Source organism: Salvia splendens, chromosome 17 (genome assembly GCF_004379255.2).
Source record: "Salvia splendens isolate huo1 chromosome 17, SspV2, whole genome shotgun sequence".
In the NCBI taxonomy this organism is placed as follows: domain Eukaryota; kingdom Viridiplantae; phylum Streptophyta; class Magnoliopsida; order Lamiales; family Lamiaceae; genus Salvia; species Salvia splendens.
The window spans coordinates 6,472,387-6,534,872 of record NC_056048.1 but is presented as its reverse complement, the minus strand read 5'-3'; the positions used below and the strand labels follow the sequence as shown (position 1 = coordinate 6,534,872).

The 62,486-nt window shown below is 38.7% G+C and overlaps 7 protein-coding genes across 10 annotated transcripts; 5 read left to right on the top strand and 2 right to left on the bottom strand.

Annotated features, from left to right (window-relative positions):
* The first annotated feature begins 9,870 nt into the window (after nucleotides 1-9,870).
* Nucleotides 9,871-13,060, top strand: LOC121773290 (serine hydroxymethyltransferase, mitochondrial). Of its 2 annotated transcripts, none has more exons than XM_042170114.1 (15): nucleotides 9,871-10,058; nucleotides 10,131-10,181; nucleotides 10,259-10,345; nucleotides 10,446-10,567; nucleotides 10,675-10,751; nucleotides 10,911-11,035; nucleotides 11,139-11,231; nucleotides 11,410-11,502; nucleotides 11,584-11,781; nucleotides 11,849-12,019; nucleotides 12,099-12,176; nucleotides 12,252-12,363; nucleotides 12,449-12,559; nucleotides 12,659-12,808; nucleotides 12,895-13,060. In XM_042170114.1, exons 1-14 carry the CDS (start codon nucleotides 9,978-9,980, stop codon nucleotides 12,802-12,804), a joined length of 1,545 nt encoding a protein of 514 aa, XP_042026048.1. In that variant the 5' UTR covers nucleotides 9,871-9,977; the 3' UTR covers nucleotides 12,805-12,808; nucleotides 12,895-13,060. The 2 variants fall into 2 exon arrangements, with proteins under 2 accessions (XP_042026048.1, XP_042026047.1); XM_042170113.1 differs by having other exon boundaries at nucleotides 9,872-10,058; nucleotides 12,891-13,060.
* Nucleotides 13,061-18,437: 5,377 nt separating this feature from the next.
* Nucleotides 18,438-19,405, top strand: LOC121774225 (B3 domain-containing protein REM1-like). The gene is made up of 3 exons (XM_042171134.1): nucleotides 18,438-18,524; nucleotides 18,614-18,878; nucleotides 18,969-19,405. The coding sequence occupies exons 1-3, from the start codon at nucleotides 18,438-18,440 to the stop codon at nucleotides 19,403-19,405; spliced, it is 789 nt and encodes a 262-aa protein (XP_042027068.1).
* A 2,565-nt stretch (nucleotides 19,406-21,970) lies between these two features.
* Nucleotides 21,971-28,013, top strand: LOC121775499 (probable cytosolic oligopeptidase A). The gene is made up of 16 exons (XM_042172576.1): nucleotides 21,971-22,357; nucleotides 22,460-22,627; nucleotides 22,717-22,840; nucleotides 22,985-23,061; nucleotides 23,394-23,537; nucleotides 23,647-23,877; nucleotides 23,940-24,030; nucleotides 24,146-24,267; nucleotides 25,431-25,538; nucleotides 25,632-25,877; nucleotides 26,225-26,370; nucleotides 26,732-26,849; nucleotides 26,983-27,174; nucleotides 27,406-27,471; nucleotides 27,571-27,642; nucleotides 27,745-28,013. The coding sequence occupies exons 1-16, from the start codon at nucleotides 21,986-21,988 to the stop codon at nucleotides 27,820-27,822; spliced, it is 2,355 nt and encodes a 784-aa protein (XP_042028510.1). The 5' UTR covers nucleotides 21,971-21,985; the 3' UTR covers nucleotides 27,823-28,013.
* A 424-nt stretch (nucleotides 28,014-28,437) lies between these two features.
* Nucleotides 28,438-33,243, bottom strand: LOC121773517 (nodulation receptor kinase-like). 2 transcript variants are annotated; one of them, XM_042170396.1, is made up of 15 exons: nucleotides 32,924-33,243; nucleotides 32,138-32,663; nucleotides 31,431-31,906; nucleotides 31,201-31,351; nucleotides 31,032-31,103; nucleotides 30,882-30,950; nucleotides 30,716-30,787; nucleotides 30,538-30,609; nucleotides 30,221-30,402; nucleotides 29,911-30,137; nucleotides 29,684-29,810; nucleotides 29,537-29,605; nucleotides 29,263-29,452; nucleotides 29,042-29,174; nucleotides 28,438-28,942 (listed from the first exon to the last, which is right to left on the bottom strand). In XM_042170396.1, the coding sequence occupies exons 1-15, from the start codon at nucleotides 33,015-33,017 to the stop codon at nucleotides 28,607-28,609; spliced, it is 2,796 nt and encodes a 931-aa protein (XP_042026330.1). In that variant the 5' UTR covers nucleotides 33,018-33,243; the 3' UTR covers nucleotides 28,438-28,606. The 2 variants fall into 2 exon arrangements, with proteins under 2 accessions (XP_042026330.1, XP_042026331.1); XM_042170397.1 differs by having other exon boundaries at nucleotides 32,138-32,660.
* Nucleotides 33,244-36,190: 2,947 nt separating this feature from the next.
* On the top strand, nucleotides 36,191-39,441 carry LOC121775152 (uncharacterized protein At4g37920-like). Its single transcript, XM_042172154.1, has 6 exons — nucleotides 36,191-36,381; nucleotides 36,465-36,754; nucleotides 37,029-37,194; nucleotides 37,761-38,005; nucleotides 38,706-38,893; nucleotides 38,989-39,441. Exons 1-6 carry the CDS (start codon nucleotides 36,234-36,236, stop codon nucleotides 39,191-39,193), a joined length of 1,242 nt encoding a protein of 413 aa, XP_042028088.1. The 5' UTR covers nucleotides 36,191-36,233; the 3' UTR covers nucleotides 39,194-39,441.
* A 1,949-nt stretch (nucleotides 39,442-41,390) lies between these two features.
* On the top strand, nucleotides 41,391-46,424 carry LOC121774983 (glycine-rich domain-containing protein 1-like). 2 transcript variants are annotated; one of them, XM_042171908.1, is made up of 9 exons: nucleotides 41,391-41,465; nucleotides 41,793-41,966; nucleotides 42,356-42,473; nucleotides 42,557-42,808; nucleotides 42,968-43,417; nucleotides 44,139-44,674; nucleotides 44,952-45,147; nucleotides 45,316-45,483; nucleotides 45,572-46,424. In XM_042171908.1, exons 2-9 carry the CDS (start codon nucleotides 41,809-41,811, stop codon nucleotides 46,226-46,228), a joined length of 2,535 nt encoding a protein of 844 aa, XP_042027842.1. In that variant the 5' UTR covers nucleotides 41,391-41,465; nucleotides 41,793-41,808; the 3' UTR covers nucleotides 46,229-46,424. The 2 variants fall into 2 exon arrangements, with proteins under 2 accessions (XP_042027842.1, XP_042027843.1); XM_042171909.1 differs by having other exon boundaries at nucleotides 41,455-41,465; nucleotides 41,776-41,966.
* A 12,116-nt stretch (nucleotides 46,425-58,540) lies between these two features.
* On the bottom strand, nucleotides 58,541-59,671 carry LOC121773458. The gene is made up of 2 exons (XM_042170323.1): nucleotides 58,934-59,671; nucleotides 58,541-58,679 (listed from the first exon to the last, which is right to left on the bottom strand). The coding sequence occupies exon 1, from the start codon at nucleotides 59,565-59,567 to the stop codon at nucleotides 58,947-58,949; it is 621 nt and encodes a 206-aa protein (XP_042026257.1). The 5' UTR covers nucleotides 59,568-59,671; the 3' UTR covers nucleotides 58,541-58,679; nucleotides 58,934-58,946.
* Between the last annotated feature and the right edge of the window lie 2,815 nt (nucleotides 59,672-62,486).

Sequence of the window (62,486 nt, the reverse complement as noted above, 5' to 3'; positions counted from 1 at the left end):
AGGCATTGCACTTTAACTAACATCCTGCCTAAAGTTTTGGATTCTCTTGTGATAGATTCCCAACATGGTCGGTCATCAATTACCAGGAAAAAAAAAATCTTTCAAACAATAAGGTTTTAAAATTTTGAATTCGAATATATTTTTAACAATTCAAAATTGATTGGGGAAAATTATTTGATGAATTACTTTATTCGTCTATTAGTTATTAAAATCAAATTACCTACTAAACTAGATTTTGAATATTTTTTGCTCAATGTATAGAGAATTCAAATGTAACAATCGCTTTGAATTTGTAAACAATATTTTATACTCCACTTAACAAGGTATATCTCAATTAATATTTTGGTAATTGGTTACAATTAATTAACGTGAGATCAGTAACCATAAGTATTATATTCATAATATAACAATCAGTTAGTATTAGTACATTGTATTACAGCTGGTTCAATATTTACACATATATACAGAACTTTTAAACAATATTTTGTTATCATATTTTTATTGCACAAACGTTATTTTAAATATCAATAATAAGTCTCCATCTACTCTATAACATTTTGTCAACTAAATTAAATTTTATCATTTACACCAAATAAACGTCAATTTGGATATGTTTCAAATCTGCTTTCTAGTGCAATTGAACTATAAAAAAACAAATTCTACCTTCTTGTAACTTTATCCATAGATATCACATAATTTGGAGTATAATATATTTTGAAAGAGTGATGACTCATTTTGACATTATATTGATTCCGATTTTATGATAATTTTCTCAGCTGACATTTTATTTAAGTGATAAGGTAGCGTCTCCACTGAGAGAGATATGTATATTCTCATTATTCTTTTTATGGGGAGGAGCGTACTGAGTTAACACATTTTTCGCTGATAATGGATGATTTAATTATATGATTCTTTAACTTTCGATTGATTTGAACTATAGTAGTATATTTTATTAATTTGATTGGTATAAAAGATTTAAAATTTGAAAACTCAAGCCAAAGAAGAATTTTGCAAGATTGTACTCCTTCAGTTCAATAATAGATGTCACATTTTTCTTTTTAATTTGTCCCACAAAAGATGTCACATTTTTCTTTTTAGTTTGTCCCACAAAAGATATCACATTTTCTTTTTTGAAAAAAGTTTCCTCTCATATTAATATAAATATACTATTTTTTCTCTCCACCCAACACACAAAACAACATCATTTAAAATATCTTGTCAATCCTCAAGTATGACGGAGGAAGTATTAAATATGATCATAAATAGAAAATATAATTAACTGTACGGTCCACAAAAAGGTGTATATATCATATGCATATCTGTTGTGTAGGCCTACGCTATAAAGCAGTACTATATATTATTCTTCTAATTAAATTAATATATTATCCCCTCAATAGGCCGGGAATAAAAGGTTAGTATCTTTGATCATTCAATTCATTATTTCATGGGATATTATTTTAGTAACAAATCATTTCCAGCAATTTATACATTTGGACTATATATATATATTGGTGGTTGAACCGGAACAGGTTTAATGATATTTCTACCTCATTAAATATTTATATCAATGAGTCACTTACCTCCATGATTAAATTGATCGTTTTATTTATTTTTGGTACCTTATATTGGTTAGAAAAATTAAGAAGTTCGCCTTAATTATATTGGTGAGACTTGAGAGTGGTCAATCATTTAGAATCATATTAATTTAATCACCATTAAACTTAATCATATTACATGCAATTCATAGCATTTCATTTTCTTTTTATTTAATTAGTTAAAAACACAGGATTTCAGTATGTATATATAAACAAGAGAAATATTTAATCATTGGTGCAGTTTAAAAACAGAAGTCGATTGTTGGTATAAACTAGATCAGAAAGGCGAAAAAAGCAGTTGGCTAGTTTTGGTGATAGAATTGTTTAAAGTAACGAACTATGAATGACTTTTAAAATCATGTGCATTATTCATCACAAAATGATGTAAAAGCCTAAAGTTATATAACAAAATGAGGATAGTATACATGATCAGAAATTTAAGACTATAAACCTAGAATATCAGTTTCGGAATTACTTTGTATGTTTTGGGAAAGTGGAACATCAAAATAAAATGCGGCATTGTTTGTTTTCTTTTATTAAAACAATGTTGGAAAAGGATAAAGACACTGCCATCACGCATCTCAATTAGAAATGCCCACGGTTCGTAAACCGGCGGTTCCGATTTCGAGAAATGTGGAACCGGAACTGAACCGTGAGGCTATTTCACGGTTCTGGTTTCGGTTCGAAAACCGGCGGTTCCGGTTTCGGTTCTGAACCGCCGGTTTTCCGACGGTTTTTTACGATTTTCACGGTTCCGAACAGCCGGTTTCCTGCGGTTTTTCGCAGTTCCGGCTAGATTTCACGATTTTCCGACGATTTTTCACGGTTCCGGTTTGGAACCGTCCAAAACCGGCGGTTCCGGCACGGTTTCGGTTCATAAAATTTGGAACCGGAACCGTCACATGGTTCAAAATATGGCGGTTCCAGTTCAAGAAAAAAGTCAAGGTTCCGGTTCGGAACCGGAACCGGCGGTTACGGTTCCGCGGTTAACCGCCGGAATCAAAAACCTTGGACATCTGTAATCTCAATAACCACTCAAAAAAAAGGAAAAAAGTTCAGCCAAATTGATAACCTATAATGAAATGTTGCATGTTAACTAAAAATCTCATATTCTCTCACCACATCACTCTTTTTTTAGTCTATCCCAGAGAATATGCATTTTTTAATTTTAAAAATTCTATGGAGGTGTGACCCATTCTCCGTTAAAAATACTTTAATAACTTTTTTTTTCTATCTCTCTCTTACTTTACCAATTGTGTATTAAAATTCGTGTCCAACCAAAAGTGCATACACTTATGGGAGGGATAGAGTATAATGTTTAGAGCATCTCCAATGGTAATAGGTCAGCCATAGGCCAGTCATAGGCTAGCCACAAACTCCTCTTGCCACATCATCAGCACTAAAAACTCCTCCTGCCACATCATCAGGACAAGCAATAGGCTAGCCACAATAAACAAAATTATAAAAAACAAATAATTAACAATCACACAAAGTACGGAATTAAATTTACGACACATATACGAGAAAATTCAATAATAATAGTAAAATTAAAAAAAGTACATTAATTTAAAAAAAACCCTCTTCCACACACGAGCACCCGCCTCACTTCTCGTGGCCGTCGCCGTTGTCGCCGCTATCCGGGACCCCCAAATCTGTGGCATCTGAGCCCGCGTCTGAGCCCCCCAACTGTGCCGAGGCGGCATCCAAATCGACCCGCATACTCTTGAGCATTGAGTGAAGAAACCTCTTCTCCACGGGATAAGTTGTCGTCCTCCATTCAGCTAAGATCTTGTGCATCTGAACCCGCGTTTGTTGACGCGCGAAGAAGGCGAGCTCGTTTGGCGACTTGCCAACAGGGGGGATGCCGACTGGACCTCCTGGGACCCCTGGGCGACCCCCTTCGCTACCCGTTGCGCCCGCCTTTGACCAACTGGGCTAGTGCGGCGAGTAAACGATAGAGGGGACGGGAACTCCTGAACATCCTCGGGGAGGTCGTAGGAACCGCCGCTGCTGCCGCTGTAATCACCGGCATAGTTCAGTCGCTGCTTCTTCGGTCAGCCAGCATCGACACCTACCTGAAACTTCTCAGAGTCCATCAGCACCTCATAGCAGTTCTAGTAGGTAAACTCCTTATAAAGCCCGGGCACGGGGAAGGCTTTTTCCACTATCCTCCTGCAGTCCTCGTCAGTTTGGCCACTAGTCTGCATGCGGAGGGCGTTGGTGTGCAAGCCTGAAAATCTGGAGACCGCAGCCCTGATTCGGTCCCACCCCTTCCTGCACTCCTCCCGCTGTGTGGCCTCCCCTCCGGGCAAAATGCCTTGTAGGCTGCTGATATTTTAGCCCACAAGTTGACGATCCTCTGATTGTTCGAATGGAGGGGATCATCGCAAACACTCACCCAAGCCTTGGACAGCGCGACGTTCTCCGCATCCGTCCACTTCCTCCGTGCCGGGCTGTCGTCATCATCCGGCTGCGACGACTCGCCGACCACCCTTTTGCCCTTCCCCATGCCCTTCTTCTTCTTTGGTGCGCCCTGACCCCGCCCTACTCACCCCGTTTGAACGGGAGTGTCCGCATCCTCGAGATCTATCTCCAACTTCTCTAAGGAGAAAGTCTCACACCCAATGAACTGCGTCTCCGATGGGGTCGATGTGTGTGAAGAAGCAGTCAAAAAATCAAGACTGGGGCGATAGACATTTCCCCCACCTCCGGTATCTCCTGCATCCCGGGCTGCATCCCCGGCTGCCACCCCGGCATCATCTGCATCCCGGGTTGCATCCCCGGTACCCCCTGCCCGCCCTGCATCCCCTGCCATCCCGGCATACTACCCTCGGCTGCCATCCCGGGCATCATCTGCTTCCAAGGGTACATGTTGTAGTACCCGGCCATCGGACCCCATCCACCTCCCACGGGTACCGTGGGAGTTTGAGACCCGCTCGTCACTGGAGTAGACTCGTTGTTGTTCTCCATTTTGCTTTATTGCTCTTGTACAGAAATTAAGTGAGAGAGAAAACTCGTTAAAACAAGCGGTGCGAATGAAAATGATGTGCAAATCGCGTATATATAGTGTTTCGAAAATTAAAAAAAAAAGTGCTGGCCGATCGCTCGCCTACAATGGCGGCCAGCCGATCGGCGAGCGCATCGGCCAGCGCTAAAAAATCAGCGTGCGCTCGCCGAAATTCTCACCGTTTTTCCGCTCGCCGCCTACAATGGTTCGGCCAGCAGACCGGCCAGCGCCGGGAATCGGCTAGCCAGTCCGCTAGCCTCCATTGGAGATGCTCTTATACTCTCTCTGGTCTAGCATTAGAAGTCTCATTTAATTTCAGCATGATTTTTAAGAAATACATAAAGAAAGTGACTGAAAAAAAGTAACTGAATGTGAGATCCAATTTTTATGTATTAATTTTATAATAAAATGTAAGTGAAATGAGTTAGTGGAACTAGTATTAACACTCGTGCTATGCACGGGACATAAAATTTTCAAAAAATGAATACAAATTCTAATGAAATATATAAAATAAGAATTAAAAATAATATAAAGATTTACAAAAACATAAATGTGATTATCTTGTTCCACTATAAAAGAAGAATTTACTCCTCCCGAATAAATGAAACATTTCAAATTCGGTAAATCGATTTTATACAATTTTAATTTATGATATAAGTGGAGTAAAATAAATGACAAATAAGAGATGTGTGACTAATAATCAAAGAGTACGATTCAGTTAGAATAAGATACACAAATAAAGAAAATATGTGTGAGTAGAAATTAGAGAGAAAAACTTAGAAAAACAACAACAAACCAACCAGTAGTTCATAAGTTTTGAAAAATTTCTTTGTAAACAACATTAACAGTAGCATCACTTCTATTATCATCTTCATCTCCACAAACTAAAATCTTCAGGCCTCCACGACTCGTAACTCTAGATATAGCAGCATACACATGTCCATGACTGAAGACTGGTTTTCGTAAAAATAATCCAACATGAGACATAGATTGGCCTTGACTTTTGTTAATGGTCATTGCATACGACACAACCAAAGGAAATTGTCGCCATTGGAATTTGAATGGCAACCTTGGATCAGATGGTATTAAAGACATTCGGGGAATCAAAACTTTATGACCATTTATAAAAAAGTGAATCATGACTCCTAATTGCGGACGGACTAAAATGGCAAACCGAATTTTCTAATGGCGGACAGATAAAGTATGACGAAAAATACCGGTGTAATAAATATAGCATTAAAAGAGCATTAAAGTGAAATAAGTCTTGGTTGTTTATTATCTAAGGAAAAATTCTAACATTACCTTATATGGTCAAGAGTGACAGTGTACACAGATTGTACAGTACTAAAGTATCTTTTGTCCGAGAAGGAGTCTGAACCCCAAATTGATCAGATGGATTTTTCTACATTTGGAGTTCAACTGGGAGATTAAGGATTAAAAGGGGGGCAAAAAATCATGTAGTCGATCACCTGAGTCGACTAGTGCGAGAAGGGGAGTCGGAGCCTGTCAATGATATGTTTTCAGAATAACGTTTTTATGTCGTTGCTCTAGATAGTGGAGAATGAAGACAACCTAACACAAATCAAGGAGAAATGCAAGAAAAAGTTAACCCACCTGGGGAAGTAGAAAGAACCATGGTATGAAAATCTAGTCAATTACTACATTGCAACTGGAAAGACGCCCGAAGTTATGAGTAAATCTTAGAGGTTGAGGTTGAAAAGCGAAAACGAATATTACATCTGGGATGAACCATACTTGTGGAAGGCAAGCTTACATCAAAACAGTGTGGTCGATCACTGCCATACGTTCGCTTGCGGTGGGGGCATTTCGGATATTGTCTCGAGAAAGAATGAGATGCTCGACTCTGATAATCCAATAATAGTCTGCGAGATCTTTGATGTATGGGTAATGGATTTTTTGACACCGTTCCCAAACTTTGGAGTAAATTTCTATATGTTGATGATAGCAGTGGATTATGTTTCCAAATGGGTCGAAGCAAAAGCTACCACCATGACGGCCGATACGACTGTTGTGGTCGCCTTCCCCAAGAGTAACATATTATCATGTCCACAATCAGTGGCTTTTTTGAGTGATACACAAATTTGTAAAAATATTTATGGATATCGGCTTTCACCTTGTACAAAATTTCTTCCATATAAGAATAGATGAAATAATTGCAAAAAAATATCAAAGTTACGATATAAATTATTTTTTAGAGTTACAAGCTTGACCAAATTTTGTGATTTTTTCTAGCAAATCACCCTTTATTATACTCCCTCCGTCCCCCAAATATTGTCCCACTTTGACCCGACACGGATTTTAAGAAATGTAATGAAAACTGAGTTAAAAAAGTTAGTGGAATGTGGGTCCTATTTTTATATACTCATTAGTTTTAGAGGGAACATCTTTTTAGGTCCACAAACTTTGTCAAAGTATTATTTTAGGTCCGTGAACTTTGAAAATATCATTTTAGGTCCGTTAACTACAAGTTAATATCATTTGAGGTATTTTAAACTTTTTTCGGACGAAAATGCCCTTAAGGCCTTCAACGGGCAATTTGGACAATTCTTTCGCCACTCATCTTGTGTCAAACACCTAGAGTCCAACAATTTTTTAATACTATTTAATTCAATTACCATCCAAATTGAATTTAAATATAATTAAAATTTACCGTAAAAAATAGTACTATGTGTTAATTTTTCAATTATTAGATGACCAATTATATAGGGATAGTGAATTGGGACTTGATAATTTATTTTATTTTTCAATCTAAACTGCATTTTAAGAACTTACTATAGGTGATTTATGAATCATATTTAGTTTATTTGTCTTGAAATTAGATAGCTATTAATTTGGATGGTCATTCGGAGTATTATTTATATAAATTTCAGAATGGAGATCAATTACCATCCAAATTGAATTTAATTATAAAAATTTACCGTTAAAAATTGTTGGACTATAGGCTTCTGGCGCAAGATCAGTGGCGAAAGAATTGTCCAAATTGCCATTTGAAGACCTTAAGGGCATTTTCGTCCAGAAAAAGTTCAAAACATCTCAAATGATATTAACTTGTAATTGACGGACCTAAAATGATATTTTCAAAGTTCACGGGGCCTAAAATGATACTTTGGCAAAGTTCGTAGACCTAAAAAAATGTTCCCTCTTAATTTTATAATAAAATGTTAGTAGGAATGAGTTAGTGGAATATGGGGTCCACTACCAAAAATAGTAAAAAGTGAAATGAGACAAATTTTGTGGAACGGACGAAAATGAAAAAATGGGACAAAACTTTCAGGGACGGAGGGAGTACTATATTACTAATATTTTCACTTACTCATAATACCCCACACATATATTGGTACTATTACTAATATTTTCACTTACTCATAATACCCCACACATATATTGGTACTATTAGCTAACAAATTTGAGTTCATGCAAAGCACCACATATATATGGGGAAGAATCTATAAGATTTTGTCGTTTGTAATGGAGATAAACATATCTATTTTGCAAGGGTAAAGTAAGTGGATGGCCGAAAAAAAAAATCGATACCACTCAAAATTTGAATAAAAAAAGGTTAGAATATGAAAAGGTCTGTGGAATTCGGCACTAATCCGATAAATGTATGTCTCATAATAATATCTGGTAATAAAGTAGAAATACTTAACCTTGTTTGCCTTCTTCAAATGGATTGACGCTGCACTTAGATTTTTATGTTGAAATCGAGCACTAGCAAAAGTGTGAGTTGATAGGATGTATACCGAGATCAGTTGGCGACATGTAATTAATTAATAAGTACTATAATCTATTGGTGAAGATAAAAAAATATTAGTCGCTTTGATTTATTAACAACGTTGTCAATTTGTCATGAAATAAATTTTGACCCGAGCGTTGAGCAAGGAGCACAATTAGTAGCCATCAACATCTCATAAGATGGTGTCCCTAACGAAAAAGTAGACAAATTAAAGCAGATTTCAAGGATGAATTAGTGATGTTTCACTTTGATTAACACTTGTCCACTCGAATATAGGGAGTAGTTGACAAGGTTAAAGTTGATTCAAATATAGACGAGGGGATGAAATATTGAAATCCTTGATGAAGAGCCTAAAGAAATGTTGTTGACTTGGAAATGGAAGTTGAATGTAATAGAATTTCATTCGGTTGCCGTAAATAATTATCCATGATAATCTATCTAAGATTAAGTTGTGAGATTAGCCTAGTTGGAGGGGGCGGCTATGACTAATTATGGCATGATTTTTCATCTAGGACTAAGTTGTGAACCAAACACAACACGTATTCAATAGTCGAAATATAATCTTGCAAATCGAACAGTCACTAAGTTGATAATATTAATTATTCTGAAAGGATAGTTTGATGTTTATCAAAGTTATTATCCTTATATATTCTCTCAATTGTCAATTGTCCTGAAAATATTGTTATTGATTTTCTCAATTCAAACATATGTTGTTCATATTTGGTTTTAGTTAAAAGAATATGATATAACTAATAGGGAAAATTGTCAAATAAATTATGAAAAACGATCAATTTCTTGATTGTTCAACACTTTTCAAAAAGCTGAAAAATAAATCATGAAATTTGAGATTTCGCAATGATCTCATCCTTTCCTTTTTACGACAAATTACGCCCTGATGTGATAGGCCATTTAAAACACTTATATAAAAAGTCATTTCGAACTTAATTAGCCGTTGTCGGTTTACCTAGTGTCATTTCGTCTACATGTTTTAAATCGATTACCATATTAGCGCGTAATTCGCCGAAAAGGGAAAGGAGGTGATAATAGCAAAAATTTTATATTTTGTGATTTAAAAGTGTGAAACGGACTAGAATTTGACATATTTTCATGATTTATTTGGCCATTTTGCCCAAACTAATTGTAATATTGAAGTAGTAGATAGGGTTGGAGTGTGTTGAGGAATGCGGTTCATATGGGCCGGGCTTGATTTATTTTACATTGCTGTTGTTTGGTACTGTTTTTGGTGGTATCATGTGGGCCGGGCTTTGATGGTATTTCGTTGTTGATTTCAAAGATAAAAATATGAAACACCAATATTATCCTTTTATTATTGGATGAAACATGAAAGCTTGATTTTTTGGCAACTACAACAGAGTGTGATGTCGAAGTCGTTGAGATAATGATATTAAAGTAAAACAATAAAAAAAATATTGTGCCCCTCTCCATTGCTATGCAAATTCAAGCGGATAAAGCATTATAGCGCTAAAATGAGAAACAAGAACCATACATATTCATCGATTTTCAAGCACCACCAAAACCTCACCCATTAAAAGTTAAAACACACATCCACTCTCACTCATTCTCGCATCTCTCGTGAGAGCAAAATACGCAACACAAGATGATGCTAGCTATGGCTGTGAGGAGGCTTTCCTCCTCCATCTCCAAACCTCTCAAGCGCGGTGGCTCTATCTATCACCTGGTCTCCTTCTTACTTACTTCATTTCCCCTTCTCCTTATTTATTTTCTCCTAATTCAACTGCTTTTTCTGCAGTCTTCCTTGCCTGATGAAGCTGTCTACGACAAGGAAAAGAACGGCGTCTCGGTATGCCTTCTATTTCTCATTTGGGAATTGAGTTTCTCATTAATAGTACTAACTTCTGTTTGGCTGAGATTTTGCAGTGGCCTAAGCAGTTGAATGCACCGTTGGAAGTCGTTGATCCTGAGATTGCTGACATTATCGAGCACGAAAAGGCTAGACAATGGAAGGTCACTTCTGCTTATCTTCATCAGATTGCAACCATTTTTATCTTATGCAACTTGTGACTTAATTGCTGGAATACATGTTTGTTGCATATATATGTTGCAGGGGCTCGAGCTCATCCCCTCTGAAAATTTCACTTCTGTGTCTGTGATGCAAGCGGTGGGTTCGGTTATGACCAACAAGTACAGTGAAGGATATCCCGGTGCAAGATACTATGGAGGAAATGAGTAAGTAGAGTTCTAACTTCATTTTTTTATCTAATTTGTTGTTCTGCTTATGCATATTTGTTGTGTCGACTTATTTTCCATTCTGATCAAGCTTTACAAAACTTCAGGTACATTGACATGGCTGAAACGCTATGCCAGAAGCGTGCACTGGAAGCATTCCGGTTGGACCCTGCGAAATGGGGAGGTAATGGCATTTCCTTCTGTGATCAGATGGTTTGTATGATGTATTATGAAGGAATGTCTTAACATGTGAGGTTTGAATATGAATTAGTACTACTTAATACACTTACTTAAACTAGATACGGATATTAGTGAAACTTATCTTAGTTATTTTTCATCACAGTAAATGTGCAGCCTCTATCAGGATCTCCTGCAAACTTTCAGGTTTACACTGCTTTACTTAAACCGCATGACAGAATTATGGCACTTGATCTTCCTCATGGAGGCCATCTCTCTCACGGTTACCAGGTGCTTCCTCATTTATGAAACTGCGTATTTATAGACATTTCTCTTGAACACTTATTTGTTTATCATCAAGAATATTGTGATGGATTTTGTTCTGATTTTACAGACTGATACTAAGAAGATATCCGCAGTCTCTATATTTTTTGAGACTATGCCATACAGATTGAATGAAAGCACAGGCTACATTGATTATGATCAGGTGCATTACTTTTTTCTTCTTTGTACATTTTCAAATTCTTCAAATAAATTCTTTTCAGAAAATCAAGAACAGAATGTTCTATAAATATGAGGAGTCTGATTTGTGAAGCCACGTGTATTATCATCGTATAGCAGCTTTTTAGAATGTTACAGTTTGCTGAATTAGTTTATTTCTGCAGTTGGAAAAGAGTGCTGTACTCTTTAGGCCAAAACTAATTGTTGCTGGTGCTAGTGCTTATGCACGTCTCTATGATTATGACCGCATCAGGAAGGTAATTTTCTCCCAGATACTCGTGGAATTATCGTTGTCTGGACACAGAACCCTGAGCTTATTTCCTGTATGTCGTTGGCAGGTCTGCGACAAGCAGAAGGCAATTTTGCTGGCCGATATGGCACATATTAGTGGACTCGTTGCAGCTGGAGTCATCTCATCGCCATTTGACTATGCGGATGTGGTGACAACCACAACCCACAAATCACTCCGTGGACCTCGTGGTGCCATGATTTTCTACAGGAAGGGTGTTAAAGAGGTCAACAAACAAGGCAAAGAGGTTGGATGGATTGCCATGGTGGTTTCTGTTATCATAGATAAAAAATGCTAACTCTTATTTCTTGAAGGTGTTGTATGACTATGAAGATAAAATCAACCAAGCTGTTTTTCCGGGACTTCAAGGCGGCCCACACAACCACACAATTACTGGCTTGGCAGTTGCATTGAAACAGGCAACAACTCCAGAATACAAAGCTTACCAAGAACAAGTATTGAGCAACTGTGCAAAGTTTGCTCAGGTACAATCGGCTTAGATATACGTTGCTTATACTTCTTGATGAAAAGGCAAGCAATATTAAACCCAATCTAATGTTGCAGACTCTCAGTAAGAACGGATACGAACTTGTTTCTGGAGGAACAGACAACCACTTAGTTCTTGTCAACTTGAAAAGCAAGGTAATTTGTCACACTTCATACTAATTGATTGCTATCTTGCAAATGACTCTCATTTTTATTTGCTTTTTTTTGCAGGGCATTGATGGTTCAAGGGTAGAGAAGGTGTTGGAAGCTGTCCATATTGCAGCAAACAAAAACACCGTTCCTGGAGATGTATCCGCCATGGTTCCCGGTGGCATCAGGATGGGTGCGCACGCTTCTTTTTTTTCTCAAGTTTAGCATGATAATTCGTCTCGTCGCCAATTTCATTTATGTTTTCCTTGTTATGTTAGGTACCCCTGCTCTTACTTCAAGAGGATTCTTAGAGGAGGATTTTGCCAAAGTTGCTCACTTCTTTGATTCTGCTGTGCAATTGGCTGTCAAAGTTAAGGCTGAAACTAAAGGTTCTAACCCTACTATCTGATGTTAACATCATATATATATTTGTAAGTGTCTTCATTTTATTCAAACAACTTTATGCAAATATACTTGAAATTATGCAGGCACAAAACTGAAAGACTTTGTGGCCACACTGTCCACTCCTTCGTTCCAATCGGAGGTCGCAAAACTTCGCCACGACGTGGAGGAGTATGCAAAGCAGTTCCCCACAATTGGCTTTGAGAAAGAAACCATGAAGTACAAAAACTAAGAAGGTAGGCACATCTTGCATAGAAATGTTGTTCTAAAGAAGAAAAAATTGATGTAACTACATTTGTTGTTGTTGTTTTTATTCAGACAGGCAGCAAATCTGTGGTCCAATTTAGAGACTTAAATGGGGTGAAGTAAAATAAGGAAGGGATACGAAACTGTCATGCTCTTTGATTCCTATTTACTCTCCATTATATATGTACAAAATGAATTAATATCATATGAAACTTGCAGTTATGCCTTTTTTTTTTCTGAAATGGCTTGTTATTGGTGATTTGTATTATAGGATTTTATATTTCATACTATTTCTACTCCTTGATTTGTGTAAATATGCATAAGGAGTAATATTTAATTATGAACTGCTTAGTTTTAAAATACAAAATAAATGTTTGTTTATATGATGCATGAAGAACTACATATTTTATATAGTGATTTAGTATGATCTTCAACACTTTGAACTCATTCTTGAAACTCAAAATATGTGTGGCAGTAATTGATAGAGGCCTTCAAAATAATTCTTATGTGGAGTAATTTCTAAAAGTCCATGTATTGAAGTGAGTCTGAATTTATAAAAAGAAATCTTGTCAAGTCCAGTCCAGTTTAGTGGTAGAGGAGATTGACAAAGAAAGTATAATGAAACTGTATATACACCAAATTAGTTTAATCAAATTAAATTAAATCAAATTAATTAAATAAAACTTTATATGAAAACTATTTCATACAACATGATACTTTGTAAATTGATTATAAATCAAAATGTAAATTAATTTCTTGTCCAAATAATTTGTAATGGTTTAAGTTTTAACTATGCCACTAATACCATCTCCAACCATACACAAAAATTAGTTTTGGTGTAGAAAACTTTTCCAAGCTAAAATCATTTTTGGATTTTGTTATGGAACAACACCGAATATGGTATTCCTATAAAAATTTTATGAGATATATAGTGCTCCCTCCGTCCGTACTCTTCTACATTATTTTCTCTCCTACTTTAATTTCTCTCCACTTTAACTTATTTATGATCATTTTTTCAAAACAAGTGTGAAAAAGAAAAGGGCATCTTAATTGAGATAGAGGAAATACTAAAATAGAGTATAAAATTTAAATTTAATATAAATAGTTGAATTAAAATGTTAAGTTTGACATTGGAGACGGCATAACATTCAAGTTTCAGTTAATAAGGAGTAGTATATAATTTATATCGTGAAATATTCCACGATCACAATGTCTCAACAGAATATCCAGAGGCCAGAGCGACATTAGTGACATTGACTTGTATTAGTTTATTTTATAAATTACACCTTTGCGTTTGATTCATTTCTTGTGGTGGTGGTATCAAATTGCGTAAACTTTTATCCAATTGGGGCTCGTTTGTTACCCATGTTAGGCATAGATAGGCCTCCCTATTTACCCTAATTTCTTTGTTTGGTTTCCATGTTAGCAATCTACCTGACCCGGTGCATCTATCCCAGAACCCGACTCACCGTAAGATACGGGTGATCAAAACAGAGATAACTCTGTCTCTGTTGAAACACGCGATAGGGAGGAAGAATCGCGGTGAAGATTTCGCACTTCACCCAATTGACTTGAATACCCTTCAGATCAGCTCCATTTACTCCATCTCCATCGAATTTCCGCCACAATCAACCACCAATTGCTCATATTCGACGCGTTCTGTGAGGATCCTTGGGTCGAACATCGTGGTTGCCGTTGTTGCACTTGTTGTTTAGAATTTCATAATGGGCTTACCCAATTCGAATTTCTGACCACGTGTGCGTTGATTGTTAGGTTGCAAGCTAACGCCCTTGGTATCTCGTACGTCGTGCTTGCCATGTCCGACCACGACGATATTCAGCAGGTATGTTCGGCATATCTCGGCACCTGACTTTAAATTAGGTTGCTATTGAGCCGAAATGGCCTTTTAAATTTGTTGCTAAGTGGCCGCCTATAGGTTGTAATATGTGTTCGACTTCGGTTCTATGAATTTGGCTGAATAAGTAGACGTCATTCCAGAAATTGGCACTGTTGATATTGAAGTCAGTTTGTGTTCTGTCTATAAATCAACGATGGAGTACCAAATCAGATACGTTGGCCATTTTGTGGTTTTGTAAACAAACTAAGAAATACATTTGGTCATGAACACCCATATCCTTCACAATTTGTGCCTCAGTGTCCAATTGGGAGCGGTTCTTTCTGCTATGGGAGGGGGGTGATTGTATGAATTTTGTTGCATACAATTTCATGGATTTTAGGATTTCACAAATACCATCCAGTATTAACGCTTTTTTGTTGACGTTGTAATGTGATGATTCAGTTGTGCTTGTCTGTCATTTGATATGATGTTGTTGTATTTGTAGCACCTTCAGTAAGCTATGCTGATATTTGCTCATGTAGGTGGATAGAAAGGAGCCAACCGAGCTACTGATCTTGCTTGAGGAAATAATACGAAACCATCGGCTAAACAAGCTTCTTGTCTGCATGTTTATCACAATGTTCAGATCGAACGAACGGAGTAGGAAACGGGGGGGGGGGAGAGTTACCCAAGAAGTAATGATTGACTCCATTCCGGCGCATGTAAAGCAGCTGGATAGGCTTGTCCGGGTCAATGATCGTTCATGTATAAACAATTTGCGGATGGATAGAAACACGTTCGGTAGATTATGTCGAATTCTTCGTGACCGGGAAGGATTAATAGACCAAAAATTTGTCACGGTGGAGGAACAAGTTGCTATGTTTTTGTCCATCCTAGCTCACCACAAAAAGACAAGGGTTGTGGGTCACGATTTCATGCGTTCATCTGAAACAGTGTCTAAGTATACACATATGGTGCTCCGTGGGGTGCTTAATTTGCATGGGATTATGTTAGTGAAACCTGATCCGGTTGGTGATGATTGCACGGACTCAAGATGGAAGTGGTTTAAGGTATGTGTAATCTGTTGGCCGCCAGTTTTATTCGTGTACCAAACTCATGGCTGACCCTGCGATCCAAAAATGTGTGTAGGGTTGTCTAGGAGTAGATGGGACATACATACCCGTACGAGTACCCATTGTTGACACACCACGTTATCGTAATAGAAAGGGGCAAGTGTCAACAAATACACTTGCAGTATGTGATCGACAACTTCGGTTCGTGTATGTACCGTCATTTAAGGTCGTTAGAAATTTAATTAGTAAATAGACTACAACTCTAAATAATTACTATAGTTAAACTATTAAAAATTAAAAAGCTAGTAGCAAGAATAATAAAGCATATAATATTTCTCATTCCAAATAAATTAAAAAAATAGACTACAACTCTAAATAATTACTATAGTTTAAGTATTAAAAATTAAGAAGCTAGTAGCCAGAATAATAACTAATATAAATAAAGTACTAAATTAAAAAATAAACTATAAAGAAAGTGTAATAATTTAATAAATGATAAAGCTAAAGTACATACAAATGGTATATATTAAGATTCAAGAGTAATTGAAATGAGTTCTCTTGAGGAAATGTAATACTACTACTACTAAAATAAAAAAAGGAACCAAACTGTTGTTGTTGCTAAGACTCGAACATCTGACTTGGAAAGAAAAGGTGGAATATCAAACCAGCTTAGCTACTACATATGCTTGTATGTCTTTGGAAACACGATATAAAACAGTTAGATGGGAAAAAATATTTAACTGTTATGAATTAACAATATCAACTTATTTCACCATAGATATATAGAGGGTGAACCATATTTTGGCGGATCTTACTGATAATGCATATTCTTATAATTTCTTCATGTAATCATCAGTATGCATAGATTAGCATACATTGTTTCCTCACTAATAAAGCAATGAAATGTCTTGCGTTGTGCATCTACAAACAAGCAACAAGTGGAACCTTAATAAATAATGTATGACAAGATGATGAATTATTATTGGGGGTTGAGAGAAGCAATGCAGACGCGTTTTCACACGGCACGCCTATTTGCTCACCCATCGATGCATTAATCATAAATTTTCTCCACCTTCCTTACCCTTTCACTTTAATGCATACAGTTGTCTTCTCCATTATAAGGCTATATAGGAAATAGGTGTATAGACGGATAGCCTACACTCCACTCTTAGTCGAAAAATTCGCCAACTTTGATGCACAAACAACCGAAAAATGGAAGCTGATGGTTCAAACTCCGGCCCTAACGTCAACCCGGCCTACGAACGTCTCCCTGCATTCATGGTGGTTTTCGAGCAGGGGCGATTCCATGATGACATGGTAAGCTCGTTTATGTGTTGATGTCTTACAAATGATATTGGACGAATTTTGATTTCACGTCGGCTTATAATATGCAGCGACTTCCCGACGCATTCGTCGGGTTTCACGGCCATGACCTACCGTTCGACTGTAGGCTTGTTTGGCCGAATGGAATACGCTATAGAGTGCGAATTCTAAAGCTTGGTCATGGGTTCTTCTTCGCATCGGGATGGAGATATTTTGTTCGTGCTACCGGGATCGTAAATGGCGATCTTCTCACTTTCACATTGGTGGATGTGGGAATTTTCAATGTTAAACGGTTTGATAGCGAAACACATTGTCCCCGCAGGGAGACGTTGACGGTAATCTAACTTGAAATCATATAATTTTTAGATCCCGGCCTAATACTCAAACACATTTTATTTGTAGTTGTTGAAGACGACAATGTAGAAGGCAGCCACGGCCCGGACATCGATTCGTCCGACAATTACATGCCATCGGGAACTGAATCGGAGACAACAATGGATGAAGATTACGTAGACGATAGCCGGGCACTAAACATCGATGGCTTCCCAACATTCGTAGTTACGCTCACTCCGACTAACATCAATCGCAGACTTGAGATCCCATATGGCTTTTGGCGACGTCATATCCCGATAGGTGCAATACAAGCAGGAGTGTATCTGGTGACAGATGAGAGGATGTGGCATTGTACCCTTAAACACAACTCGACGACTATCTGGGTTAAGCATGGGTGGGCTCGATTCAAGCACGAAAACAATCTGGTGGAAGGGGTGCGGTGCAATTTTAAGCTCGTTGATGCGTTTGTTGTCCAGTTCCATGTGGGGATTGAACGTCCTTAGATCGTTGGAAGTACGTACGTTAGCTATATTCGGTAGTAGTTAGCATCTGATTATGGTAATGTAGGTGATTATGCCCGGTTTGTACGCTTTATTGATCATGGCAAATTTTCATTTTACCTCCGTTAGTGCCTTGATCAGTGTGGTTAATGTATGGGTATTTTCGATTAATGTTAAATTCAGCTTGTCCAATTTCAGTCATCTTATTATATTGCATGTGATTATGTTGGTGAGTTTGAATAACCACGTCGTATCGTGTGTTCAATTTAAGTGGCTTTTTTGGGATATAGTCTTATGACTACATTTTTTCACATGGCCACATGACTATAATGTCCAAACTGCATCCACGCACAGTGATCACGATTGGATACACACTTCCTTTAAATGCACTCATCAAATGCAAACCAACCACTTCTACTTTGTTGCAGCCTTTGCCATTGACTCGACTTATCATAGTATTAAAAGGGGTGGGGGGTTGTTGATCCACCGAGGAAAAACGACAATAAATATGTGAGTCGATGCCTCACTATGTGGAACAAGTTGATATCTAGCTATGGCGGACAACGCAACTTTCGGGGAATACCATAGGCTTCATTCCTTCATCAAAGTGATTTCCGGTTCCCGCAACAAAGAGGAATTGGTATGCTTCATAGTCCTTCCACGTTTCACATTGTCGAATTGATCTATCGAGCAACCTTAACATGTGTTTCTTCTGTTGATTCTGTGCAGCGGCTACCTCCACAATGGGTTGCGGAATATGGGAATGACCTGTCGTTCGACTGTCGGCTCGTGATGCCAAATGGATCCAGTTGGCAAGTCCGCGCGCTGAAAATAGCCAGTGGATGCCACTTTTGCGTTGGATGGTCGGAATTCCGGCGCGGGAATAATATTTCCCATGGTGAGAAACTAACCTTCACTCTCGTCGATGTGGGGATTTTCCACGTAAAAAGATACAAGTTGGGGACCGGGTGTCCGCCACGCTGTGATCGCGAAGGTGAGTCTCGTGTGAAGCTGAACATGTTTTCCTTGTTTAAGTTTAAAAAAATAGTCGCCTGCATTGCCCTTTCTCATATTTGTGAAATAGCGTTAACTGAGGAGGAAGAGGACGATGAGGTCTACACACCTGACATTGATTCGTCGGACGATTATCCCCCCTCCGACGTGGAATCCGAGTCAGCAGACGACAGTGACTACGACGCTGATAGGAGTGCGCTTGATGAAGACGAGTATCCCACATGGTCGTTGAAGCTGACCAAATCAAACACCAAGCGAACAATAGAAATTCCTAATGAATTTTGGCAACTTCACCTACGTGCCGCCCCGAAGCAGAGTGTCGTGCATTTTCTAGTCGACGGGCAAACATGGCGGATCTTGCTCAAGCATAGCTCGGGCAAGATCTGGGTCAAGCATGGATGGCGCCACTTCAAGGATGCCAACGCGTTGTTCCCAGGTGTTCGTTGCCACTTTAAACTCGTTGATGCGCAGGATATCCAGTTCTATGTTTGGTTTGATCGGCCATAAAAAGCTTGTGTGTTTTCATCGTGGCTCGGCCATGATCTTAGTTAAGTCTTAGGGTTTGTTGTGTTTGTTTATGTGCGTGAACTCTGTGGGGTGCGAATTTTCTGTATGTCTATTAATGCAACCACGTAAGGATCCGTATGTGCATCTCCACCTACGTATATGATACCATGTTCGAAAATTTAGTGCATGGTGAGATTCATTTCAAAGTCTCGGTTGATTGCGACCAACAACTCCACGATGAGAAATCAAGTACACTGCCCAACGTCTTTATACGAATACCAAATATTAAAAAAATGAAGGCAAATGTCCATATGGGCAGTAGGTGCAAAAGTGCTTGGGTGATAAGAGCAATAAGACCAAAATATAAACATTGTCCAAGGATTCCCATGTTAAACGACCAAAAGATAAACTGCATACTACAGGAGTTTATCACAAACGAACTTCATAGCTACATGGATTAAGGTTTAAACCATGATATATAACAAAAAAGCCAATAAGACACGGACTCAAACCTTTTCAAATCATTCCATCTGTCTCTAGCAGGTCGAGCACAAATGCCGGTCGAGCCAACTCATCCAAACCCCTAAACAGATCCATAAGCTCAGGCTCCTTGACCAACTTTTTTGCGGCATAAAATTGTTGCTTGATGGTCAGTCCGGGCATCCCTTTCAGCTGATTGAAGACTTCGGTTCTCTTCGTGCTTAGATCAAACTCGTACCCAATTCGGCTAGAGATGTCCTTCAACCGCTCATTAGTGTCTTCGTGGATGCGATTCATAAGAGCAAGGACACAATCCATCTTGTCCTCAGTCTTCCTCTTCTTCGGTGCCTTGTTATGCACCCTCGGATTTGCACGCCCATGCCCCGGTGCGGAAGTGCACTCATCTACCATCTCTGGCATAACACCGCTCGGGAACACTTCATCAGGGAAGAGTTCCTCTAAAGTAATTGGAGAATCCATTGCTGAACTTTCACCCACCGCAGCATTTGACCCATAAATCTTTTGCACCGCCTTCCCAGTGTCCATGCCCTTAAGCCCCTCTGCACGGTCCTTGCCGAAAATCTTTTTCCAGTCACTCAACATAGGCCACGACTTAGTCCTCATATACTTGGCATTGCTATCTTTCTACTACACAAAGTTAAACAAATGCACAAGTTAAAGAGATTACAACCAATTGAAACTTGAACATGGTAAGAGTGATTATGATAGTATTATTGCAGGTTGCATGACTCTACTAAAATTCGAACAGAAAATGCATAAGGCCTAAGACTTGTGTGTGTGTTTGGTCTCCCAGTGACTGTCTCAGTGATTTTGGAACAGACACAATATGCAAGCCAATTTGTTTTACCTGCACGACTTGTGCCCATTGTTCATCGTCGATATCTATCTTGTACTCACCATCCGCATTGAAACCAACTCCACTGCGGTCAAGGATCTGCATTAGCGAATAGCTTCTTCCAAGAAGTGATTTTCGATTTGATGTGAGGATGAACAACAATATCAGTTTTTGGAAATTCACGTTTCAGTGCTTCCAGTGCACGGGTTAGATATCCCGAACGGAAGCCATTATCCGACTTCCAGCCAGTGGCAGCCAACTCCTTCATAGCTGCCATGAGGATGGCCTCCTCGCGTTCTGTCCAACAACGTCTAGCGACGCCTGTAACTACTCCTTTGTGCGATACCAAATCAGAGCAACCTGCATAGAAAAGGTAGTTCTGTATAACGTCGATAGCTAAGACGAAGAGCAAGAGCGCATAGATGAAGGCATTACCCTCAGGTATAGGACTGCCGTCGGTTTCATTAAAGCTGTGCTGTTGAGAAGCCATTATGTTTGTCGTATGTCTGACACCACACAAACTAATCAAACCAAACAGTAATCCATCAGATTAATATGGCCGCATATTCACTAAAAGGATCACAATTACAAGAAATATAAACACAATGTTGGCCACAAACCAACTAACTAATGCTAGAAATTAACCTATTGCCCAAAGTAAGACGATCAGACAACAAAATTATACATAATTTCCACATTGCACGGCGACCACAAGTAGGTGGCTGGATCTTCTCATCGACGAAATACATACCTGGGATTACAGCTGGGATTGAACTTCAAATGAGCCGATTCACAGGAACACGCCCGTAGTCGCCAGTATAATTGGGAGAGTATGTAATTTGTTGGCGGGCAGTAGGGTTTCACGAAAAATGGGAGTTCAGCGCCAAAAGGGGGAAATGAGGGCAATCTGGGCAATTTGAATAATCAACGAGGACAAAATCAGGAATGCACATGTGTATCTATAGTTTCTAAAGGGCGTACCAAACAGAGTGTTTACGGTTAGGGAGATATGTGTCTGTACAAACAAACACGGAGCGAAGATTACTAACTCCACCACTAAACCTGCTATTGGAGGTTACAACCTCTTAACCCATGTTGGCCCAACATGGGTAACAAACGAGCCCTTGAAGTGTTGAGCTGAGCAGGATGAGATCCGGATGGATCCGAACCGTACCCGCCCCATTTCCCCACATCTCCTCTCCCCTACCAAACATTTTATTCTTTTGCCCTTCCTTTTTCTTCTCATGGCATCCTTCTTATCTGTCTCTCGGTCTATCCTTTTCCAACCCGTCTGTCTCATAAAACCCTCCTCTCTCAAACCTCGTTTCCCATTTTACCCTCGTCTCCCTCTCAAATCCCGTCCCTGTCCCCTCTGGTCTTCCTCCTTCTCCCTCTGCCTTCTCCGCACTCGCGCTCATTGCAAGCCGATCAACCGAACTCATCTCGCTCCATCGCCGCCCTCCGTCCGATCCTTCTGCGCCTCGCCTTTATCCGACGTCGCAGAAATGGCGGAGATCGAGACCAATCCTCTGCTCAAGGACTTCGACTTCCCTCCGTTCAATTTGATCGAGGCCGAACACGTCCGCCCTGGAATCCGTGCGCTGCTCAAGAAATCGGTGCGTGCTTTAGAATTTCTCGTATTGGTGTTTTTCTGTGTTGATTGAATTGAATTGTTACGCGTTGGAATGCCGAGTTAATTGGATTGGAGGAATTTGTAGGAATCTGATCTGGCGGAACTGGAGAGGACGGTGGAACCGACGTGGCCGAAGTTGGTGGAGCCGCTGGAGAGGTTAGTCGACCGTATGGCTGTGGTTTGGGGCGCTGTTTCGCATCTCAAGGCCGTCAAAGATAACGCCGATCTCCGTTCCGCCATAGAAGAAGTGCAGGTGCGTATACGTATATATGTATTGAGGGAGATAACGACATGAGTTGATAACATGATATGTATGTTGTTTTCTTTCTTTGGATTTTGTAGCCGGAAAAAGTGGCATTTGAGCTTAAGTTAGGTCAGAGCAAGCCTATATACAATGCCTTCAAAGCAATTAGAGAATCTCCTGATTGGGAGAAGCTCAGTGATGCTCACAAACGGATAGTTGAAGGTGCATTGAAACACCTGTCTTTACTATGATTTTTGGAGATATTTAGATTCAGACGAGATGTGATTTTGCTTAGTTCATTCTTTTATAATTAGGATGTTTATATTGGTGATGACCTTCTTGTTGAATGTTGATCAATTTCTGCAGCACAAATAAAGGAGGCTGTGTTGAATGGTGTTGCACTTGAAGATGATAAAAGGGTGGAGTTCAACAAGATTGAACAGGTATCCTCTTCAAAATATGTGATCGTGAATGAACTTGACTGAGTTTATTATGCTATTGTTTATCCTCATGGGATTCTAAGTGTTCATCGTTGCTTGTGTGCACATTGCTATGCATACGCTCCAGCATATCCATTTTTAAAGCAGAACCAATGTAACTATGACCATGAAATGTGGATGGAATGTGCGTATTTCTCATCAGTCATCCCTATTATTACTCTTAGTTTTACAAATATCTGTTGCATAGTATGCCAATATCTGAACATTTGGAAGTTTTTTCTGGTGACCTTTTTCTGTTAAAAATAATTACCTTTTCCTCTGTTGAATTGTTGCAGGAATTAGCTAAACTCTCACAAAAGTTTGGGGAGAATGTTTTGGATTCGACAAAGAAATTTGAAAAATTAATAACAGATAAGAAAGATATCGAAGGTTTGCCAGCTACTGCTCTCGGACTGGGTGCACAAACAGCAGTGACTAAGGTAATTACATTGGATGATTGATTTGGTTATACCTCTATCTTTTTATTTGATATGTTATCACTTATCAATTAGGCGGTCTTGCTTATTTTCATTTTTGCAATGTATACAGGGACATGAAAATGCCACCACAGAGAATGGGCCTTGGATAATTACGTTGGATGCTCCTAGTTTTATGGCTGTTATGCAGCATGCTAAGAATAGAACCTTACGTGAGGAGGTCTATCGTGCCTATATAAGTCGTGCTTCTAGTGGAGATCTGGATAACACAGCAATCATTGACCAGATTTTGAAGCTTAGATTGGAGAAGGCTAAGCTTCTTGGATATAATAACTACGCAGAGGTATGATTCTTATTTTCTATATAACTATCTGTAGAAATTCCTAATGAGGCGATCTTTATCAGGTAAGTATGGCCAGCAAGATGGCAACTGTTAATAAGGCAGAAGAACTCCTTGAAAAACTTCGATCTGCATCCTGGAATTCTGCAGTTCAAGGTAGTATGATTCTCAACACATCAATTTTGGAACGTAACGACATAGTATCTCTTTGACTTTAATGGGAGACTTTTATAGGAAGATTTTACATTGACGTTGTTGTTTGGCCTGGCAGATATGGAAGACCTCAAAGTTTTCTCAAAGAGTCAAGGTGCTCCAGAAGCTGACGACTTAAATCATTGGGATACTAGCTTTTGGAGTGAGAGACTTCGTGAATCGAAGTATGAAATAAATGAGGTGAGTTGGTGGATCTATCTATTGTCTCAAAAGACTAGTTTTTGAATTGTAGTCTGTAGAAAATGCAAAAGCATGCAGCGTCTTTGTCTGTTATGCAATGTTGTCAATCTCGGTATGGCGGCTTATGGCGGTCTACCCGAAAACAGCCACAGGGATATGGCGTATCGGTATGGCGGGATATGGCGGTCAATAATGAAATAAATAAAATAATACTTATATACATTATTATGTTTAATCCAAAAATTAGAAACTAATAAAAATATAACATCTAAAACTCTTAAAACAATTAATAAAGCATAACATGATGGTGGAAATATGATTTACTTTATATTTTTTAACTTAATTAATTATCTTTTTAATTTAAAATTGGGCCGGATATGGGTCAATTGGGTTGGCCTGCAAGGGTTAATTTGGCCGGTCTCTAGTTATTGGGCTGAATAGTCAAAAGATAAAAAAGACAAAATTGGATTAAAAATTCAAAATCAAAGATAAAAAATTGGATTTAAAAAGTCAAAATTAGAGATAAAAAAAGTCAAAATAAGAGGTAAATAGTCAAAATCAACGTCATGGCGCCCGTGCCGGCCGCCACGGAAAAATGTCATAAATCGGCGTGGCGATGGCGTTTCAATCGCCGAACGCTATGCAATAGCGCCATATCCCCGCTATATCCGCTATTTGACAACATTGCTTTTATGAAATACTCTGCTTGCTTTCATTCAGATACTCTTCCGCTATTTATCTGTTCCTTTGCGTTTCCTGCAAAGAGATGTTGCATGATTATTTATTCATATTTTTGTTTGCCAAGTAAGTTCTGCTTACTGCTTATGTTAGTAAAGGAACTCCTTACAGTAATGTATTCCTCAATGCTAGTTATCATTCTTTGATTGTTAATCTTATCTGAATAAATTTAGTCTGCTGTCGTAAAATTTTTTGATGAATATTTATTTTATGTTGGTACTTTGTTAGTCACTCTGTGTTTGCTCTGTGCTTTCGTAAATACTGTACTTGTGTAGAATTCGAATTTAGAAGCTGTAGTGACAGTTTCTTGTGCATCTTCTTTATGGCAGAACTTTGATTGCTTTTAGTATGATTCAATATGCTTCCTATCTACCTACTTACTTCTGCTGAATATACAATCTGATCACGTTTAGTGAATTCAACAGGAAGAGTTGAGACCTTACTTTTCTTTGCCAAAAGTTATGGATGGTCTTTTCAGTCTGGCAAACAAGTTGTTTGGGATCACTGTTGAGCCTGCAGACGGTTTAGCTCCAGTAAGATACTTTCTGTATCTATGTTTTAAGATTAGAGCCAGCTTATCTGATGATGCATGGGGTTGTCACTAACAGAATATATTTTTTCTGTAGGTTTGGATAAATGATGTTCGGTTTTATCGCGTCAATGCTTCTTCAGGTAACCCTATTGCATACTTCTATTTTGATCCGTATTCTCGCCCTTCTGAGAAACGAGGAGGAGCATGGATGGATGAAGTATTTAGCCGAAGTCGTGTCATGTCGCGAGATGGCTCCTCTCCTAGGTTGCCTGTTGCCCACATGGTGTGCAACCAAATGCCACCTGTAGGGGACAAGCCAAGCCTTATGACATTCCGTGAGGTATGCACATGTTTCTTGTACTACCTCTAGAAGATTTGTACGGATGGAGTATAATTTATTACAGTTTGTGATTGGACTATGTTACTCTGCTAGTGGCAGCTACTCCAATTATTGGACTAAGCATGAAGTATTAATGAAATTTAGTTAACACTTGCCTGTCCCAAATTTGTTATATATTTGCCCCCTCAAGTTACATATTAATATGCTATGGCATAATTCTTTCCCATTATTGACAAACATATGTGAAATGATTTTGGAGAAAAATTTGAAAGTCTGAACTCTGAAGTCCTGGTGCTATTCTTTGTTTTAACTACTCTTTATGTGATTGATTCTCACGGTACTTGTAGGTTGAGACCGTATTCCATGAATTTGGCCATGCACTTCAGCATATGCTGACAAAGCAAGATGAGGGTTTGGTTGCTGGTATAAGGAATGTAGAGTGGGATGCTGTAGAACTGCCTTCCCAATTCATGGAAAATTGGTGCTACCATAGGTAGGTATTTTCACCTGTTTATATATTTTAAATGTCCTATCTTTCCAATAACCAGGATCTGTTATACTTAACTATATACTTATAATGCCACCTCTCTTTGTCTGGTCAGGTTTTCCTGTTTGGTGCCACTTGTTCCTATTTTTGTAGACCTGACTAGTTCTTGTGAAATGTCTCAGAATTGCAAATTGAACCTAAAACAATATTTGGATCCAAACTGCAGATTATAAAGCTGCTATAGTGCTATTATGTTGATTCTTTCCCATCATTCAATGACATGCTCGTCAATGGAGTATAAGAAACTCTTTGATTCTTCTCCAGTCATCTTACTCATTGATAAGATTTAATGTGTTATTGTTTGCAGAGGTACCTTGATGAGTATCGGCAAGCATTATGAAACTGGTGAAAGCATTCCAGATGACATATACAAAAAGCTTCTTGCTGCTAGGACTTTCCGTGCTGGTTCTTTAAGTCTTAGACAAGTAGGTGCAGTGCTATCGAAATGATTGTTGATTTATTCAGCAGGGTTTCCATTTCTCACTTATAGAAAGTATGCTACTGCATGATTACCTTTGACTGCCATGGAGTACTTATATGCTCTCATGTATATTTCAGCTGCGATTTGCCACTCTTGATCTAGAGTTGCACACGAAGTATGTCCCAGGTGGTTCGGAGTCAATCTTCCATGTTGACAGAAGAGTTTCTGAAAAGACTCAAGTGCTTCCTCCACTTCCAGAGGATAAGTTCCTTTGCAGTTTCAGTCATATATTTGCTGGTGGATATGCCGCTGGATACTACAGCTACAAGGTAATTTTTTGGCCTCTCTACATTAATGCTTGGGTATGCACTTGGGTGCTCTTTAACCTTTCAAATGCTTTTCTGGTTCAATTCGTTACTACTTTTTGATCTACAGCATTAGGCATAAATTACCCTGAATATTTCCTTAGTAGAGAAACTCCATGCTTGAATTTGTACTTGCCTAATTTCCAATTTCTAGTTTTCTTGCTAACACCAACTGATGTCCATATCTTCATGCAGTGGGCTGAAGTTTTGTCAGCTGATGCCTTTTCTGCATTTGAAGATGCCGGATTGAATGATGATAAGGTATTTGATGTTCTATGGTTTTGGTGCACATATGCATATCATGGAATATAGTTAATGCAACTGTGTTTCTTACACCTTGTGACTTATCCCTTGTGACAGGCGGTGAAGGAAACAGGCAATAGGTTCCGAGAAACAGTTCTTGCTCTCGGAGGCGGAAAAGCTCCTCTAGAGGTTAGAAATGATTATACTGTGTCTATCTTACTCTTTTAAGTCAATATATCATACAACAAAAGGTTTTTACATGATCTCTAATTTGCCAAAATATTTGGTCAGGTTTTTGTGGAGTTCCGTGGGCGCGAACCCTCTCCCGAAGCCTTACTAAGGCACAATGGTCTGTTGCAAGTTGCTTGAGTTAGCTTGTAGCCAAATTTTAGTACATCCAATAAGGGCTTTATTTTTTATAGACACAGAAGTACAATGGCATTAGTTTTTTATAGACACAGTAACTATGCCCTGTTTCTCTCAAAAGGCAATTGACTGTTTATATGCCAACATTGCATTTCTTTATACTAAGATGCATAATTTGCCTTTTTGGTGTATTATTTCTTTTATTTCAAAAGGAGGCAACTCTCACCTCAAGACAGTACAAGCTTTACACAAATGGCAGGGATGAAAAATGAGTTTGAAAAAATATGAAATTTGAGATCACCCTTACAAATACACTTAACAGTTAACACCGAATTGTAAATATGGTGGCAATACAAAAATAAGCATTAAACATCAAAGTGTATGATCAACATAAGCAAAAAAAAAAAGTTTCCTGAATGGGAGCTTTTTTTGTATTCTATGAACGGGAAATATGCCAATGCTAATTACGTATTTAAAGAGACGACAGAGGCTTATACGCCATTACAATTTTGAATGAAATGGAATGATGGCTTCATTAAGAATACAGATGCTCAATTGAGTGAAAATTTTCGTTTTCTGGATGATTTGTGGCCTAAACTAGGTGTCCTTGTATGCATCTTGGAGGAAGGCATTTGGTTTGCTTATCCATCATCCTGTCACAGTATTTACACAATACTAGTAATGAAGCAATGGTAGAAACCAAATAGTCTAGCACTACTCATGTTTTCTAAATCTTTATCCAATCGTAAGATGACTGATTTTGTAAGTAACAGCCTCAACGAGCTGATTATCTTGGCTGTGGAGGAGGTGGCTGCATAAGAATAGGGGATGGCTCTGTCGGAACTGAAGTTGGTGGTATGACGATAGGCCTCTCTATTGAGTAGCGATTGGACCCACCAAAACTTTCAATAGATTTCATGTATTCTGATGCATTGTTCTCTATGATGAAAGCATCCTCTAGCTCACGAACAATGTCTGCCATGCAGGGGCGATAAGCCGAGTAAGGTTCAATACACGCCAAAGCTACCTCTACAACTCTCCACATTGCTTCAGCATGGTATCCTCCTTTAATGCTAGGATCCACTATCTCTTCCACTTTTGAGTTCTTTATATGAGGCTTTGCCTATATGCAATTCAAAAAGCAAAGAAATAAGAAACAAGTGAATATAAATAGTTTTATAGTTGAATCATAATTTAATCTCTTTCATGTGTAAAACCTTACCCATTCCACCAAGCTCCACTCACTTCTTGGCCTGTTTATATTGAGAGGCTCTCGGCCGCTTACAATTTCCAGTAAAACGACCCCAAAGCTAAAGACATCGCTTTTTGCTGATAGATGCTGTGTTGAGTAGTACCTGAGAAAGCACAGTTTTGTTAGGAGATAGAAAATGGCAGCAATTCTTGATACTGCATATTTGTGAATCTGTGTGATAGCATACTTACTCTGGGTCAAGGTATCCTGCAGTGCCCCTTACTTCAAGAGAAGTACCGCTATCCCCTTCTTGAGGTGCGTATTTCGAGAATCCAAAGTCTGAAACTTTTGCACTCATGCTATGATCCAGAAGTATATTACTCGATTTCACATCTCTGTGTATTACACAACGCTCGGAGAAGGTGTGCAGATATGTTAAGCCTGGAAAATATGAAAAGTTTCACAGTTGGTTTTAAAATGTGATTAGTAAAAACATAATTTTTTCTGGAGCTGTTTGCTGCTTGCCTCTTGCAGCACCTAAAGCAATGGAAAGTCTTGTTGGCCAGTCAAGGATTTTACGCTTTGCTGCTGCGCCTGTTTGTGAATGAGAATAGATGAATAAAATCCGAAGAGAATCTAACTTCGATCGATATCCATGTAAACGAGATTTACCATATAGGCGGTCTTGTAGAGAACCATTGGACATGAAAGGATAGACAAGAATTTGCTGGTCATTCTCACAGCAATATCCGATCAATGGCACCAAGTTCTCGTGCCTAATTGCTGAGAGCAGGTTTAGCTGCATAATTTAACGATACAGATTCTGTTAGGCTGGCGCGGACATCACAGAAGAAGTAATGTCATCATCCATATGGTGTATATAAATGATAGAAGCTTACTTCATTATCGAACTCACGAGTCCCCTGTGTTGAGGTGGCTGATCGGACCTTCACTGCAACTTCTTGACCATCGGCTAGAGTGCCACGATAGACTGATCCAAATCCACCTTCTCCTATCAATGTTTTGTAGTTTTGTATGGAAGCTTCTATGCACTTCAGTGTGAAACTTTGTATAGAAATTAATTTTGCAGCCACGGATTCTGTGCTCGATATTGCATAGATCGCATCTGCACTTTAAAGCAATGCTGTTGTAGCTTCATGAAATAAAATTTTCCATCACAAAACACATTGAGATTTTCTGCGTACTTACTTTTCGACGTCAGTTGCCTCTTATCATCATATCTGTGCAGAGTTCCTCTTTTCTTTTTGTAAGTACAGAACTGGCATGTCCCAGCTATGGCTATGGCTATAACTAGCAGAGATCCAGCTGCAATTGTGCCAATGAGAATCCGAGCCGAATTGGAGGATGCTTGAGCATGACATACCCCATTGCTACATATATGAATGTATATGGCTACGTATAAGGAGTCAATTCTCTCTCAAAGGTACATATCCAAAACGGATGAAGATAACGACAGTCTTGCACCGTAAATATGCTATGGATTCCTGAAAGGATAAACATCTTACTCTGTACTGAGATTTGGCTTGCTTAAGTCTGTAGGAAGACTTCCTGTGAGGTGAGAATTGCAGCCGAAATATCTATTGAAGAACAAATAGATTCGAGTTTAGATAAACGATAATGCACTGACAAAACCAATTTAACCAGCACCTAGTAGTTAGTCAAGAATATAATGTGTGAACTTACAGTTTCTCCAAATGTTTCATTTTAGAAATAGTGAATGTGATGTTTCCTGTGAGTTCATTGTGGCTCACATCCCTACAAAATAACCGAAAAACTCATAGATGACTGTCTTAAATTATCTGCTACAAAATAAAATAATCTAACATTCTAAGTTGAGTTGAATTATTACAGTGAAATCAGCATGGAAGAAGCTGGAAACTGAGGAACAGTGCCTATGAACCCGTTATTGCTCAAGTTCCTGCGTTTTACCATTGATCGTCACAACTAACAAGTGCATAAATCAACAAAAGAAACTAAAAAGAAGAGTACTGAGTCGTACAATTCTTTCAGGTATTTCAGGTCGGTGATGCTGGAAGGGAGTGGCCCGGTGAGTTTGCTGGAGGATAAGTCCCTGTGACAGCAAAAAAGTGAAGAATCATCGTTGGAACAACGAGTTTGCAGGTGTAACACATTGAGAAAGGAGTATGTGTTATGGAGAAGCATCTCACATTCGACTGATAATTGAGGTACCGTTGGGAGCATCACAAGACAAACCATGCCATGGAAGAGGGAGACAAGGGTCTCCGGACCATGTCTTCAGAACTTCACTATCTTGGTTCTGGGAAAGCAACTCGCTCTTCACTTTCGTTATCACTGCCACTAAATAGATATATGAGAATCTTAGCCATCTGTCAAATCTCTTCCATGAAAATATTAGGTAACTTAAGTGCTTAGTTACCTTCCTCCGCATTCGTTTCTGCATTCCTCGGGTAAACTAGCCAAATATCATAAGCATTACAGATGGGTCCCAGCTGAGAATTCGAGGCTTTAACCAAGGTCAAATTAAGAACTCCATTTGTTGTGAAGTTGAGAGCTACTTTCAAGAAGGGTTCACCGCTAGCCCATATATCAACCGTATGCACATTCTTATCATTGATGAACACATTGAATACCCTTTCCCCGACTCGAACAGATTCATTCAGCTCAAGAAAGTAGAGATAAATGACGTAGTTTCTTGATCCTTCATCGAGGGTATCATACTGAAACTCCAACCTTTCCTGATGAGTCACAGCTGTCTTTAATACTTGAAGTGGAGGCATTAAATTGTCTGGATCAGTGATACTGGCATTGGTGGTGGGAGGCAGCATGTATCTAGCTGCTGAATCAGGGTATACGCCTGATCTCCAAATTCGATCATACGAGTCGTGTGGATACCTGAGATCTCAAAATGGAGTGAAGTAGAAGATTAATTGTTCAGTCAAATTCTTGTTATCTGTGGTTTGATCTAAATTTATATAATAGATGTTGTTATGTTAATTAGAGTCCTATTTATATGTTCACTAATAAGTAATAGTACTAATAGACTAGAGTCTTAAGTCACAACTTCAGTAACAAACCATGCTAAATCAGTTCATCATTGCAACAACCTTCAATTAGGAGGCATACCTGATATCAGCCACTGTGTTTCCTACATCTACCCGATCCACAAGTTTGAGCACGCTGGAGGTGTATCTCGTTAGGTATACAGGATTCGAAGGTCGAAGTTCCAGCTTTGAAAGGTATGCTTCCCCTTTTCCCTTCACTAGGCAGAAGTTAGTGTAGTTACTCATGGCACTAAATAATCCCTCAACTCGTTTCGATGAAGAATTGACCCTCTCTATTTCCGTTTCACCAACTGATACGCTGAAAAAGTTGCCAGAAGGCGATGATTCCTGCGGATTGCTGAGAGGAAATGTTCCTCTAATCAAATAGGAAGATCCATTCCTTGTTGGCAAGTTGTAACACCATTTGCTGTTATATCCCGACTCAAAATATCTTGCTTCGTTAGTCTCTTGATTGACATCCCCAGTCCAAACCGTGTTTTGGCAACTTTTGTTATCAGGATACCAAGTTTCATCTGATATGTAGCGAATAGTGGTATTCGGATCCGTGAAGGCAGTATCAGCGCAACACTGAATGCTAAGCGAGCCTGCTGAAGATCATCTCCGAAATGTGAAATATTGACAGTATAAACACTAGTACTAGAAACTAATGTTGGATCCTGTTTTAAATTGCCTAGTTTCCATAGCCATAGGTTTAAAACAGCTGAAGTTATACAATAAAATGTTGCATTCAACTTTCTCTATATATTCTATTGTTATGAAGGCATAAAATTGATTAATGTGTACAAGATCTATAACAGAAAAGACACAACATAACTACTCACGTAAAAAAGAACACCAACACACTCACCTTCTTGTGCATAACTTGAATTTACCAACAGGAATATGAGAAAGATGCAACATGTGATTAGTCTCGTATTCGCGATATCCAACTCCTCCATCATCCTGAAATCGTCACAGAAAGTCGCCCCATCGGGGGGTGGTTTGATGGTCTCAAACTTTATAGTTCTGCTTGCTTTGATCAGGAAAACAACATGGTAACTCAGCCTATCTTGTTTCCTGGATTGAATTTCTCAGGGAAGACAAAAAACAAGAATTACATGAAATTGAAGAAAGCTCTGATGATATTCCAGTTTGACTATAGTGGTTGGTGCATAAGCATTGACAACAAGTTAGAGATATATTAATCTAATTGCATAAACTATAAGTTTAATGACCATCAAATTTAACTAATACTCTTGATGATTATTATGATTTGTTTGTTTTTAGAGTAGTTGATATTTCTTTATTGTTGTGGAAATTTAAATTTGTTATGGGGCTGAGCCACCATTTACTTATAATTCATCTTTGTCCCTCCCTTTGTCAGTTACCTTGGAATGATTGATCATGGAAATGGGATTAGTTTTTAAATAATTGTTAATGAATATGATTTATAAGCAACCATATGGTGACAAATAGGTCACTCTATAATTTCTCTATCATCTGATGACAATTAGGCCATCTGCAACGCTGTCTCTTATCCGTTCATTAACTGTCCATTAAATTACTATTCATGGGTCACACTGTACTTTTTTACTCCATCTCTTAACTAAAGGACGGAACCTGCAACCCTCCATCTCTTATACGTCCCTTAACCGTCTCTTAAATTACTATTCATTCAATTTCATTTTATATTTTTATTTCCAACTAAATTCAATTAATAAAAACGCACTTCATTAAATAAAATAAAATTACAACACAAAATAAAAATACAACTTAAAATTTAAAAAAATAAAAAAACACATAATTAAAATCCTAAAAAAATAAAAATTACATAATTTCAAATACAATTTTATAGAAAATAAAAAAACCTACGCCGTCGGCGAATCATCCCCCGAAGGCGGTGGAGGTGCACTGAAGCCACCTGGAGGCGGAATACCAAGTTGTCTTGCCATAAACTCAATTCCGGCAAGATATGCTTGGTATTGGGGAGGCGTCATGCGGGAAGTGTCCGCCATTGTGGCGGTCATGTACATGGACATTAGGGAGTTCGAGGGTGCCCCCGAGCCCGCCCGTCTGGCTTGATTCGACTCGGCCCCTCTTCCCTCTAGCCGCCTTCGCCGCATTTCTCCCTTGCGGCCGACGGCGCCCACGGGAGGACCCCCGGCATCGTCTGTCGTGCCCTCAACCTCCTGCGAGGCAAACTCTTGTGCGGCGCTGCCCGAACCGCCCTTACTAGACGAGTATTGGCCACCTGCCGTGTGCTTCGTGCGCTTCGAGGTCGAGCCCGAGCTGGACCGGACACCGCCTACCCACCTTTCCTCGTATTTGACGACCTCCCAAACATCGACATGTTTGAATTGTTTCCGGTGTCGTCGAAGTAGACTCGCAAAGTCGACCTCAGAATGTCGGCTCCCGTTGCTCCGCTTTGGTAATGAGCCGCTTCACTCTTGTAGATGGCGCATAATTTTTTGACCTCTCTGTCGACTCGGTCAAAGTGAGCGCGGAGCATCTTATATGTGCGGCGGCGGGACCCCTTCAGCTTAATCTCGTGGTAGGCCTCAGTGACATTTTCCCAGAAGCACTTCCGAGATTGTTGATTCCCGACGATGGGATCGTACGAGACGCTGATCCAGGCGTTGTACACCGCCAGTGTTTCTTTGGGGCTGTACGGATGCCGGCCTAGATCCTCCTCCTTGTCCGACTCCGCCTTGGAGCTTCCACCGCCTCGGCCTTCTTCCGGAGTGGGTTCAACGGAATAATCCTCCCGAATCTGGGATAATCCCTGCGAATACCTCAGGGCGGAGGGACGGGCATATGCATCCATATCAAAATGGGGTGGTTGGTACCCCCCGGCGTCGACGAACTCTGGGTGCCCGGCGTCGACGAACCGGAACCACCACCCAAGACATTGTACATGCCCTCAGTCGCCGAACGCGTTGATGTCGAATCCGCCGGAGCCGCCACCGCCAGAATTTCCGTCGCCGGACATTTTGTGATGAGAGGTTAGATGAAAATTGGAGAGGAAATGAAGATGATTTGGGAAGAATAGATGTGTATTTGTGTGTGAAATGAAGATGAATTAGGAGTATTTATAGAGTAAAAAATAAAAAAATTAATAATAAAAAAAGAAAAAACGGTAATATTACCGTTTTTCATTTTTAATTTTTTTTTAAATTCTAATTTTTTTAAAAAAAATGATTTATTGCGTCAGCGTGACGATGCCCACTCGCGGGCCGGCGAGTGGGCGTCACGCATGGCGCCGGAGCGCGCCACGTCGCGCTGGCGCGTGGCGAGACGTCTCGCCATCCGTCTCGACGGGCTGGGGACGAGACGGGGCGCTGCAACGCGTTACGCTACCGTCTCGTCCCTGCGTGACGGATTACGGGCCACCCGCGTGACACTTTGCGGGTGGCCTTTGCGGGTGGCCTTAGGCCACTCTATAGTTTCTCTATGATGAGGTTTGGTATAGTTGTTTAAATTAGTCTAGTTAAATTTTGATGAGCAGAAGAAAATATAAAATTTAGATGAGCAAGCAAGACAATTAGTGATGACTGGAGAAACAATGAAATGAGGTACACAAAGTTGTAAAATTTGGGAGGATTAATGTTACAGACTGGATAGATGTAGATATTCCGACATTTAGTGTGTTTACTGGGTCAATTCGGTTTGATCCCTAATTTTGCTAATTAAAGTCCATTTACACTAATTTAATTTCTTAATCTAATCTAACAATATTTTATACTATCTTTATGACCTGTTCATAATTTGGAAATTGTTGTGAAGCACACAGGCACAACAAATGCTGCACCTTTTGTACTTGAAATGAATCTTTGGATAGCAATTTGACTTAAGTACATATTTCCAATTTTGTATTGAAACTTGCTAAGTATTTTTTATAAGTTTGTGAGATTCGTTCTGAATTTAAGACATTTGGCGGTAAAAATTTGACTTTTTTTTATTTAGAAAAGGTGAAGATCAGTCTAGAGTTGATTAAGTTGGAGAAATTATTATAATTAAGATTTACAATTATTGAAGACTAATAAACCAAACAAACGTCGTCGTTTAAAAAGGGGGAAATTCCCGCGATGAGAGACGAGTAGTGCGACGTCGTTTTGGTCGGCGTTTCTTATCTCCAAATTCATTTCCTTCCTTGTCGACAACTCAAACAGACCGCTACCATGGCTTGTAAACTCTCTCTCTTCATCTCCACTCTCTCTCTAATCCATCCAGAAATATCTCCACATTCTGCAAAATTACCACTTCAATTGACAACTTCTCAAATTTTCCAAAGCTTTACTACAGCTGCGAAATCCAGAAGAACCGTAGGTATGCTGTATTCTGTAATTTTTTCACTCGCTCATTGTTCCCAGATTGTAGTACAGAAATTTGAGTGATTCTCTTTAATTCAGTTGAATGGAAGATTTGTGCTGCCGCAGCTGGAATGGAGGTTGAGGTTGAAGCTGACGTTGAAGTTGAAGTTGCAGAGGGGTACACGATAACCCAATTTATTGATAAGATGATCGACCTATTCTTGAACGAGAAACCTAAGTCTAGAGATTGGAAGAAATACTTGATTTTCAGAGATGAGTGGAGCAAGTATCGGCAGAAATTTTATAATCGGTGTAAAACCCGCGCCGATTCTGAAAAAGATTCAATTATAAAGCAAAAATTGATAGACTTGTCGAGAAGAGTTAGAAAGGTACTTTCTCTTGTGTATTTTGTAAAAATCACTATGCTTGATTTCAGTCAACTAATTGTGCTTATTCCAGAAATTGGTTTGATCTCTGTGATTATGGTAAAAATAGCTTAAAATTCAGTGAATATTTATGTAGAAAACGCACGGCATAACTGCTTATGTGATTTTCTACAAATCAGCTACTTATTGTCTTACGAAATGTTTGGAGGATTAGAATGTGTATTGTTAGATGAAAGTTTCCTTGTAGCTACATATCAATCACACATGTACTTGGCAGATTGATGATGAAATGGAAAAGCATACTGCACTGCTTAAAGAGATACAAGAAAGTCCCATGGATATCAATGCTATTGTAGCAAAGAGACGTGGGGATTTTACAGACAGTTTCTTTCGCCATCTCACGTTGGTCTCAGAAACCTATGACAGCTTGGATGACCGAGATGGTAATGCTTTTAAATAGCTTATCCAGTCAAACGGATATGTTTTTAAGCGAGCCTTATTTTATATGACTTGGTTGAAGTGTCTAGCCTGCGGAATAGTATATTCTAGTGAATGTTGTTCATAGAAGTGCTTCATTTGTTTGCATGTTCGAACTTGGGATAGTAACTACGTAATAGGGCTTATGCAATTACTTTTGCCTCTCAGTATGCCAATCGTGAAATACATATTGCTAGTCTGCTTATGTACTTTTAGTTCTATACATGCTTGACTTCTGTTGTACCCTAAGAATTTTTAAAATTTGTAGTCTGAGTCCTTGTGTACGCATGCATATTTATATATAATCAGTTATTGAAATTACCAGTAAAAATTATGCAATAGAGACTCACATTATCATCTAATTTGGATTTCATGACCCAGGTTATATTTTCCAGTGTAAATTCAGACATCGCATTGTCATTTTTGTTTTTCCTTATATATTATATAATATTGAAAATATTTATTATGATTATCATATCCGATTGTCAAAGTTCTTGAATAAGGGTCTGATTGTAATCTTATAATTGAGCAGCGGTTGCAAGGCTGGGGACTCGATGCTTATCAGCAGTCAGCGCTTTCGATAATACTCTGGAGATTGTGGGTACATTAGACATTGCACAGGCTAAGTTTGATGACATCTTAAATTCCCCTTCAATAGATGCAGCATGTGAGAAAATAAAAAGCCTATCCAAGGCAAAAGAGCTCGACTCTTCGTTAATTCTATTGATAAATGGTGCTTGGTCAGCAGCAAAGGAGTCAGCAACTATGAAAAATGAGGTGTGAATCAGCTTTCCATATTCAAAAATCTTATAATACCTGAGATGTCAATTTAATTTGAAAAGCAAAACACGGTATAATTTGCTTTCCATTTATCATTCTCCAGATATATGCTGTGACTCCTCTTTTATTACTCTACCTATATTATTCCCATCCTTGATTTAAGGTCTTAGACTCTTAATGGGTTGGACATTTCAATAAGCTGATTGGTTATTCTTCTAATGGTTTGCAACAATTACATAGTCTACCGCAAACATGCATCAGATTTATAACATATTTTCTTATGATACTTAGACGAAGTTTATATCCAGTTGGCTTGCATTTCTCAATTGGTTTTGAGATAAGTTGCTATTTGGTTTTTTGTTTGCTCCACAAAATGGACTAAATCAATTTCACATGGCTAAAGTAGCAACAGCATAAGTATTAAGCCACACCGCCACATAGTCACTGTGTTTAGGTGAACTTTGATATTTCAAATGCCATTATTCTTTCTGAAGTAGACACCACTCTAGAAATGATCAGCCTGGTCTCAATGCCAAAACCTCCATATGTTTTTGAAAAGCATCCTAATTCTCATTCTTCTTGAACCAAATCATTGTGTTTGTTTCTTGCCTAAATATTACTTCTCATGCAACATCACCATTCCATTTTCCAAGAATTTGGTTTACATTTTCATGTTATAATAAGCCAAATTTTGTAGGTGAAAGATATAATGTATCGTATATACAAGGCAACACAGAGCAGTTTGAGGAGTATTGTGCCCCAGGAAATTAAACTACTGAAGTATTTGCTGAACATCACAGATCCTGAAGAGCGATTTTCAGCATTGGCCACCGCTTTCTCGCCTGGCGACGAACATGATATCAAACAACCAAATGCTATATACACGTAGTGAAAAATGTGTTTTTTTCCCTAACTGTTTAGTCAGGTAAATGATTCAGAATCTCTTTCTGATGTAACTGCATCTTCATCTGACGTTTCAGAACTCCAAAGGAGCTACACAAGTGGATTAAGATAATGCTCGATGCGTACCATCTCAATATGGAAGAGACTGAAATCAGGGAAGCCAAGAAAATGGACCAACCTATTGTTATCCAGAGACTTTTCATCCTTAAAGAAACTATTGAAGAGGAGTACTTGGAGCAAAATGTCAAACCAGAGACGGACACAAATTCAGAAGACAACTGATGTAAACTTTCCATCAAAGGGTGCTCTGCTAAATCTGTGGGAGCTAGTAACCTATAAGTTCACTTTGAAGGTTTGTACTTGTTTCCTTGTTTGGGTGAAATTAACTGATGCATCCTTCATAAGATCGACGTAGGCTATTTACCTCAGCACACGTGTATCACTAGTTGCTCTTTTATGCAAGCATCCTATGTATGTAATCATGATTTCCTTTTAGCCAAAAATATGGCGTATGGTTGCCTTTTTACATACTTTTTCGGTTGTGGTATTTGCGTGATTCCACCAGTTGTTTAGTTCGTCAAGATATTGAGATGGTGATCGAGATCGCGTTTTGGAGGGGGTAATGCCTTCTTCTTAGGCTTTTATGTGAGCAAAAACAGAATATCATGCAGTTTGTGTGCAGCAGCTGATGTTTTCTACTGAAATTAGGCCCAAACTGCAACTTCATGTGAAATTTCTGTGTCCTTTTCTTTTTCCTTTTTCTGAATTGCTAAACCTATGCAAAGAATCATGGGGGCAGGTGATTGATTTTAATTTTTTCTATAGTTAGCTCAACCAATAATTTAATACCTGCATTATTACCACTTTATAATTTACAGTCTATGAGGATGGCGTGTAAGTTATCAATTTTCTTTTTTATATTTTATGAAAAAGACAAATGTAATTTATGTTTTGTTATTTAAAGTGGGTCATATATCGACGTGGACCTTCTTGTACTGCCTAAACTACACATTGTGACACATTCTATTCATCACTTGAAAGTTTCCCAATTATGTCCTTCTCTATTTACCATTTTATGGGAAAATCCTCTAGTTTTGATGAAAACTGTATTTATCGTGTAGGTGTAATAGTTAGATAATTTTATTTTTCATTTTTTTGTTTAATGGAATACAGATTATTGAACGTGTAAATAATGGATATAACAGGGTGGGATTGTAATATACTGTGACCCCACTTCATCTTTATCTTTTTGGTCTTTCAACTGCCAAGCCATGCAAAGAAAATTATGGTATATTCTCGATTTATTGCAATATATTATGTCAACCATAATTAAGATAGTGATTTACAGACACGATATCTCTCATAATTTTCTATTAATTTTATTAATTAGTATAAAATTTATACTAACATTTAATGTTCAAATTTTCCTGCCCTTTATCTATTGGGATTATGATTTTTTTTAGAAAATTAAATATATTCTATTTCATCAATACAACAAATCATATACTCCGTATATCCTTAAACAATTTTCACAGTATCTCAATTGAAAAAGTAATCATATGCCAAATCATGTTAGGATTATTATATACTAGTACAGAGTACTATGTATAGTAATTTATTTGGAAAACGGAAAATAATTGTAATTAACAAAATCAACTGTGTACGGAAATATGTAAATAGGAGTATTTATTTTTTAGATAAGGCTATTCAATTTAATTTGGTTTCCATAATTTGATTTATCTCTATCTAAAGTATATTCATCATTATAGTATAAAATAGCATTACGGAAAAACTAAGCGTATTATGACTCAATAAAGCAACTGAACTCACGTAATAAAAAAGAAGTTAAATTGGTTAAAAATAATGTACGAATGTTTCGTATGACATTAGGTGGTTAATAGAAAACGTAACAATTGAGAAAAGTAAACAGAGTGTTGTCATTTAAAATAATAAAATTAATTTCGTCGTACACAAATTTAAATAAAATTACTTGCAAATAACCCTATCCAAAAAGAAATCCAAGCCCCTTGGCCTAGCGGTAAAGGGTGCTGGATACCGCGTCCATCTTGGAGGTATCTTGGAGGTCTCGAGTTCGAACCCTAAATTTTTGTCTTTTCTCCTTGTTATAGGAGTTGATTTAATTTGTCTTTTTTGTCTTTTCTCCTTGTTATAGGAGTAAAAAAAAAAAAAAACCTATCCAGAAAGAAAGAGGAAAAATTAAATTAGTAGTGAAACAGCAGTTGAAGGGCATGGTGGTGTCTCCTTGTTATAGGAGTTGATTTAATTTGTCTTTTTTGTCTTTTCTCCTTGTTATAGGAGTAAAAAAAAAAAAAAAAAAAAAACCTATCCAGAAAGAAGGAGGAAAAATTAAATTAGTAGTGAAACAGCAGTTGAAGGGCATGGTGGTGTTTTCCATTATGGAAGAGGGTAGTTTCGTCATTCATCCCTATTTGTACTACTTCAACTAGATATATCGTACGTACACATGGAATATGCTATAAATACCGGTGAATTTCCTCATCCAATATTTCGTCAACGGAAAAGTAATTTTCAGGTGAATTTCCTAACGCTTTCTCGCCCTCTTCTGTTCATAATCATCCTTCTTTTTCCGATCACCGTTGCTGTGAATATAATAGTTTTGCTTGCTAATTTTACGTTTACTTATAGTTGCTTAGTTCAAGTCACATAATTTTGTAGTAGAACAATTGTTAGTTTACTTGAAATCCGAAACGGAGGTGATCAGGATTCCGTTTATTGCGTTCATTTACTGAATTGATATCTGATTTGGGGATAGATTATACTCCGTGTATTGAATTTCCGATCGCGCACTTTTACTGGCTGTGAAAATTCTGTTTTCTTAAGAGTGTGATTGTTTCGGTAGTTAAAAGCTGTGAAGAATGGAGAAGCAGCAGGAGTTGGAATGGGAAGCAGCACAGAACACTGAGATCAACGTCGACCTTGTTTCCGCGGCAAAAAGGCAGCTCAAGTTTCTCAAGGCTGTTGATCGGAACCGTTGGCTCTATGACAGCCCTGGCCTAGATAGGGCCATTTACAGGCAAGCATTTCACTGCAATCACGCTTCTTTTCGTTTATTCTAATAGTTTATGTGTATAGATCATAGATGCTTAAATTAATTGATGATTGGTGATTGTAGTAGAATGCTTAGTAGATGCCGTTTTTTGAGTAGTTTTAATGTTATTGATGATGTTTTGAGTCGGCAGTCTCTTGCTATGTTGGCACGGTCCTGGTAACCCGAAGCAGAGTCGACCTAGTACAGGAAAAGTTGAATTGCTATCCCCTAACAATAGTGCTTAATATATCTGTTAATTGGTCCTGGTATGTAGTCAGGATGATGAATTTGTATCCACCATTACAAGGGTCTTCATCATAGTTTGTACTCTTTCTTTATCATCTTTACGGGAATCGTCCTTTTTCTACCACTAGGTACAATGCTTATTGGCTTCCATTGCTGGCGAAATATTCTGAATCGCCACTTTTTGAAGGTCCATTGGTTGTCCCTTTAGATTGCGAATGGATATGGCACTCTCACAGGCTCAATCCAGTATGCCTCCATGCTCTTTACTTTATTGTTGACTTCAGCAATGTATTGTGTTCGCAGAAGATTGAACTGGCCTAATCCTCCAGGTTAGATACAAAAAAGACTGTGAGGAATTCTATGGCAGAATTCTTGACAACAAGAATGTTATTTCTTCTGTGGAGGGAACTTCTAGAAAGCAAACTGAAGACGCTTGGAAAATATTATTCCCCGGCGAGCCATTTGAACTGGATTTGGAACTTCAGCAAGAGAGTATCTCTGGTCAAGGAGTAGCGGCAGAGAATTTCACGAAGTATGATTTGATTGCAGCTGCTCAAAGACAAGCCCCTTTCTTTTATCAGGCAAGCCTGATAATTATAGACATTTTAATTTTTGGCTCCTTTTATAGTCTCTATATATACATTATTTTCCATTATTAGAGTCATGCATCAAACTGTGTCTATTACTTGATTCACAAAATTCAATCTTTTCGTGTATTTTCTTCTCCTTTTATATTACAGGTCTCCCAATGCCATATGAACGACACTCACTATATTATAGGAGCTGTGGCAAGGTACAAAGGATTTCTGCACCTAATCAAGAGAAACAAGGAGAAAGGCATCAAGAGCTTCTCTGTCCCCACTTACGACATTGACCTTATCTGGCACACTCATCAGTTGCATCCAGTTTTTTATTGTGAAGATCTTCTAAAAATAATGGGTAAAATTTTGGAACATGATGACACTGATTCTGATAGAACAAAGGGTCAGAAACTGGATGTTGGGTTTACTGGGACGACCAAGACCTTTGAGGACCTGTATGGCCATAGGTATTGGAGAGCTGGAGCAATGTACAAGGGCAATGCCCCTTCACCGGTCAGACTTACTCCTTACTTGGGCACTGTCACGAAGAAGGTGCTAAGTTTGAATGAGAGCCCAATAGTAGCACTTCCTGCGACAAAAGTTTTTGAGGTACTTCTCAAGACCTTTACAACACTCTTTCAATAGACATGTATGCATATTGCATTGCACTAGGTTGATTTTATGCCACCATTCTCTTTTCCGCTATTATTTCGAACCCATCAATCCTTAAGCACACTGTTACATCACCATATAGCTGGGGAAATGGTTTTAGCACAGCATCTTTCAGTTTCTGGGGTTAGAATCTATAAAGATCAAAAGTTTATGATATGAACCTGTCTTTACCTGAGATACCCTATAGCACATACCCTGTTTTACTTTGATATATGATCCTTATCCACCAAATACGATTCAGCTTTTTTGATGACAGATTTTCTCTTCAGATCATTTGTCCTTTAGGGTTGGATATGCTTATAATCGCTTCACAAATTAAATCCCTTTGTATCTTGACTCACACAAGAATTCACTTTTAAAGAGAAAAAGAAGCAGATGAAAAGAAAAGAAAGAACGAAAGAAGTGGAGAGACTTTTACTCATACTGTTTTGCATCATGCTATTCACAGAGACTGAATGCTTTGTTGAGAATCTGTTTCTCAGAGACAATATAACAATAGTCATTTTCTTTTGAACGAAAGCATTCTAGATATTATGTCTAATCATCCTGTACAAATGGGGCTTCAGCAGTCTATACCATGTTTTCTCCATTATGCATTATTAAATAAGAAAATGATATGGCTAAAGTATAAAATTGATATGTTTATTCAATTCTTCAGGTCATGTTGGAGTTTGTAAGTGTAAGGAATCTTCCAGAGGGACACAATGGAAGTCTCTGTGTGTCCTTCAGTAAATCGCAGCCAGATATGATCTTCAATGCAAAGAGAACCCTGAAAATTCTCTCTGAATATGGTGAGAAACAAGTGGCATGCTTCCAGTGTGAGCCTACTGGGAACCTGCTCTTTGAGCTCATGTCCTCACCTTCTGTTTCACCGCTCATAAAAAAAGTCAAGAACATAGGCACTACTTTCATATCTCTGGAAGACTTCCTGTCACCTGACTCCAATCTTACTGTGGAAAAATGGTTGGATTTGGTTCCTAGTTCACACATCACGGAATCCAAGCCGATAGGCTTGCGAGTGGCCATATCAGTTACCATACCTACCCCAGCACCACATAAACTTCATATGGTTCGGTCTCGGCCATTTTCAAAAAGTTCTTGCTTGTTCCCATTGCCAGTCATGGCCCAATTCTCTAAAAATTGGGCACGCATAGTAGATGAGGAAGGAAACATGGTTCTCAACCTGCATATGAGGTATCTAAGATTTGCCTTTCCTTCATTATAAGTTGCAGTGTTTTTGGGCTTGGTTGGGTGCGTCTGTATGCATTTTGTATTCCTTCTGCTTAATTTTGTTTTGCCATCTCACTTTTAACTCCGTCGTCATGTTTAGCTTGAAAGTTGTGGTAGTAACTAATGCAATATGCTTAGATTATCTTATTGATAATGTTATAAGATGTTGTTTGGATGGAAAATGTACAATATTTGGATTTGAAGAACCGTCTACTTATGTTGTATAATCTCCTGATTTCAGAGATCAACATAAGTCAAAAGGCAAGAAAGAATCTATAAGAAAAGTAGTGGTTAGAATCATGGATTCAGGCAAAGCATGTACTCTGGCCGAGTTTGCAGAGTCCAAGTGGTCTATGGTGAATTCTCCATGGTCCCTTAAGCTTCCGAACACAAACAATGATGACGGACACCTCTTCGAGATGACCGGTCCTCATACTGTAAGTATCCTCCATTTTTACATTATGATTTGTTATACAGCAAAGAATCTCCAATAGAACAACAAAGAATCTCCAATAGAACAACAAAGAATCTCCAATAGAACAACAAAGAATCTCCAGCTTCTTAGGCAATATTCTTTTATATTCATAACATCTGTGTTCATACAGGTAAGACTTTTTCTTGGTGGAAGGCTGGACTATGAATCAAGGCGTTGTGCAAAACACAAAGCTGAGTATCAACATGAACCTCACCTAATAACAGCTGTAAAATTCTCTACTGAAGAGCCTTATGGAACAACTGTGGCATTACTTGACATGAAGTCTGGCACTATCAAGGTACTATTATTGTGTGTTAAGGAACTCAGTCATGTTCGGTAAAGTATATTAATCACTCATCACTTTATTGCTATTTTTGGGATTTTAGGTAAAAGAAGACTGGTTCGTTATGCCCGGCCTCATACTTACATTTATGCTAGGTAACACATTAAGGAAAGAAGGGCATTGTAATATGGCGTTGCACAGCGAAGAACTCTCAAATGAAGCACATAATCTTGCAGTAGGAAAAGAGACCAACCAGGCTCCTCTACCGAAGGAATTGGTTGCAGCAAACACAGGTGTTCTCGCTGGAGGTTGTGGAGGATGTGGCAGCGGATGTGGAAATGGAGTGAGGACCGTGGAGTCTGGTGGATGTGGAAGCATGACGGCTAACACAGGTGGTTGTGGTGGATGTGGTAGTGGATGTGGAAGCATGATGGCTAAAGATGGTGTTAGCGGTGGCTGTGGTAGTGGATGTGGCGGTGGCTGTGGTGGTGGATGTGGAAGCATGATGGCTAAAGATGGTGTCAGCGGTGGGCGTGGTAGTGGATGTGGCGGTGGCTGTGGTGGTGGATGTGGAAGCATGATGACTAAAGATCATGTTAGCGGTGGCTGTGGTGGATGTGGAAGCATGATGGGTAACTCCGGTGTTAGTACTGGTGGGTCTAAGAACATGGAGAAATCTGGTGGTTGTGGAGGTTGTGGAGCCGGCGGCTGTGTAGGCATGAGCGACGGAGGCGTAAACCAAGAGATCGTTGTTGCGTGATATGTGAGCCTACCAGAATGTCTAAAATGATTGTGAGTATATCCAATAAGTCAGTTTGTGTGTGTGTTTGTAGTCATCTTGATTCTGTGAGAAAAGCCACTCAGCGGTGACATCTCCCTTGATTGTGTGCATATGCATTGTAAACAAACTATTAAGGTCCTTTTTCAATAAATCTGTTCATTATTTGCAATTTCAACACTACTTTCAAAGCATTTCAACTAGTACAATTTACTTTGATGCTAATTGTGATTGCCATCATATTTCTTGATAGCAAAAAATTTTAGAGCATTCACAACGGTGAACAATTTGCCCTTCATATAGACCACGATGTGCATGCATGTGGCATTGCAGAGTACTAAGTCACTGCAAAGTGCTGCGGGTGGGCTTTATGCCCAATATTTTTTTAAAAAAATTTGTTTTTAGATTCTAAATGATTACCGAATTAACACATAAAAGAAGTGATAATATATAGTGGTGGAAGAGACATCTCTCTTTCTTGCCACTAAGGTATAAAACTCGGTGGCCTCAAAAATATTGTTTAGTAATTTTAGTGAAATTTGGATTTTTATTATTCTATATAAATTATGATATACGTTTATATCATTTAGGTAGGGGTGGGTCAGTACTGTATACCGTATGAAAACTGTGGTATGACAAAATATCATACCGCTACCATACCATACCGAATTTGCGGTATACCGCATTTACAGTATACCATAATATCATTATGCAAAAAAAAATTACTCCCTCCAGAGATTTTATACACAAAATATTTAAAAGTGAGATTTTCAAAGATTTTTTTCTTTTTTAATGCTATTATATATATAAATATATTAAATATAATACTCCCTTCGTCTCACTATAAGAGACACATTTTCCTTTTTAGGATGTATCACTCTAAATGCATATTTCTAAATATAGAAACACTACTCTCTCTATTTTTTCCATCTCTCTTAATTTATTTTCTCTACTTTACTCCCAAAACAACACTACATGAAATCTCGTGCCGAATTAGAGATGTTCCACTTAGAGTGATATATATATATATATATATATATATATATATATATAACATTTGAACATATACCGATTTTTTGGTATGCACCGAGGATTCGGTATACCAAATTTAAGGTGTATACCGAATATTCGATATACTACGATATAGGAAAATTAATATTGTTACATTATCGAAAGATTACGGTAGGGTATCAGTTTATACTGAAAATTGTGGTATACACGTTATTTATTCTGTACGGTAAGTGCGGTATTTCGATATTTTTTCCCACCTTTACTTTTAGGTCCATGAACTCCGAAAGAATATCACCATATATTTCTCAAAAATATAACACCTCAATATTTTCATTCTCATTTTGCCTATAAATCTTTTGAATGGATCTAAATTTGCTACTAATATTTTCTGATTTCAAATTTAACATTTAAAACTTACATGTACTATATTTTTTTTATAGTTTATACCAAAATTAAATGTACATAGAGACGTAAAAAATACATCTACAATATTTAAAAATTATCCAAAAATTACACATTAACCGAACATTCACAAAATCAACATAAATTATGTGATAACTACCGTCAAAATATATAATACTATGATAGAATCATTCAAATTATAAAATGAATCATATGATGGACATTATTTTGCTATATAGAATTATCTATTAAATAGGAGAATACTACATAGGCTTATTTTTCTGATTTTTTGTACTAATGTGAATTAAAAATAAACTGTACTACTATAAATTATAACAATAAAATAGGCCTTTGGCTTCTAAAATCATGGTTTGTATTGATTAGATTGTAACAACATGGGAAGATGAATGTTTTCGATGTTTTTTTTCATATTGTTAGTATTTTTATTTATTTTAAATGAATTATTGACTAAGCGGATTTTCATTCACTAGTTTACTTGTCAATATAAAAAGGGAGAAATGAACACTGTGATATACTAAGACGTGGAGTATTTAAATAGATATATATTCTTTTTAAATTAAAAAATTAAATTTTATTATAATTTTAATAGACAGAGGATAAAAATATTTATACACAAAATACTATACTATAAATTTCAAAATTAGATAAAAATAAAAATAAAACAGAATTGCAAATTAACTTTATAACAAAGACACTGTCTCTAAATCACCACCTTTCTCATTATTACATAAATTTCGATTTGAGCATCATTTAACTTAAAAATACCCAAAGCCAAAATACAAATATTCTTGCTATATTTAAAAAAAAAAATTGTATCAAGTATCAATAACCTAGGCACATGAAGGAAGGATCGCAACACTCTTCAACCAGGTAACAGCAACACAGGGCAGCAAGACTGTCACAAAACGAATCCTAAATAATTTTAAAATAAACCATATCATAAATGTGTACGTAAATGTGTATGAGATAATATTTTTTATAGTTAAATGAACATAAATTTAAAGGTCACTTTAGTGTATATACGATCGTATTAACTACTCTATTACTAGATCAACACACACGTGTTTGATATAACTCTATACATATAAAAGTATAGAGAGAAAGAGAGTACCATTCTTGAAGAAAACCAGTTTCTCTGCGGAGCGGAGGTGCATGATAAAGCGGTGTGGACCTAATTGGAGGCCCTAGATATGGACCTAATTATATCAACAAAACCAAAATAATAATTCAAATAAAATAAATACTGGTATATGATTATTTACCTTGAGCAGGATAGGATGGGGGGCCTTCACGTGGACCTTATATCAAGGAATCGAAATAATACTCACTAGATTTATTTCAAAAACTAAAATAGTAAATTCAGAAAATAGATATTCAAATAGTTAAATACTGGCATATGATTAATTACCTTGAGCATAATAGGGTGGTGGAGGCCCTGGATATGGATCTTATATGAAGAAAACCAAAAAATAGTAAGCATTAGATTACTTCAAAACGTAGTGATAGAATTATTCAAAATATTTCCTGAATTTATTCCGGAGAAAATCCCGTCACCTTAATATGATTATAATTAATAGGTGAAAGCGCTACACATTCAAAACATTTTCTGAATTTTATGTTCAGGAGAAAATTACATCTGCTTAATTTTTCAGATTGGGTTATTCTATACATAAAATTAGTAAGATTTTGTATAGATAATATTTTCACTTTTTGTGGAGTAATTGAAGAATAAAATTCATCCAAATCGACATGGAAATCAGAAGCTCCTCTCCTTAGATAATAAATGCGACATAATTAATAAGGTCATCCACAACGCCGTTCCTATACCGTTCCTTAAACTACTATTTGCGGGCCCCATTGTACTTTTTTACTCCATTCCTTAACTAAGGAACGGAACCTGCAACCCTCCATTCCTTAACCGTTCCTTAAATTACTATTCATTCAATTTCATTTTTTTTATTTCCAACTCAATTCAATTAAAAAAACACACTTTAATAAAAAACAAACACACTTTATTAAAAAACACACAACATTAAAAAAAATTACAACTTAATCTTAAAAAAAAATAAAAAACACACAATTAAAATCCTAAAAAAATTAAAAAAAACACACAATAAAAAACACACAATTAAACGTGGGAAAATAAAAAAACTACTTCGCCGGCGAATCATCCTCCGGAGGCGGTCGAGGTTTAGGGGGAGTCGGAAGGCCAAGTTGTGCTGCCATAGCAACAATTCCGTTCCACCAGGCCGTGAATTGGGCGTACGAGAAGCGGGAAGTGTCCGCCATTGTGGCGGTTATGTACGCCACCATAAGTGTGTCCGAGCCTCCCCGCGAGCCCGATCCCGAGGCCGGCTGGCTTGATTCGCCTCGGCCCTTCCTCGCTCTAGCCGCCTTCGCCGCCTTCGTCCCTTGCGGCCGACGGCGCCCACGGCTGGATCCCCCGTATTCGTCGGGCGTTGGATACCCCGTACCCCCAAACACCTGCGGTTCACCCTCGCTGGCCTCACCGGTGTCACCAGACGAGTAGTTGCCGGTCGTCGTGTGCTTCGTGCGCTTTGAGGTTGAGCCCGAGCTCGAGCGGACACCGCCGGCCCACCTTTCCTCGTCCTTGACGAGCTGCCAAATATCAACAAATTTGAACTGTAGACCGGTGTCATGGTGGAAGGCGCACAAAGCCGCCCTCAGAATGTCGGCGCCCGAAGCTCCGCTTCGGCCGAGTAGATGCCGCAGAATTTTTTGACCTGTACGTCGACTCGGCGAAAGTGAGCACGGAGCATTGTATATTTCCGCTTCCGGGCTCCTTTCGGCTTAGTCTGGTGGTAGACATCACGGACCTTTTCCCAGAAGCACTTGGCGGCTTGTTGATTCCCGACGATGGGATCGTACGAGACGGTGAGCCAGGCGTTGTACACCGCCTTTTTTTCTTCGTTGTTGTACGGATGCCGGCCCAGATCCTCCGGTTCATCCTCCTGTTCCTCCTCCTCCTCCTCGGCCGCCTCAGACGCAGCCCTGGAGCTTCCACCGCCTCGGCCTCCTCCCTGGGTGGGTGCAACGGGGATATCCTCCCGAATCTGGCACAATCCCTGAGAAGGCCGCGAGGCGGCGGGTCGAGCGTATGCATCCACATCGAAAGTGGGTGGTTGGTACCCACCCGGCGTCGCCGACCCCTGGGTGCCCGGCGTCGACGAACTGGAACCACCAAGTGTGTTGTACATGGTCTCCCAATCGCCGAACGCGTTGAGATCCCACCCACCGGAGCCGCCACCGCCGTAGTTGCCGTCGGCGAACATTTTGTGAAGAGATTGAATATGAAAATTGGAGAGGAAATGAAGTTGATTTAGAAAGAATAGATGTGTAGTTGTGTGTGAAATGAGGATGAATTATGAGTATTTATAGAATAAGAAAATAAAAATAAAAATAAAAATAAAATAAAAATAAAATAAAAAATAAAAAACGGTATAAAAAACGGTAATATTACCGTTAAATTTTTTTTTATAAAATCGATTTTTTTAAAAAAAAATAATTATTGCGTCAGCACGTGAAGTCGCCCACTCGCGGGCCGGCGAGTGGGCGTCACGCACGACGCGGGGAGAGCCACGTCGCCGAAGCACGTGGCGGCACGGACCGTGCCGCGGGTCGTGCCGTCGGCACCCGGCACGGCTTGGGAACGGCTCCTCGACGACACCATGCACCGCAACGCGTTCCGCTGCGAAGTCATTCCGGCGGAACGGCCCGCGGAACGTCGGCGGCCCGCGTTGCGGGTGCTCTTAAATATTTAGCTATGGCGTATGGTGATTGGTAGTTAGGGTGTTCTATCCACAAAGATGATGTCACCCATTTTCATGGCTTGACCCATTCAATATGTAACGGATTTGATGGACAAATTAACGCATTATAAATAATGCATTCTGAAAGTCAAGGTGATATCTAGGCATGCACAATCCGGCCCGGCCCGCCGGTTAACCGCCGGTTCGGGCCCGCCGGTTCATGATCCGGAACCGGGCCCGGAACCGGCGGGTTGAACCGGCTGAAGGGTCGGAGGGTCATAAGGGCCGGTTCAGGTTCGGGCATAACTTGAACCGTGAACCGGCGGTTCAAAACCGGCGGTTCGGCGGTTCGAACCGCCGGTTCAAAGGGTCGAACGGCTAGGGTTCGTAGGGGTTCGTAGGGGTTCAAAGTAGGGATAGGTATGAACCGGCGGTTCGCCGGTTTTGGGCGAAAACCGCCGGTTTTGGAGGAAAACCGCCGGTTTGAACCGGCGGTTCCGACCGGTTTCCGCCGGTTCCGGAAGCTTTTCAGGCGTAGGGGGCTAGGTGAGGTCAGGAACCGGCGGTTTGTGTCGGAAAACCGTGGACCAACCCGTCGGTTTCGTGGAAAAACCGCCGGTTTTGAGGTTGAACCGCCGGTTCAGGCGGTAAACCGGCGGTTCGGCCGAAAATTTGAAAGTTTGAAATTTGAATTTTTTTTTTTTTTATTTCTTCCAATTTTACTCCTATAAATACCTCACTTCTCCTTCATATTTCCTTACCCCATTCTTGTGTTAACAAGGATTTCATTCTCAATCTCCATTTCTCTATTCTCTCATCATTCTCTCTAATTGCGCAAGTTTAATTCTACACTTTCTACTCACTACTATATTTGTTGTGCTCATAATTTACCACTTCTTTTATACTTCATACATATTTTATTCCAAGTCCATATTACTTTTCATTTATCAATATATTCAATATGTCTTCTTCTCGTGGTGGATCGGGACGTGGTGATCGGGGCAAGGGAATAGCCCAAGATCAAAGCACTACGCGTCCCTCAAAATCTCGACGACCTAGTCGTCGAGATGTTATGGACGAGGTTTCCCGATTGGCAGCCGAACGCATGCAAGTAAGTAATGAAAAATTTGTTTTCCAATTCACATGCACAAAATTTCATTAATTTTTTTTTGCGTTCATACTTTTAACTTCTACGTACATAATATTTGTAGATGGAAGAAGATCATAGGACCGCCATGCTACTTGCTGAAATGCAACAAGGCGGGGGTAGGGGAGATGAGGAGTTCGACGTTACTATATCGTCGGACTCGGACAACAACGAGGATAGATCGCATTCTCGTATTCCTTCTAGCACCGGCGGAAATGAGGAGATGCCTCCCCCTGCACCCACTAACACGGCAAAACCTTTGAAATCGGACATTTTTATCAAACACTACAAGAAGGTGGCGGTGGTGATTCCAAGTCCTCACGATCCGAACTCTCAAGAAGAGACTTCGGACTTTCATGTTTATTGCAACTATTGCGATAAAGTGTACAAATGGTCCGCCGGTGGTGGATATGGCACCCTCCGTCGCCATTTAGTGGCAAAGCATCCGGTAGAATGCGGCACTGCCTCTACCCAAAGCCAACTAAACTTCCAACCCGCCGGCGCCGGCTCGGGTTCGTCAGGTGCGCCTCTATTTAAATATGATAAAAAGAATTTTGATGATACAATGACTAGATGGGCGGCTATGAAGCATATGCCCTTTAATGTTTTTGATGACAAAAGTTTTGAGGTTACTATGCAAAGTGGGTTGAATGTAGCAATCAAAAGAATAGGTCGAATGACCGTGCAACGATCTACCGTTCGGCAGTGCTTGGAGAAAAAGGTAGAATTATCACGTTATTTAGTTAACATGGGCCACAGGGTGAACATTTGCTCAGATGTTTGGACGGATTGTTTTAACCGTCATTCATACATGGGTATTACGGTTCACTTTGTGGACAACAGTTGGACTTTGAACAAGCGTTTAATTGGTTTTAGAGAATTTGAAAGTCCACACACTGCACCAGAAATTGCTTCTTTGATTATACAAGTGTTGAATGAGTTTCAGCTATGCAACAAGATATTTTCTATTGGTTTTGATAATGCAACTGCCAACACCGCAAGTATTGCCGATTTGATTGCGGCTTGTACACCGGTAATTGGAGGTAAGTATTTTCATCAAAGATGCATTTGCCATATTTTAAATTTATGTGTACAGGATGCCCTTGAATTATGGCAAAAGCATGTCTCTCCTATTAGAAATGCAGTTAGATTAATCCATCAAAAGCCAGCTATTGGCAAAGCATGGAAGAAATATTGCCATCAAAAGAATGTCAGGTACACGAATTTTACTATGGATGTGTCTCATAGATGGAATTCGACATATGATTGTCTGAATTCTACCTTGACACATAAAGATGCTTTATGTGATTTTTATAGAACTAACCCCTACCGTGATTTATATCTTTCGCATAGTTGTTGGGATAACAGTTTGGCTTTATTTAAATTGTTCAAATATTTCAAAAATGCTACTGTTGAATTGTCGGGTGTTTATTATTGCACTGCTGTTCGTGTTTTGGAGCATTGCATGTACATATCCATTGGTTTTAAAACTTCAATGAAAAATGCTTCCTCTTCTCCCGAGTTAATGTGCGTTTTGTATTATATGATTGAAAAATGGCTCAAGTATTTCAGTGAGATTCCTAACGTGTTTTTGATTGCAAAGGTATTGGATCCAAAATGGAAATTAGCAGGTACCTCTAGAATTTTAGATTTTTATTATAACAATTTGAGTTCAATTGATCTTGGTCCCCTTCAAGCAATCCAATCCGATACCAGTGACGAATTTGGAGTCGACCTCTCAGAAACCTTTCAAATAAACCTCCCGGACCGGTCAGTTGTGCAACAAAACCTCGAGTATAACTTGCGCTCTCTCTACACCGAATATGAAACCAAGTATAACACCACTCACCAAGTCAGAAGACCCCCTCCTCCACAACATAACTATGGCTTTGCATTTTAAGCCGATTATGATGACCCCGACGCGCAATCCCAACTAGCCGACCTATACAACTACAGCACCGGCGGAAGGTCCTCAGGTATGGTCAGTGAATTAGATTTATATTTTGAATCACTCTTTTCCTTTGGTGATGAAGGTCCTACTCCTCCCGCCCAAATCGACGTCCTCGATTGGTGGGGAACCCACGAGAAAGATTTTCCCATCCTTGCTTCAATGGCCAAGGAGATTTTTTCTGTTCCGGCTTCCACCGTCGCCGTCGAGTCCGCTTTTAGTGTTGGCTCGCGCGTTTTGGATGAATCAAGAAGTAAGCTCTCGGCGAAAAATATGGAAGCCGTGATGTTACTTGATGATTGGGCCAAAGCTGACGTCCGAGAACAAGAAAATGATTGGAATGATCGTCAAGAGGGATCACAAGATGAATTCACCGGGGATGAAGATTAGGCCAACCGTCAACCGCCGCCGGCCAAACCAAATAGGTAAGTAAGGTAAGAGAACTACGTGGACTTTGATTCCCTAATGCAAATGAGCAATTGGGATACGTAGGCACCTCAACTTAAATTTTTAATTTAAGTTGAGCTCAAGTCCTTTTTCTTTTATTTCTTTTTTTTTCCCATTAATTCCTACTTTAAAAATATGCAAATACAATTACATAATTGTATTTGTATATACTCTAGTCGATGAAGTATATTTCTCTATACGGCTAAATGAGGGAAACTTTTGACAATTCTACTATAATTGTTGATTGTTAGACGAAACTCAACATTTAAAGTTGAATTGCTAAAGGTGTCCTTAATTTAGTTATGTAGAAAGATCTTCTTCGCCGGTTAAGAGTATATATATAATACACTTATACGTTTAAGAACTTCAACGTCGTTTCTTGTCATTTGTAATTAGTTCTTCACTAGTAGTCTCATTTGTATTTAAATTTTGTTTAAGAATTCAAGACCGCCATATGTTTTCAATTTGTAATTGTTGTAACTTGTAACGTGTAATTTGTAAACATGCAATTTCAATAAAATTGCAACTTTAGACGTATTTTTTTCAATTTTATTTACTCACATTGCATACAAAAGCAAACTTGAAAAGTGTAATGTAATTTGATTAAAATTGAAAAGTTGAAAAATGCAAAAAAAAAAAAAAAAATCGTCAACCCGCCGGTTCGGGCCCGGAACCGGCGGTTCGAGCCGAAAACCGGCGGTTTTGAACCGGCGCGTAACCCGCCGGTTTTTTGAACCTGAACCGGAACCGCCGGGAGCTAGGCGGGCCGGTTCAGGTTCGCGGATTTTCCGACCCTTGACCCGCCGGTTCGGGCCCGGAACCGGCGGGTTCCGACCCTTGTGCAAGCCTAGACTGATATCTAGTCTCTTGCAAAATTATTGTTCAAAATAATAGTGTCATGATTAATTCGAGAGTGCATGGATAGAGTTAATCTAATTGTATATATGTTCAATCGAATCAAACAATTTGATGAGTGAATATGCATAAATTTAATTTTCAATTCGTGACTTCCAAACCAACTTGGGATAAGTTGATTGCTCCACTGGAGGCTTGACTATGCGCCAATTAGAGCACCCGCAACGCGGGCCGCCGGCCTTCCGCGGGCCGTTCCGCCGTAACGACTTCGCAGCGGAACGCGTTGCGGTGCATGGTGTCGTCGAGGAGCCGTTCCCAAGCCGTGCCGGGTGCCGACGGCACGACCCGCGGCACGGTCCGTGCCGCCACGCGCTTCGGCGACGTGGCTCTCCCCGCGTCGTGCGTTACGCCCACTCGCCTGCCCGCGAGTGGGCGACGTCACGTGCTGACGTAATAATTAATTTTTTTAAAAAAAATCGATTTTATATAAAAAAAATTAACGGTCATATTACCGTTTTTTTATACCTTTTTTTTTTTTTAATTTTATTTTCTTATTCTATAAATACTCTTAATTCATCCCCATTTCACACACAACTACACATCTATTCTTCCTAAATCAACTTCATTTCCTCTCCAATTTTCATATTCAATCTCTTCACAAAATGTCCGGCGACGGCAACTACGGCGGTGGCGGCTCCGGTGGGTGGGATCTCAACTCGTTCGGCGATTGGGAGACCATGTACAACACACTTGGTGGTTCCAGTTCGTCGACGTCGGGCACCCAGGGGTCGGCGACGCCGGGTGGGTACCAACCACCCACTTTCGATGTGGATGCATACGCTCAACCCGCCGCCTCGCGGCCTTCTCAGGGATTGTCCCAGATTCGGGAGGATATCCCCGTTGCACCCACCCAGGGAGGAGGCCGAGGCGGTGGAAGCTCCACGGCTGCGTCTGAGGCGGCCGAGGAGGAGGAGGAGGAGGAACAGGAGGATGAACCGGAGGATCTGGGCCGGCATCCGTACAGCAACGAAGAAACAAAGGCGGTGTACAACGCCTGGCTCACCGTCTCGTACGATCCCATCGTCGGGAATCAACAAGCCGCCAAGTGCTTCTGGGAAAAGGTCCGTGATGTCTACCACCAGACTAAGCCGAAAGGAGCCCGGAAGTGGAAATATACAATGCTCCGTGCTCACTTTCGCTGAGTCGACGTACAGGTCAAAAAATTCTGCGGCATCTACTCGGCCGAAGCGGAGCTTCGGGCGCCGACATTCTGAGGGCGGCTTTGCGCGCCTTCCACCAGGACACCGGTCTACAGTTCAAATTTTTTGATATTTGGTAGCTCGTTAAGGACGAGGAAAGGTGGGCCGGCGGTGTCCGCTCGAGCTCGGGCTCAACCTCAAAGCGCACGAAGCACACGGCGACCGGCAACTACTCGTCTGGTGACACCGGTGAGGCCAGCGAGGGTGAACCGCAGGTGTTTGGGGGTACGGGGTATCCAACGCCCGACGAATACGGGGGGATCCAGCAGTGGGCGCCGTCGGCCGCAAGGGACGAAGGCGGCGAAGGCGACTAGAGCGAGGAAGGGCCGAGGCGAATCAAGCCAGCCGGCCCCGGGATCGGGCTCGCGGGGAGGCTCGGACACACTTATGGTGGCGTACATAACCGCCACAATGGCGGACACTTCCCGTTTCTCGTACGCCCAATTCGCGGCCTGGTGGAACGGAATTGTTGCTATGGCAGCACAACTTGGCCTTCCGACTCCCCCTAAACCTCGACCGCCTCCGGAGGATGATTCGCCGACGGAGTAGTTTTTTTATTTTCCCACGTTTAATTGTGTATTTTTTATTGTGTGTTTTTTTATTTTTTTAGGATTTTAATTGTGTGTTTTTTATTTTTTTTAAGTTTAAGTTGTAAATTTTTTTAATGTTGTGTGTTTTTTAATAAAGTGTGTTAGTTTTTTATTAAAGTGTGTTTTTTTAATTGAATTGAGTTGGAAATAAAAAAAATGAAATTGAATGAATATTAATTTAAGGAACGGTTAAGGAACGGTTAAGGAACGGAGGGTTGCAGGTTCCGTTCCTTAGTTAAGGAATGGAGTAAAAAAGTACAGTGGGGCCCGCAAATAGTAGTTTAAGGAACGGTATAGGAACATCGTTGTGGATGGCCTAATGTTCCAATTCTTAGATTTTTTTTTCAACAACAAACTCACTATAGTAGTATTTTGGGAACTCAAAATAAAGTGGTATGAACAAATACATAATCAATTGTGGGCAGTTGATTAATATACCAAATTACCAACTAAAGTATTAAAGTCTCATTTCATTGGCAAATTAGTTAACCTGTGCAACTTCAAAGTGATAATACTTGTTTCCCCAAATTATGTAAATGCAATGTAGATACGTACAATCTTTTAGCTAGAAATTTTAGTGAAAAACTTCTTCACGTTATAATTATTAAATAGTTTATTAACAACGCCATATTTTTCGTCAACAAACTTTCATCGGATGAGAAAATCAATACAAAAATAATAAAATATTCAACTGCGGTCACTTGATTCCACATAACTCTAATGTAGTAATTTTAAAGTATTGTTTAAAAGTACTATTACACATAAACATTATACAAATATGACTCGGTGTGTTTACTTGAAGTAGTAATAGATTAGGCAGATTTATAGGTATTGCACCAAATAATTTAGAACTGAGTATATTTCATTATACAATCATTTGAGTACACATCTAAAAATGTTAAAAAGCAAAATGGGCTAAAGAAGGAATGGTGTGGGCCATCAACACGATTCTCTTAATCCAAACCATAATGGCATGTGGGTCTCTGCCAATATTTGCAATCAAACCTCAGTAATCATCTATTCACAAACATCAACAATTTACTGTACATGCACTAAAAAAAACTTCACCCCTACACCAAAATATATAAACAAACAAATAAATACTCAATACATCTCTACAGAACCCCTTTTTTTCTTTTTCTCGACATAATTAATCAGTACTAGAACAGTTAAAAACATTAAATACACTTATACACCCACCGAAAAAAGAAAAAAAAATGAAACCAAACATATTTACCTAATTACCCCAGTCAAACATGACGCATATTCCCATTCAGTTCCACGCCATTCACAACCGAAACCGGGGGCATCATCGGAATTAAATTGTAAACCGACTGCTCTCGGTTCCCATACGAATAGCCATACGCAGCAACCGGTACCCGATGAACCACCGGTCCATTGCTGAACCGGGAGGGAACCGGGAAGAGATCGAGCGGGGTCTGGGCGATGCTGGGCTGGTTCTCCTTGTCGAACCCGAATAAGTAATCCGGGTTTGACGCGGCGACCGGTTTAACCGGAGCGGAAATGTTGAATACGAATATGCGGAGGCGGGCGGGTTTGGGGGAGATCCTCTGCATGCGGTCGTACTCTATCATCATGTGCTCCACGTCGTCGTCGTCGATTAGAGAGACTAGGGCGTCGAGGTCCTCGCCGGGGAGCTGGTATTTGACGGATATCTCGGCGGCGTCGGAGAGGAGGGATTTGAGCTTGGCGGAGAATTGGGAGAATTTGACGGCGCGGTCGACGGCGACGATTTTGGTGTCGCCGCCGAGGTAGGAGAGGTGGTGGTCGGAGGGGCGGGACTTGATCTGGCCGCCGTAGCTGCAGAGTAATTTGACCTTTTTGGTGCCATTGTTGGGGCTCTGCTCCATGTTTGAATGTCAGGTTAGAGAGAGAATAGCTATACGAAGATTCTGAACCAACTAAGAAGCTTTTGGATTCTAATTTGCTAGTTGTTTGGCAACTATCAACTGGTGTATGGACTACTTATAAAACTCATCAATTCTTTTATGGCCTCTAGAGTTTGTCAAATTGCATAAAAGACCCCCCAATTTGAATATGGACATGAATTTATAACTAAGCTTATATAAATTGGAGAATTGCTATTTTAATAATTATTATTATAAAATCCCATTGCCAGAATAATAGGGAAACCCAAACTGCTATAAACTTATAAAATCTTAGTATTATTTGTTTGCAAAGATTTTAAATTGAGGTAAAAAAATGTACAATGAATATACATTCATAATAAACACTATTCAGAAGGGGTACAACCAGTGGCGGATCTAATGTAGAAAAAGGGGTACAACCAGTGGCGGATCCAGGACCCGAAAATGCGGGGGCGGAGCTTATATTTAAATATTAAATATTTAATTTAATATTATTTTTAATAATAAAATAAATAAATATTATATGAATATTTAAGTAGCACTAGCTTCATTAATAAAATATAAACATGCTTCACCTTGCAAATATGTATTATTCATTTTAAAATAAAAAAATATATAATATAAATATGCTTTAGCTTGCAAATATTTATTATTCATTTTAAAATATAAAATTATTGTAAATATATGTACATTTTAAATCACTGTAAATATTATATACAAAAGTGATATAAGTAGAGCACTAAATATTTATATTTCAAAAATATTTAAAATGTTTATTTTGTTACATAGAGAATAATTAAGATGCATGGATCAAATTATAAGTACTATAGGATAAAAAAGACTTTAACACAAGATTAAAAATGATTTTAACTAAAGAATAAATATAACAACATAATATATGCAACTTAGTAAAAGTTTAGATTACATAAAGTATTAAAAGGTATTATTTTGATAATAAGAAGAAATATGAATGGATAAAATAAAAAATGAAAAATGAAAAAAAAAATGTTTTTATTAAGGATTGAACCCTAGACATCTTAGTTAAAAATCCAACAACCAAACCATTGAACTACTACCTTTTATATGACATTTATTGAAAACAAAAAATATTTATACACTCTACGGAGGGGGCGGATATGCTATTTTCAGCTTGATTCAATGAAAAATTTAGGCTCTCCGGACGGTCGGGTAGGGGCGACCGCCCCCACCTGCCCCCTGGATCCGCCACTAGGTACAACTATACCCCAAACATTGACTCCTTAAGCATACATTGATACAAAGATATCAATGTGTTGGTTGTGGCGCAGCGGATGAGTACAAGTTAAATAAAAACGGGGGTTTATTTTTTCTTTTTGTTACTTCTCTGTTTATTCATTGAAAATCATATCTTTAAAAATAATTTATGTTAGTTGTATTATATCTGTGTTCATATAGAACTTCTAGATATTTATCACTTCCAAATATTTTATCTTTTGTATTATATTTTTCCTTTTTCTTTTTTTTTTAATATTCAAACTTTGTTCAAATATTTTTTTTCTCTTTCAGAAATTTTATTTATTGTGTATTTCTGTATTTATATTTATATTAGGTATTTACAACTAACAACTATATAAGATATTCACACAATTCACAAGCTATTTATTTAAAATATTCACTATTAATAAGTGTCGGATTTTAAAGCTCTAAACCTCTGTAAATATCGCACCCCCGAATCAAAATTTCTGAATCCACCACTGCACTCATGTTAAAGTAATCTTAATATTTTTCGTATTTTAGTTGATATTCCAAGGGCTCGTTGGGTCGAGCCACCGAGGTTAAGATTTTGCAGTGCATCAATGTTTTTATTTTTGTATGATAAGCATGATAGTGTGTGAAACTGTGAAAGTGTATGGAGCAATAAATGAGACGTGACCCTTTCGAGAAATATGCTTCTATATCATTTTTCCAAATTAATAGTGATGTAACCTTTGATTTAGTAGACTTATTTATTACATTGTCAGTTGTTAACTATCATGGTGTGATAATTAACTATTACTGATTGGCAATATTAAAACCAAATGCAACGAAACGAAATCAAGCCAAGACGAGGACCAGAAAACATAAGACAAAAATCAACAATAAATATTCTTGCAAATAAGATCAGATGCAATCATACAAGGCTCTAGGCTCAGATAAGTGACTAGTAAACTTAACAAGAAATGCAATGAAATTAAGAACAAGACTAGAATTAGAAGCCAAATTTGACAGAATTACAAAAAATAAACAAACAATGCTACTTGAGACCAAGTAACGGTGGCATCACTGGCATGTCTATACAAATATGATTAAACGATTTACATTTAGTTATTGAAAAGACCAAAATTTGTACATGACATATTAGAATTGTTAACATAGCAATAATATAAATTTTAAGAGTATGTAATTTCACATACATTAAAATAGTAACATGAAAAAATAAGGGATATTGACACCTAATATCATGTAACTTTCAAAAAGTTGGATTTTTCTCACTAATTTTGAAATTGACAAATAATATCACAAACTTTATCATGTGTTTATTATTTCCCACCAGTAAAAAAAATTCAGCTAAATTAATGGATTGAAGAACAAATTTCGAGGGTGTGCTTCAAGAAAAACTATTCTCAGAGATTGAAAATCTTGAAACTCTCGAAGTTATTGTCCAGAAATTACGAACAAAATTTGTATCATGATATTATTTGCCATAATTTTTTATTGGTGGGAAATAACAAACTCGGAGTAAAGTTCATGATATTATTTGCTAATTTTAAAGTTTATGGAGAAAATCCAACTTTTTAAAAAATTCATAAAAATAACGTTGTGGCTTACTATTTATTGACGTGGAGGGCAGGTTTATTAGAATTATGGGAAAATAGGATGTGG

Bases quoted from the DNA above. Each gene is read 5' to 3' on its own strand.
- LOC121773290 (XM_042170114.1), top strand. From the start codon at position 9,978: ATGATGCTAGCTATGGCTGTGAGGAGGCTTTCCTCCTCCATCTCCAAA. The intron at 10,059-10,130 runs GTCTCCTTCTTA...CTTTTTCTGCAG, and splicing joins GTGGCTCTATCTATCACCTG to TCTTCCTTGCCTGATGAAGC. The intron at 10,346-10,445 runs GTCACTTCTGCT...TATATGTTGCAG, and splicing joins AAAAGGCTAGACAATGGAAG to GGGCTCGAGCTCATCCCCTC.
- LOC121774225 (XM_042171134.1), top strand. From the start codon at position 18,438: ATGGCGGACAACGCAACTTTCGGGGAATACCATAGGCTTCATTCCTTC. The intron at 18,525-18,613 runs GTATGCTTCATA...GATTCTGTGCAG, and splicing joins CCCGCAACAAAGAGGAATTG to CGGCTACCTCCACAATGGGT. The intron at 18,879-18,968 runs GTGAGTCTCGTG...TTTGTGAAATAG, and splicing joins GCCACGCTGTGATCGCGAAG to CGTTAACTGAGGAGGAAGAG.
- LOC121775499 (XM_042172576.1), top strand. From the start codon at position 21,986: ATGGCATCCTTCTTATCTGTCTCTCGGTCTATCCTTTTCCAACCCGTC. The intron at 22,358-22,459 runs GTGCGTGCTTTA...AGGAATTTGTAG, and splicing joins GTGCGCTGCTCAAGAAATCG to GAATCTGATCTGGCGGAACT. The intron at 22,628-22,716 runs GTGCGTATACGT...TGGATTTTGTAG, and splicing joins CCGCCATAGAAGAAGTGCAG to CCGGAAAAAGTGGCATTTGA.
- LOC121773517 (XM_042170396.1), bottom strand. From the start codon at position 33,017: ATGATGGAGGAGTTGGATATCGCGAATACGAGACTAATCACATGTTGC. The intron at 31,352-31,430 runs GTAACTAAGCAC...ATATCTATTTAG, and splicing joins AGAAACGAATGCGGAGGAAG to TGGCAGTGATAACGAAAGTG. The intron at 29,453-29,536 runs GCAAGCAGCAAA...CATATTTTCCAG, and splicing joins TGCTTTAGGTGCTGCAAGAG to GCTTAACATATCTGCACACC.
- LOC121775152 (XM_042172154.1), top strand. From the start codon at position 36,234: ATGGCTTGTAAACTCTCTCTCTTCATCTCCACTCTCTCTCTAATCCAT. The intron at 36,755-37,028 runs GTACTTTCTCTT...TGTACTTGGCAG, and splicing joins TGTCGAGAAGAGTTAGAAAG to ATTGATGATGAAATGGAAAA. The intron at 38,006-38,705 runs GTGTGAATCAGC...CAAATTTTGTAG, and splicing joins CAGCAACTATGAAAAATGAG to GTGAAAGATATAATGTATCG.
- LOC121774983 (XM_042171908.1), top strand. From the start codon at position 41,809: ATGGAGAAGCAGCAGGAGTTGGAATGGGAAGCAGCACAGAACACTGAG. The intron at 42,474-42,556 runs GTATGCCTCCAT...CTAATCCTCCAG, and splicing joins ACTCTCACAGGCTCAATCCA to GTTAGATACAAAAAAGACTG. The intron at 45,148-45,315 runs GTAAGTATCCTC...GTGTTCATACAG, and splicing joins AGATGACCGGTCCTCATACT to GTAAGACTTTTTCTTGGTGG.
- LOC121773458 (XM_042170323.1), bottom strand. From the start codon at position 59,567: ATGGAGCAGAGCCCCAACAATGGCACCAAAAAGGTCAAATTACTCTGC.